Source organism: Aythya marila (genome assembly GCF_965140915.1).
Source record: "Aythya marila genome assembly, contig: HAP1_HAP1_SCAFFOLD_490, whole genome shotgun sequence".
Classification (NCBI taxonomy): domain Eukaryota; kingdom Metazoa; phylum Chordata; class Aves; order Anseriformes; family Anatidae; genus Aythya; species Aythya marila.
Genome location: NW_028136833.1, coordinates 1 through 68,115, shown reverse-complemented (window position 1 = coordinate 68,115; position 68,115 = coordinate 1). Strand labels below are relative to the sequence as shown.

The 68,115-nt window shown below is 63.1% G+C and overlaps 5 protein-coding genes across 8 annotated transcripts; 2 read left to right on the top strand and 3 right to left on the bottom strand.

Moving 5' to 3' along the window:
* Positions 1-3,661: 3,661 nt before the first annotated feature.
* Positions 3,662-5,906, top strand: LOC309891432 (UPF0598 protein C8orf82; the record flags this gene model as incomplete). Its single annotated transcript, XM_082785799.1, has 3 exons — positions 3,662-3,791; positions 4,477-4,525; positions 5,362-5,906. Exons 1-3 carry the CDS (start codon positions 3,687-3,689, stop codon positions 5,904-5,906), a joined length of 699 nt encoding a protein of 232 aa, XP_082641925.1. The 5' UTR covers positions 3,662-3,686.
* Positions 5,907-10,251: 4,345 nt separating this feature from the next.
* On the bottom strand, positions 10,252-15,570 carry LRRC14 (leucine rich repeat containing 14; the record flags this gene model as incomplete). The annotated part of the gene is made up of 3 exons (XM_082785800.1): positions 15,264-15,570; positions 12,397-12,978; positions 10,252-10,789 (listed from the first exon to the last, which is right to left on the bottom strand). Exons 1-3 carry the CDS (start codon positions 15,536-15,538, stop codon positions 10,252-10,254), a joined length of 1,395 nt encoding a protein of 464 aa, XP_082641926.1. The 5' UTR covers positions 15,539-15,570.
* A 3,725-nt stretch (positions 15,571-19,295) lies between these two features.
* RECQL4 (RecQ like helicase 4) lies at positions 19,296-29,212 on the top strand. The gene is made up of 21 exons (XM_082785806.1): positions 19,296-19,417; positions 19,512-19,545; positions 20,751-20,830; positions 21,037-21,174; positions 21,294-21,958; positions 22,443-22,533; positions 22,670-22,862; positions 22,945-23,049; positions 23,156-23,248; positions 23,359-23,498; positions 24,191-24,274; positions 24,354-24,551; positions 26,030-26,263; positions 26,392-26,560; positions 26,801-27,066; positions 27,332-27,469; positions 27,698-27,809; positions 27,896-28,025; positions 28,104-28,496; positions 28,597-28,856; positions 28,954-29,212. Exons 1-21 carry the CDS (start codon positions 19,334-19,336, stop codon positions 29,073-29,075), a joined length of 3,729 nt encoding a protein of 1,242 aa, XP_082641932.1. The 5' UTR covers positions 19,296-19,333; the 3' UTR covers positions 29,076-29,212.
* A 6,191-nt stretch (positions 29,213-35,403) lies between these two features.
* On the bottom strand, positions 35,404-58,615 carry GPT (glutamic--pyruvic transaminase). Of its 4 annotated transcripts, none has more exons than XM_082785803.1 (12): positions 58,548-58,615; positions 54,701-54,887; positions 52,170-52,259; positions 50,105-50,213; positions 49,123-49,253; positions 46,307-46,550; positions 41,882-41,961; positions 41,515-41,651; positions 40,331-40,505; positions 39,236-39,391; positions 39,027-39,139; positions 35,404-35,631 (listed from the first exon to the last, which is right to left on the bottom strand). In XM_082785803.1, exons 2-12 carry the CDS (start codon positions 54,875-54,877, stop codon positions 35,541-35,543), a joined length of 1,503 nt encoding a protein of 500 aa, XP_082641929.1. In that variant the 5' UTR covers positions 54,878-54,887; positions 58,548-58,615; the 3' UTR covers positions 35,404-35,540. The 4 variants fall into 4 exon arrangements, with proteins under 4 accessions (XP_082641929.1, XP_082641928.1, XP_082641930.1 ...); XM_082785802.1 differs by lacking the exon at positions 58,548-58,615 and adding an exon at positions 58,354-58,382; XM_082785804.1 differs by lacking the exon at positions 58,548-58,615 and having other exon boundaries at positions 39,027-39,101; positions 54,701-54,979.
* Positions 58,616-59,016: 401 nt separating this feature from the next.
* On the bottom strand, positions 59,017-66,974 carry PPP1R16A (protein phosphatase 1 regulatory subunit 16A). Its single transcript, XM_082785805.1, has 10 exons — positions 65,516-66,974; positions 64,324-64,394; positions 64,082-64,227; positions 62,360-62,463; positions 62,151-62,275; positions 61,941-62,066; positions 61,789-61,864; positions 59,888-60,017; positions 59,625-59,799; positions 59,017-59,379 (listed from the first exon to the last, which is right to left on the bottom strand). Exons 1-10 carry the CDS (start codon positions 65,898-65,900, stop codon positions 59,152-59,154), a joined length of 1,566 nt encoding a protein of 521 aa, XP_082641931.1. The 5' UTR covers positions 65,901-66,974; the 3' UTR covers positions 59,017-59,151.
* Between the last annotated feature and the right edge of the window lie 1,141 nt (positions 66,975-68,115).

The window sequence follows — 68,115 nt, the reverse complement described above, 5'->3', positions numbered from 1 at the left end:
CAGGCAGCTGCAGATGGTGGTTCAAATGCCATACAAATGAGGCAGGTGGTGCCAGGTGCTTCTGCTGATGCACTTTATATTATCTCAGATACAAGCAAAGGGCAGTGGGACACCAGCCCTTCAAAAAAAAAAGTGGCATTGTCTACTGCATCCAGGACAAGCTATGAATCTCAGGCATGTATCATGACAAAAAAAAATAATCCAATGCAGCTTTCATGGTCACATAAATGGGAACAAGGCCATTGCTGATAAGCCATTTTCTTCTCAAAGAATTCGACTGCCAGAAGTCCTGCTAAAGCCAACTGTAGGCATAGCCACGTGACACATTTAGAAAATCAGGCCATTTACCAGGTAACAGGCAGGCTCCCTGCAGAGACGGGATGGTTCCTTGGAGTATATGCAATAGCACTCTGTCTAGTATGCTTTTTCAAATGGTCTGTGTAACAGAGCCGCCACCAGACCCTTAATATCTATCCCGTAATCAAACAGCTCTCTCTCTTGCTGTTCTGCTAAAGCATTCCCTTCTTAATATATTTATCCTCCCCCTACCTTCTTGTACTCACTTTAAAATCACTCCTTCATGATTCTCTTTGGGACTCCCACTTCCAAATACTTAAAGATTGATACTCCTACATTCATTTAAATCTTAATTGCTTCCCTTTTGTAGTAACCAGAAAGAGAGAGAGCATTGTTCTCTCCGTGTTTTTGCCATCCAGAAGGGATCAGGACTGTGCCATGCTTGGCTAAGGAACAGGCATAAAAGATGGACAAATGGCTTATGCAACATATGTTACTGTGGACATTACAACTGCATCAGAACTGTGCCTACTCCAAGCTTCTTCCAGGTAATGGGTCCTCTTCTCCAATCCCCAAAAACATTAAAGTTTGGACTCTGTCCTATTATATATTTGTAATGGATTTTCCAATGCATCCTAAAGGAAGCACAGACACCTGTAATAAATGCAGCTATTTGTAGCTGAGAAAAGTTTCTGCCTGAACAGAACTCAGTCAGGAAAGACAAAAAACAGTGCGCGTGAGGGTGGATTAAATCTCACTGGAAAAATGTCACTTTTTTCCAAAACCCAAGCAAAGCCTTCAAGATGAAAATCAGATCACAGGATGACATAGTTTCCTCTGACTCTGTCATTATCTCATACTGGAGCAGAAGCCCAAACCTTCTTGTGCGAGCATGCTGAGCCTGAGATCTGCATTGCTCTGTAGGCTGCAGGACATCTAATGGAGACAGGTGGGCTTCCCTTCATCCTAGTCAGGATCCCTGGTAAAGAAGGCACAGGGTACTTTTAAACCAGTTTAATGCAGCCTGGTTTGCCTCCAAAGAATACATGTGGCAAATGTGAAACACATGATGAATGCTACCCTAGTCAGGAGGCAAGTAGTTGAGGAAAAAAAAAAAAAAACAAACAAAAAACGAGAGGAACAAAACCCAAACCACTCCCAGCCCCAAGAGGGGGGGGCTGCGGGCGCGGAGGGGAGTGGTGGGGGACGAGCGGGGGGCCCCCCCCCAGCAGATTTGGGGTGTCCCCCCCCCCCCCCGCGCCGCTCGTTACCCGAGGAACTCTGTAATTACGCCGCATGGACATGTAGAGGCGACTCCATGTTGTGTGAATAAAGCTACGTATGGACACGGCCTCTCCTCTGCCCCGTTCACTCTGGAGCGGATCGACGGCCCCACATGGGAACGGGGCGCCCCGGAGCCTCTGTGGGGCCTCCTGGTGACCCTATAGGGCTGCCGTATAGGGCTGGGTGCCCCTGGGGGTGTGTAGGGCCGCGTACAGCCCTATAGAGGGGGGTGGAAGATGGGCCCGGGCCATATGGTCCCTATAGGGTGTGTACAGGTGTATGCGGTGTCATCCCCTCCGACCCCACGGGATGTATGGGGTGCGTATAGGAGTGTCGGGGGGGACAGGGAGGGTGTGGGTGTATATAGGGGCACGGGGGGGGTATGTGGGGGATTTGGGGGGCTCAGGGTGTGTGCGTGGGTGTCTATAGGAGTCACCGGGGGGGTGTGGGTGAATATAAGGGTCATTTTGGGGGTAGAGGGGGGAGTATGGGTGTCCATAGGGTGCATGGGGGTGTATGGGTGTCTGTAGGGCACATGGGGCTGTGTCAGTGTATATAGGGAGCATAGGGGTGTGTATAGTGTCTATAGGGGTCATGGGGCGTGTGTTTGGGTGGCTGTAGGGGACATAGTGGGGATGTGCACGTACCTATAGTGCCCAGGGGTTGTATGGGCATCTATAGGGGCACATAGAGGAGGTACATGCATATATAGGGCTGCCAATGGGTGTATTGGTGTCTATAGGGGGCATGTAGGGGGTGTGTCTGTGTCTATAGGGGGTCTACGGCTGCCTATAGGGGCATGTAGGGGGTGTGTGGGTACTCATAGGGGTGCCCAGGGACTTCCCAGCTGACTATGGGGCTCCTGGACCCCGCACTGTCCCTATAGGGTCCATATAGGGTCCCTATGGGGTCCCTTTGGGTCCCTACAGGGTCCCTATAGGATCCCTTTGGGTCCCTTTGGCTCCCTATAGTGTCCCTATAGGATCCCTTTGGGTCCCTATAGTGTCCCTATAGGATCCCTTTGGGTCCCTATAGGGTCCTTATGGGGTCCCTATAGGGTCCCTATAGGATTCCTTTGGGTCCCTATGGGCTCCCTATGGGGTCCCTATAGGGTCCTTATGGGGTCCCTATAGGGTCTCTATAGGATCCCTTTGGGATTCCTATAGGGTCTCTATAGGGTCCCTTTGGGTCCCTATAGGATCCCTTTGGGTCCCTTCGGATCCCTATAGGATCCCTTTGGGTCCCTTCGGGTCCCTATGGGGTCCCTTTGGGTCCCTTGGGGTCCCTTTGGGGTCCCTATAGGGTCCCTTTGGGTCCTTTTGGGTCCCTATAGGGTCCTATAGGATCCCTTGGGGTCCCTATAGGATCCCTTTGGTTCCCTACAGGGTCCCTATAGGGTCCCTTTGGGTCCCTTTGGCTCCCTATAGGATCCATTTGGGTCCCTATAGGGTCCCTATAGGGTCCTTTTGGCTCCCTATAGGATCTCTATTGGGTCCCGTTGGGTCCCTTTGAGTCCCTTTGGGTCCCTATAGGGTCCTTATGGGATCCCTACAGGGTCCCTATAGGATCCCTTTAGGTCCCTTTGTGTCCCTTCAGGTCCCCATAGGGTCCCTTTGAGTCCCTTTGGGTCCCTATAGGATCCCTTTGGCTCCCTATAGGGTCCCTTCGGGTCCCTATAGGGTCCTATAGGATCCCTTTGGGTCCCTATGGGCTCCCTTCGGGTCCCTATGGGGTCCCTTTGGATCCCTTTGGGTCACTTTGGATCCCTTTGGGTCCCTATAAGGTCCTTATGGGGTCCCTATAGGGTCTCTATAGGATCCCTTCGGGTCCCTTTGGGTTCCTATAGGATCCCTTTGGGTCCCTATAGGGTCCCTTTGGGTCCCTTTGGCTCCCTATAGGCTCCTTATGGGCTCCCTATGGGCTCCCTACACCCCCCATTCCCCGGCCCCCAACTCCCTGGCCCACAGTTTCCCCCCGGAGCCCCATTTCCGGTGCGCCACCCGGAAGCTGGCGAAGGAAAGGGGCCGGAAGATCAGTAGAGGGGAAGGGGAGGGGAGCACTTCCGCTTCCGGTTGTCCGCCGCCATAACGGGTCCGGGCGGCGCCATGAGGCCGGGGCTGCTGCGGGCCGCGGCCTGCGGGTACCGCCAGGGGCAGAGCCCCGCGCCCGGCACCAGGGAGTATTTCTACTACATCGACCACCGCGGGCAGGTTTGGGGCAAAACCGGGCGATTTTGGGGAGTTTGGGGGGTGGGGGGGCTAGGGGGAGTTGGGGGGGAACGGGGGCAATAGGGGGAGTTGGGGGGGAGGCACCAGGGAGTATTTCTTCTATATCGACCACCAAGGGCAGGTTTGGGGCAAAACAGGGCGATTTTGGGAGTTTGGGGGTTGTGGGGGGGTGGGAGGGAAAAGGGGGGGGTGGGGGGAAAATGGGGGGAGTTGGGGGGGGTGAGGGGAGTTGGGGGGGGGGCACCAGGGAGTATTTCTACTCCATCGACCACCGCGGGCAGGTTTGGGGCAAAACGAGGCGATTTTGGGAGTTTTGGGGGGTGGGGGGGGTTGGGGGGGGAAAGGGGGGAATAGGGGGAGTTGGGGGAAAAGGGGGGAAATGGGGGCGTTGGGGGGAGTGAGGGAAATGGGGGGGGTGGGGAAAATGGGGGGGCTAAGAGGAAATTGGGGAGAAATGGGGGGAAATGGGGGAATTGGGGGGGTCAGGGGGAATTGAAGGGAAAGGGGGGGGCGTTGGGGGAACTGGGGGGAACTGGGGGGAACTGGGGAGAGTTTGGGGGAACTGGGGGGAACCCAAAGGGCCTGGGGGGGGCACTGGGGGACCCGACAGCCCCGGGGGGGGCTGAGCGGGTCCCGGGCACCCATGGGTGCCGTGGCGGTGCCGCAGCTCTTCCTGGACGACGCCAAGGTGAAAAACTTCATCACCTGCTTCAAAGGTGGGCGCGGGGGGCGGGGCCAACGGCTAATTAACGAGCCCTGACGCTAACGGGGTTGGTTGGCTGCTGATTAACAAGCCCTGACACTACTGGCGGTAGTTAATCGCTAATTAACGCACCCTGATGCGAACGCCATTGGTTAATTGCTAATTAATGCACCCCTAATGCTGATACCATTGGTTAATCACTAATTAACTTACCTGGACGCTAACACCATTAGTTAATCGCTAATTAATGCACCCCTGACACTAAAGCCATTGGTTAATCGCTAATTAATGCACCCTGATACTAACACCATTGGTCAATCGTTAATTAACGCACCCCTGATGCTAACGCCATTGGTTAATCACTAATTAATGCACCCTTACACTAACGCCATTGGTAAAACGCTAATTAATGCACCCCTGATGCTAACGCCATTGGTTAATCGCTAATTAATGCACCCCTAATGCTGAAACCATTGGTCAATCTCTAATTAATGCACCCTTACACTAACACCATTGGTTAACTGCTAATTAACGCACCCCTGATGCTAACGCCATTGGTTAATCACTAATTAATGCACCCCTAATCCTGATACCATTGGTTAATCGCTAATTAATGCACCCTGATACTAACACCATTGGTTAATCACTAATTAACGCACCCCTGATGCTAACGCCATTGGTTAATCACTAATTAACGCACCCCTGACGCTAACACCATTGGTTAACCGCTAATTAACACGCCCCGACGCCAACACCGCGGGTTACATCCCTACTAAACACCCCCCCCGACCCTCACCCCGTCGCTTGATTAGCTAATTAACCGCCTCTACCGCTAACGACTGCCCGCAGACGAGCGCTTCCTCACCTTCTTCTTCGAGCGCCTGCGCCCCAACCGCAGCGGGCGCTACGAGGCCGCCTTCCCCTACCTCTCGCCCTGCGGCCGCGAGCGCAACTACGTCCGCTGCGAGGACCGGCCCGTGGTCTTCACCCGCCTGCTGCCCCCCGGCACCACCGGTAGCACCAGTATCACCAGTATCACCAGTAGCGCCACCGGTAGCACCGCCGCGCCCCAAATGCTCTCCTACTGCGGCGGCGGCGAGCGGTTGGCCGTGCCCTTCGAGCCGCCGCGCTTGGCCCTGCGGCCCGAAAACGGGCGGCTCTACCACCCGGCGCCCGCCCGCGCCGGCGGCGTGGGGTTGGTGAGCTCGGCGCTGGCCGACGAGTGGAGCCAGGCCTTCGAGTACGGGGCGGGGGCCGGGCGGCCCCCCACCCATTTCACCTGGCGGGGGGCGCGCTACGAGCTCAGCCACGAGCTGCTGGCGCTGCTGCGGGGTGATACGGGGCCAGCGGGGCGCGGGGACGCCGATGGGGTTGGGGGGGTGGGGAGGGGGTGATGGGGACCCCCCCCCCGTGTCCCCCGTGTCCCCCCCCGGTGTGTGAATAAAGAGTTGAAGCAGCGTGAGGGCTCGGTGTGGTTGTGGCCGCGGCGGCGCCTCCCGTGGGGTCCCCGTGTCCCCGTGGTGGCAAGGAGGGGACCGAGGAGGGGGGAGGGGGGGGAAATGAGGACGTGGGGGGGTTAGGGGAAGGTTTGGGGTGTCCCCCCCCCCGCAGGTTTTGGGGTATGGGCTGCAGGTTTGCGGTTCCCTAAAAAAATTTGGGGTGTTCTCTCACCAGTTTGGGGTGATTTCCCTACATTTTGGGGTGTCCAGACCAAATTTGGGGTGTCCCATCACCGGTTTGGGGTGTTTTCCTTACATTTGGGGTATCCCAAACAAATTTGGGGTGTCCCCTCACTGGTTTGGGGTGTCCCAAACAAATTTGGGGTGTCCCCTCACCGGTTTGGGGTGTTTTCCTTACATTTGGGCTGTCCCTAACAAATTTGGGGTGTCCCCTCACCGGTTTGGGGTGTTTTCCTTACATTTGGGGTGTCCCAACCAAACTTGGGGTGTTCCCTTGCGGGTTTGGGGTGTTTTCCTTACGTTTGGGGTGTCCTGTCCAAATTTGGGGTGTCCCCTCACTGGTTTGGGGTGTTTTCCTTACATTTGGGGTATCCCAAACAAATTTGGGGTGTCCCCTCACTGGTTTGGGGTGTTTTCCTTACGTTTGGGGTGTCCCAAACAAATTTGGGGTGTCTCATCACCAGTTTGGGGTGTTTTCCTTTCATTTGGGGTGTCCTGACCAAATTTGGGGTGTTCCCTTGCGGGTTTGGGGTGTTTTCCTTACGTTTGGGGTGTCCCCTCACTGGTTTGGGGTGTTTTCATTTGGGGTGTCCCGACCAAATTTGGGGTGTCCCCTCACCGCTTTGGGGTGTTTTCCTTTCATTTGGGGTGTCCCAAACAAATTTGGGGTGTCCCCTCACCGTTTTGGGGTGTTTTCCTTATGTTTGGGGTGTCCCGACCAAATTTGGGGTGCCCCCCCCTCCAGGTTTGGGGTGTCTGTAGCAGGTTTGGGGTGTCAGCCCCCAAATTTGGGTTGTCCTCCCCCAAAATTGGGGTGTCCATAGCAGGATTGGGGTGTCCCCCCCCCAAAATTTGGGGTGTCCCCCACATTTGGGGATTCCCCCACCAGATTTGGGGTGCTCCCCCCCAAATTCAGGCCCCCCCCTCCCCCTTTTCCTGGGGTTCCCCCCCCCAATTCCTCCAGCCCCCACCCACCACCAGGGGGCGCTCGCTTCGCCCCCTCCCCCCCCAGCCCCAACTCGTTGCTCTCCCACCTGTGACGTCACGGGTGACGTCACGGGGCGGTGCCGGAAGTGGCGGCGGGGAGGGTGAAAGCCGGTACCGAATGGGGGGAGGGCGGGGGGGGTGAACCGGGAGGGGGGGGAGGGGGAGCCCATTTTGGGGCGGGGGGAGCCCATTTTGGGGAAGGGGAGCCCAATTTCGGGGGTTGGGGGGCGGGGGGGGGTCCCCATAGTTGGGGAGGGTCTCAGGGGGTGGGGGGGGAGGGGTCAGGACCCCCCTGATGGCGCTGCCCCCCCCCAGAGGCCACCATGGCCCGAAGGAGGAAACGGCGGCGGCGCGAGAGCGGGGACGGAGACGGGGACGGCGGTGACAGAGGTGGCAGCAGTGACAGAAGCGACACCAGTGACAGAAGGGACACCAGTGACAGAGGAGGCAGCAGTCACTCCAGTGATAGAGGTGACACCAGTGACAGAAGTGACATCAGTAACGGAGGTAATAGAGGTGGCACTGGTGACAGAAGCGACACCAGTGACAGCAGTAATAGAGGTGGCACCGGTGATAGAAGCGACACCAGTGACAGAAGGGACACCAGTGACAGCAGTAATAGAGGTGGCACCGGTGATAGAAGCGACACCAGTGATAGAAGTGACGCCAGTGACAGAGGTAATAGAGATGGCACCAGTGACAGAGGTGGCACTGGTAACAGAAGCAACACCAGTGACAGAAGTGACACCAGTGACAGAAGGGACACCAGTGACGGAGGTAGTAGAGGTAGCACCAGTGACAGAAGCGACACCAGTGACAGCAGTGACAGAGGTAATAGAGGTGGCACCAGCGACAGAGGTGACAGCAGTGACAGAAGCAACACCAGTGACAGAGGTAGCACCAGTGACCGAGGCCACACCAGCAACAGCGGTAGCATCACCAGCAGCGATCCCAGCACCGACAGAGGTGCCAGCAGTGCCAGCAGTGCCAGCAGTGCCCTCAGCGCCTTCCCCTTCAGCCGCCTGCCGCCCGACTGCCAGCTCCACGTCTTCTCCTTCCTCTCCCCGCAGGAGAAGTGCGGGGCCGCGCTGGTGTGCGGCGCCTGGAGCCGCCTCATGCGCTCGCCTCGCCTCTGGCGCGTGGCCGACTTCACCGGCGCCCCGGCCGAGCACCAGGAGGACGACGACGACGCCGACGACGCCGGCGCCGCCTTCGCGCGCTGGCAGGGCTGGGTGCGCCGCTACGCCTTCCACCTCGCCGCCCGCCGCGCCGCCCCTCGCCTGCTCCGCGCCAGCTTCGACCTGGGCGACCGCCGAGCCGGCTGGGCCGAGTTCCTGCAGGGTTTTTTGGAGAGCGTGCGCTGCGGCGAGCTGCGGGAGCTGGAGCTCGACTGGACCCTCAGCCCCCTTCAACCCCCCGGCCCGCGCCCGCCCGCCGGTGCCAAACTGGAGCAGCTGAGCCGTTTCCAAGCGCTGCTGGAGCTGCTGAGCCTCAAGGCGCCGGGGCTGGCCCGCGCCAAGCTGCCCTTCGACTGGTCGCGGCGCTCGGTGGCCGCCCTCGGCCGCTTCCAGCACCTGCAGACGTTGGAGCTGCGTTACTTCTGGGGCTTCCGCGGCGTGCGCCCCGAGGCGCTGCGCGAGCTGGCGGCCGCCCTACCCCGCCTCAAGACGCTGGTGCTGCACCTCCTGGTGCCGGTGCAGGATTTGGGCACCTCGTACGCCTTGGAGTCGCGCTCCTTGGAGGTGCTGGACGTCTGGCGTTGCCGGGGCTTGGTTTTCGGCCGCCTGGAGCTGCCGGCGCTGCGGGCGCTGCGGGTGAGGAAGAGGACGAGGGGCTTGATCCTGCAGCGGCGCGCCCGCTTGGCGCTGCAGAGCCGCTGGCGCTGCCTCTACGCCCTCCTGCGCGCCGGCGCGCCCGGCCTGCGGCTGCTCAACAACCGCGCGCTGCTGCCGCACTGGCGCGAGCGGCCCTACGACGAGCTGGAGGCCATGCTGCGGCGCGCCTGCTACTGCCCCCGCCACGCCGATACCTGGCTGCTCTAGCGCCGGGTCTTCGTGGCTGGCGTCGCTCCGCGGTGGCCACCGGCAGCTCGAGGTGGCCATCGTCACCCCACGGTGGCCGTCAGCACCCACTGGTGACCACCATGCTCTGACAGTGGGTGCCACACACGTGAGTGTGCCCATGTTGGTGTGACCAAGCCATGGTGGCCGCCACCGTCACACAAAGGTGACTAGGACTACCTAGTGGCCATCATCACTCTGGTGGTGGCCATCACCACGCCATCGTGGCCATCACCCTCCAGTGGTGGCCATCACCCTCCAGTGGTGGCCACCACCTTCCAGTGGTGGCCACCATCCGCCCTTGGAGGTGGCCATCCCCATGCTATCATGGCCATCACCCCCCAGTGGTGGCCACCATCACCCCCCAGTGGTGGCCATCACCCTCCAGTGGTGGCCACCATCACCCCTTGGAGGTGGCCATCACCACGTCATCATGGCCATCACCCCCCAGTGGTGGCCACCATCCGCCCTTGGAGGTGGCCATCCCCATGCCATCATGGCCATCACCCCCCAGTGGTGGCCACCATCACCCCCCAGTGGTGGCCACCATCACCCCCCAGTGGTGGCCATCACCCTCCAGTGGTGGCCATCACCCCATGGTGGTGGCCACCCCCATGCCATCATGGCCATCACCTCCCAGTGGTGGCCATCGTTACTCCATCGTGGCCATCACCCCCCTCCCATGCTGATTGTCACCACCCATGGTGGCCACCACCCCCTGGTGGCCCCACGGTGGCCCTATGCTGCCACCCACCATCCCCGGGGGCATCGCAGTGTTTTGGGGCACCACAGAGCAGCAGGCACTGCCCCCGGCCACGGGTGCAAGCTTGGAGGCAGTAGAAGCGCCGTGACGGCCCACGGGGACACAACCCAAGACCGGTGACACGGTGACAGCGTGGGGACAGCACGGCTGGGGACGGGGAGGCTGCACGAACCCGTCCTCCCCCACCAGACAGACGCCAGCCATTAAACACACCGATTTATACCGCGCCCCCACGCCTCTGCTGCCCGTGCTACAGCGCGAAGTAGTCGAGGGCGCGGTGGCGGCTCAGGCTCGTGGTCCACACGGCCTCGTCCCGCCCGGCGCCGCGCAGCACCCGCTGCAGCTCCTCCTGCAGCGCCTCCGAGCGCTCCTCGTCCTCCGGGAGGTCCTCGTCGCCGCAGAAATCCACGGGCCGCGGGTAGATGACGAGGCGGAGGGCGGCGAGCGGCGCCGTGCCCACCGCCAGCGCCTTCACCCCCCGCGAGGTCAAGGGGTTGCCAAAAAACCCCAGGTAGCCCAGGCGGGCGCAGCGGCGGAGCGCCGGCAGCAGGGCGTCAAGGTGGGCGTCCGCCAGGCGGCACTCCATGGCGTCCAGGTGGTGCAGGGCGCCCGAGGCCGTCTCCAGGAGCTGGAGGAAGGGCTGCAGGAGGTCCTCGGAGAGGTTGTTGCCGCTCACGTCGAGTTTCTTCAGCGCGGGCGCGTGGGGGCTCCGGATGAGGTAGGCGAGGTCCCCCGGGAGGAGGTGGCAGAAGGGCAGCTCCAGGCTCTCCAGCGGGAGCTGTAGGGTGCTGGGGGAGGAAGAAGGGAGGCCGTGAGGGCTCCGGGGGCAGCGAGCGGACTACAGGCTTTTTGGGGTAGACGTGGCCTACAGACGTTTTTGGGGTAGACCTGGCCTACAGACGTTTTTGGGGTAGACATGGCCTACAGGCTTTTCGGGATAGACCCGGCCTACATGCTTTTTGGGGTAGACCTGGCCTTTTGGGTAAACCTGGCCTACAGTTTTTGGGGTCAACCTGGCCTACAGACCTTTTTGGGGTAGACGTGTCCTTTTGGGTAGACTTGTCCTACAGGCTTTTTTGGGGTAGACGCGGCCTACAGGCTTTTTGGGGTTGACCCGGCCTACAGACCTTTTTGGGTAGACCTGGCCTACAGACATTTTTGGGGTAGACCTGACCTACAGACATTTTTGGGGTAGACGTGGCCTACAGGCTTTCTTGGGTAGACCTGGCCTTTTGAGTAGACCTGGCCTACAGGCTTTTTGGGGTTAGACCTGGCCTAGACTTTTTGGTAAACCTGGCCTACAGGCTTTTTGGGGTTAGACATGGCCTAAAAACGTTTTTGGGCAGACCTGGCCTACAGACGTTTTGGGGTAGACCTGACCTGCAACTTTTTGGGTAGGCCTGGCCTACAGACATTTTTTGGGTAGACGTGGCCTACAGGCTTCTTGGGGTAGACCTGGCCTACAGGCTTTTTGGGTAGACCTGGCCTTTTCGGTAGACGTGGCCTACAAACATTTTTTGGGTAGACCCGGCCTACAGACGTTTTTGGGGTAGACGTGGCCTACAGGCTTTTTGGGGTAGACCTGGCCTTTTGGGTAAACCTGGCCTACAGGCTTCTTGGGCTAGACCTGGCCTACAGGCTTTTTGGGTAGACCTGGCCTACGGACGTTTTTGGGGTAGACGTGGCCTTTTGGGTAGACCTGGCCTACAGCGGTTTTTGGGGTAGACCTGGCCTACAGGCTTTTCTGGGGTAGACGCAGCCTACAGATGTTTTGGGGTAGACACGCCCTACAGGCTTTTTGTGGTTGACCCGGCCTACAGGTGTTTTTGGGGTAGACCTGGCCTACAGGCTTTTTTGGGTAGACGTGGCCTACAGGCTTTTTGGGGTAGACGTGGCCTATAGGCTTTTTTGGGGTAGACCTGGCCTTTTGAGTAGACCTGGCCTACAGACTTTTTGGGGTAGACCTGGCCTTTTGGGTAAACCTGGCCTACGGGTTTTTTTGGGGTCGACCTGGCCTACAGACCTTTTTGGGGTAGACGTGGCCTTTTGGGTAGACCTGGCCTACACACGTTTTTAGGGTAGACCTGGCCTACAGGCTTTTTGGGGTAGACCTGGCCTACAACTTTTTGGGGTAGACCTGGCCTGTAGACTTTTTTGGGTAGACTTGGCCTAAAAACGTTTTTGGGTAGATGTGGCCTGCAGACTTTTTTGGGTAGACTTGGCTTAACGTTTTTGGGTAGACGTGGCCTACAAAGTTTTTGGGTAAACCTGTGCACCTTCTAAAATTTTGGGTAGACCCGCGCGGTGCCAGGAGTTGGACTCGACGATCCTCACGGATCCCTTCCACCTCGGGGCTATTCTACCCCTCCGCTCACCCCGCGGGGCGCGCACTCACCCCAGGAGCTGCCGCAGCCGCCCCGAGAGGCGACAGGAGCCCAGGTTCAGCTCCCGCAGCCGCTGCAGGCGGCCGAGCCCCTCGGCCAAGCGCCGCAGCCCGTCCTCCGCCCCCGGCCGCCGCGCGTCCACGTTGCTGTAGGGCAACCTCAAGCTCTCCAACGCGGGGAAGCGCTCAAGGCGCGGCAAAACCTCGACCAAACCCGGCAAGCCCAGGTTGTTGAAGCGCAGGTCGACGCGGCGCAAGCCGGCCGGCTCCAACGCCTCCAGCAAGGCCAACGTGGCGCCCAGGGACAACTCCTCGGCGTGGAAGTCGCGGCAGCGTAGGCGCAGCGCCCCGCCGGCGCGTAGGGCGGCGCGCAGGATGGGGCCCGAGGTGCTGTTGACGAAGAGGTCGACGCGCACCTCCACCGAGGGCGGCGGGGAGCCCCGGTGTCCCCCGGTGTCCTCGCGGCGCTGCGATGACTCCAGGCAGGCCTTGGCCAACAGCACGGTCCCCGACCAGAGGCTGAGGCTGTCGGGGCCCTGCTCAGCACCGTCCTGCAGGGCCGTCACGTCCAGCACCCGGAGGCACGGCCTGGGGCTGTTGGGATGGGGTATGGGGAAGGGTTTGGGGCGGGATCAAGCTGCTCTAGCCCCAAAAAGAGGGAGCACCAAAGGGGTATCACCCGAAAAAGGGGTATCCCCGAAAAAGGGGCAAACCCAAAAAAGGGGGAATCCCCCAAAAAAAGAGGCATCTCCCCCCAAAAAGGGGCAATCCCAAAAAAAGGGGAATCCCCCAAAAAAAAGGGGAAACCCCCCCAAAAAGGGGCATCCCCAAAAAAGGGGCATCTCCCAAAAAATGGGGCAGCCCCCCAAAAAAAGGGGGAAGCCCCCAAAAAAGGGACATCTCCCCAAAACAAGGGGAAGCCACAAAAAAAAGGGGCATCCCCCAAAAAAGGGGGGAATCCCCCCCAAAAAAGGGGAATCCCCCCAAAAAAGGGGAATCCCTCAACAAAGGGGAATCCCCCAAAAAAAGGGGAATCCCTCAACAAAGGGGCATCCCCCCAAAAAAAGGGGCATCCCCCCAAAAAAAGGGGCATCCCCCAAAAAAAAGGCGCAACCCCCAAAAAAAGGGGAATCCCCCAAAAAAGGGGCAGCCCCAAAAAAAGGGGCAGCCCCCAAAGAAAGGGGCAGCCCCCAAAGAAAGGGGCAGCCCCCAACCCCAGAACCCAACAACCGGCCCCAAAACAAGACCCCCGAGCCCCCACTCCACCCCCCACAAAAAAAGACCCCCCAAAAGGGGCACCCCCAAGTCCAGGCACCCCATAACGAAACCCCAGGGACCAAAAATCCCGGTGGTGCCATCGGCCCCCACCAAACACTGGCGGGGGGGCTACCATGCGCATGAACCAATCCCAATCCCAATCCTTATCCCGACCCTAACCCCAATCCTGACACTGATCCCAACCCAAACCCCAATCCCAACCCCAGTCCCAATCCCAATCCTGACCCCAATCCCGAGACCAATCCCAACTCTGATTCCGACCCCAATCCCAACCCCAATTTCAAACCCCAATCCCAACCCCAATCCCATCCTCTCCCAACCCCAACCCCGATCCTGATCCTGACCCCAATCCCAAAACCAATCCCAACTCTGATTCTGACCCCAATCCCAACCCCAACCCCAATCCCAATCCCATCCTCTCCCAACCCCAACCCCAATTACAAACCCCAGTCCCAACCCCAATCCCGACCCCAACCCCAATCCTGACCCCAACCCTGATCCCTTCCCATTCCAACTCCAACCCCAATCCCGATCCTGATCCCGATCCCATCCTCTCCCAACCCCAACCCCAATCCCAACCCCAATTACAAACCCCAATCCCAACCCCATCCTCTCCCAACCCCAACCCCAATATTGATCCTGACCCCAATCCCATTCCCATCCTCTCCCAACCCCAAGCCCAATCCCAACCCCAATCCTGATCCTGACCCCAATCCCATCCTCTCCCAACTCCAACCCCAATCCCAACCCCGATCCAGACCCCGATCCAGACCCCGATCCCAATCCCTATCCAGATCCTGACTCCAATCCCAATCCTGATCCTGATCTCAATTCCATCCTCTCCCAACCCCAATTACAAACCCCAATCCCAACCCCATTCCAACTCCGCCCCCAATCCCGATCCTGACCCCAATCCCAACCCCAATCCTATCCTCTCCCAACCCCAATCCCAACCCCAATCCTGACCCCAATCCTGATCCCAACTCCGATCCCAATCCCAATCCTGATTCTGATCCTGACCCCAATTGCCAGTCCCAACCCCAACTCTGATCCCAACCCCAATCCTATCCTCTCCCAACCCCAATCCCAACCCCAACCCCAATCCTGATCCCAATCCTGATCCCAACCCCGATCTCAATCCCAATCCTGATCCTGACCCCAATCCCGACCCCAATCCCAACCCCAATTACAAACTCCAATCCCAACCCCAATCCTGATCCTGACCCCAATCCCAACCCCAACCCCGATCCTGACCCCAACCCTGATCCCTTCCCATCCCAACTCCGTCCCCAACCCTGATCCTGACCCCAATCGCAACCCCGATCCCAACCCTGATCCAGACCCCAACCCCAATCCCAACCCCAATCCTGATCCTGACCCCAATCCCATCCTCTCCCAACATCAATCCCAACCCCAATCCTGACCCCAACCCCAATCCCATCCTCTACCAACCCCAATCCCAACCCCAATCCCAACCTCTCCCAACCCCAACCCCAATCCCATCCTCTCCCAACCCCAACCCCAACCCCAACCCCAATCCCAATCCCACCCCCTCCCACCCCCAACCCCAATCCCAATCCCACCCCACCCCACACCCTCACCTCTCATCCCTCCTCATCCCGGCGGCGACGGCGAGCAGCAGCGCCTGCAGGCACCCCTTCCCCGGCGTCCTTCGAGCCCGGCGCGGGCGGCGCGGGAGGCGCAGGACCGGGTAGGGCCAGGAACGCACCAAATCCCGCAGCAGCGGCACCCGCGGCTCCGCCAGCGCCGCCTCCAGCAGCGCCGGGTACAGCTCGGCCGGCAGCCGCGGTAACGCGCCGTGGGCACCGGCGAGGCGGCGGGCGCAGAGGTGGACGAGGGAGCACACGGGCGGCATGGTGGTTGTAGGGTCGGGGGTGGGTGGGGGTCCTAAATGGGGTTTGGGAAGTGGGTTGGGTTGGGGGGAGGTAGTGTGAGGGGTGTGGGGTGGGATGCTGGTCCTGATCCCAATTCTCATCCTGATCCCGATCCCGATTCGGAGCCCGATCCCGATCCCAACCCCAATTCCAACCCCTATCCCAATCCTGACCCCAATCCCGATCCCAATCCCAATCTCAATTCCAACCCCGATCCCAATCCTGCCCCAATCCCAATTCCAACCCCAATTCCGACTCCAACCCCGATCCCCAATCCTGACCCTGATCCCTGATTCCAATCCCAACCCCGATCCCAATTCCTACCAAATCCCAATTCCTACTCTGATGCTGACCCCAATCCTGATCCCGATCCCAACCCCAATTCCAACCCCAATCCCAATCCTGACCCCAATCCCGATCCCAATCCCAACCCCAATCCCAATCCTGACCCCAATCCCAACCCCGACCCCAATCTCGACCCCAACCCAAACCCCAATCCCAATCCTGACCCCAATCCCAATCCCAACCCCGATCCTGATCCCAATCCCAATTCCGATCCCAACACCCTATCTCAATCCCATTTGTGATCCTAATCCCAATTCCAACCCCAATCCCAGACCCAACCCCAATTCTGACCCCGATCCCAATCCTGACCCCGATCCCAATCCGCCGGCGAGGCGGCGGGCGCAGAGGTGGACGAGGGAGGAGACGGGCGGCATGGTGGTTGTAGGGTCGGGGGTGGGTGGGGGTCCTAAATGGGGTTTTGGGAAGTGAGGGGGTGGGGGGGGTAGTGTGAGGGGTGTGGGGTGGGATGCTGGTCCTGATCCCAATTCTGATCCCGATCCCGATTCAGAGCCCGATCCCGATCCCAACCCCAATTCCAACCCCTATCCCAATCCTGACCCCAATCCCAATCCCAATCTCAATTCCAACCCCGATCCCAATCCTGCCCCAATCCCGATTCCAACCCCAATTCCGACTCCAACCCCGATCCCCAATCCTGACCCTGATCCCTGATCCCCATCCCGACCCCGATCCCAATTCCTACCCAATCCCAATTCCTACTCTGATGCTGACCCCAATCCTGATCCCAATCCCAACCCCAATTCCAACCCCAATCCCAATTCTGACCCCAATCCCGATCCCAATCCCAACCCCAATCCCAACCCCAATCCCAATTCCAACCCTGATCCCAATCCCAACCCCGACACCAATCTCGACCCCGACCCAAACCCCAATCCCAATCCCGACCCCAATCCCAATCCCAACCCCGATCCTGATCCCAATCCCAATCCCAACACTCTATCCCAATCCCATTTGTGATCCTAATCCCAATTCCAACCCCAATCCCAGTCCCAACCCCAATTCTGACCCCGATCCCAATCCTGACCCCGATCCCAATCCGCCGGCGAGGCGGCGGGTGCAGAGGTGGACGAGGGAGGAGACGGGCGGCATGGTGGTTGTAGGGTCGGGGGTGGGTGGGGGTCCTAAATGGGGTTTGGGAAGTGGAGGGGGTGGGGGGAGGTAGTGTGAGGGGTGTGGGGTGGGATGCTGGTCCTGATCCCAATTCTGATCCCGATCCCGATTCGGAGCCCGATCCCGATCCCAACCCCAATTCCAACCCCTATCCCAATCCTGACCCCAATCCCGATCCCAATCCCAATCTCAATTCCAACCCCGATCCCAATCCTGCCCCAATCCCGATTCCAACCCCAATTCCGACTCCAACCCCGATCCCCAATCCTGACCATGATCCCTGATTCCAATCCCAACCCCGATCCCAATTCCTACCAAATCCCAATTCCTACTCTGATGCTGACCCCAATCCCGATCCCGATCCCAACCCCAATTCCAACCCCAATCCCAATCCTGACCCCAATCCCGATCCCAATCCCAACCCCAATCCCAATTCCAACCCTGATCCCAATCCCAACCCCAACCCCAATCTCGACCCCGACCCAAACCCCAATCCCAATCCCGACCCCAATCCCAATTCCAACCCCGATCCTGATCCCAATCCCAATTCCGATCCCAACACCCTATCTCAATCCCATTTGTGATCCTAATCCCAATTCCAACCCCAATCCCAGACCCAACCCCAATTCTGACCCCGATCCCAATCCTGACCCCGATCCCAATCTGCCGGCGAGGCGGCGGGCGCAGAGGTGGACGAGGGAGCACACGGGCGGCATGGTGGTTGTAGGGTCGGGGGTCGGTGGGGGTCCTAAATGGGTTTGGGGAAGTGGGTTGGGTTGGGGGGAGGTAGTGTGAGGGGTGTGGGGTGGGATGCTGGTCCTGATCCCAATTCTCATCCTGATCCCGATCCCGATTCTGAGCCCGATCCCGATCCCAACCCCAATTCCAATCCCAATCCCAATCCTGACCCCGATCCCAATCCCAATCTCAATTCCAACCCCGATCCCAATCCTGCCCCAATCCCGATTCCAACCCCAATTCCGACTCCAATCCCAATCCCCAATCCTGACCCTGATCCTTGATCCCAATCCCGACCCCAATCCCAATTCCTACCCAATCCCAATTCCCGCTCTGATGCTGACCCCAATCCCGATCCCAATCCCAACCCCAATCCCGACCCCAATCACAACCTCAACCCCTATCCCAATTCCAACCTCAATCCCAACCCCAATCCCGATCCCAATTCCAACCTCAATCCCAATCCTGACCCCAATTCCAACCCCAATCCCAACTTCAATCCCAATTCCGACCTTGATCCCAATCCCAACCCCAATCCCAATCCTGAACCCAATCCCAATCCCAATCCTGACCCCGATCCCCAATCCCAATCACGACCCCAATCCCGACTCTGATCCCGACCCCGATCTCAATCCCAATCCCTGCCCCACGGCGGGACCCCCAAAATGGGCACCCGGAGGTGGGACCCCAAATCTGCCCCCCCCCACCCCAAAGGCAGCCCCCCTCACACAGACCCCATAACAAAGTGACCCCCCAGTGGAACCCCCAACCTCTGGCACCCTGAACCCCCCCAAAAGTCACCCCATGGCCCCCCCAACCCAGAAACCCCCCCCAAAAAATCCCCCCAAAAAACCCAGACCCCAAAAACTGGCCCCATAACGAGCCCCCACCCCAAAAAAGACCCCCCAAAAGGGGCACCCCCGAACCCGGGCACCCCATAACGAAACCCCAGCCCCCAACCCCCCCCCCAAAAAAAAAGAGGCGCCCCCAAACCCTAAAACCCCCCCAAAGTCCTAAAATCCCCCCCAAAATCCTAAGACCCCCCCCCAGCGCCCCCCTCCCCCCGCGCCCTCCTCACCCGCCTCTGCCCCGGCCCCCGCCGCGCTTCCGCGTGTGCGCGCTGCGGCCCCGCCCCTCCCCTCCGAGAACCAATCAGCAACAAGTGAAGTGACAGGATCACGCCCCATTGCTCCGAGAGACAAAGTCTATTGGCTAAGCAGTCTGTCAATCATCTTCCCAACGTTGCTATTGGCTGAGAGCAGCGGAGGAGCGTCAGGCGGCCCCGACAGGGAGGCGGGGCCGCGCCTCGTTGCTAGGAGAAACCGCGGCGGCGCCGCCTCCTATTGGCTGGCGCCGCTGCCCGTCACCCTTTCCGGCGCTGCTATTGGACGAGAGCGGCGGGAGCGGGAAGCTCGAGCTGGGCGGGAAGCGCTGAGGGGACGGGGCCGGTCCTGAGGGCCCGGGACCCCCAAAAAGGGCTCGGGACCCCCAAAAAGGACCCAAAACCCCCCAAAAGGACCCAAAACCCCCCAAAAAGGGCTCGGGACCCCCCCGACCCCCTCATGGAGCGGCTGCAGGCGGTGAAGGCGCTGCTGAAGCGCTGGGAGGCGGCGTTCGCGCAGCAGCAGGGCCGCAAGCCCGGCACGGTGCGGCCTAAAGGGGGGGGGAGGCCTCGTTAAGGGGGTCCCCAGCCCCCAAATTGCTGGGTTTTAGCCCCAAAAATTGACGTTTCGCCCGTAGGGAGACGTGGAGGGGGCGCCGGAGGACGTGAGGCGTGAGTAGGGGGGTTAATTAGGGGGTGTTAATTGGGGGTGGGGGGATGGGTGAGGGGGTTTGGGGGGGTTGAGGGGGGACTGGGGGGGGTTGGGGGAAAATTGGGTGGGATTTGGGGGAATTGGGGGGTTTGGGGGGGGACTGAGGGCAATTGGGGGGGGTTAGGGGGAAAATTGGGTGGGATTTGGGGGAATTGGGGGGTCTGGGGGGGTATGGGGGGTTGAGGGTATGGGGGGGGGTTGGGGAGAGGGTTTGGAGGGGAATTGGGGGGATTTCAGGGGGAATTGGGGGAACTAGGGGGGGTCTGGGGTGAAATGGGGGGCGTTTGGGAGGGGTTGGGGGAAAATTGGGGGGTCTGGGGGGGATTGGGGGAAATTGGGGGGTTTGGGGAGTGTTTTTGGGGGAAATTGGGAATTTGAGAGGGGTTTGGGGGGGAATTGGGGGGTTTTTGCGGGAATTGGGGGGACTTCAGAGGGAACTGGGGGGGTCTGGGGGTGAAATGGGGGGCATTTGGGGGAAATTGGGGGAGTCTGGGGGAAATTGGGGAGGTCTGGGGGGGATTTGGGGAAATTCGGGGGGGATTGGGGGGCATTTGGGGGGAAATTGGGAATTCGAGGGGGGTTTGGGGGGGAAATTGGGGGGATTTCAGAAGGAACTTGGGGAATTGGGGGTGGTGGGAGGGGAATTGGGGGGGCCTGGGGGAAATTGGGGAGAATTGGGGGGTTTGGGGGACGTTTTAGGGGGAAATTGGGAATTTGAGGGGGTTTGGGGGGGAAATTGGGGGGTTTGGGGGGGAAATTTGGGAGGGTTGGGAGGAATTGGGGGTGTTTGGGGGGGAATTGGGGTGGATTTTGGGGGAAATCAGGAGGAATTGGGGGGAGTTGGGGGGAAACTGGGAATTCGAGAGGGGTTTGGGGGGGAAATTTGGGGCTTTGGAGGGGGAATTGGGGGGTTTAGGGGGAAAATTGCGGGGGCGGGGGGGAACTGGGGGGGGTTGGGGTGAGTTGGGTGGGGTTTGAGGGGAATTGGGGGGAATTTTGAGGGAAATTGGGGGGATTTGGTGGGAATTGGAGGGATTTTGGAGGGAAAACAGGGGAAATCAGGGGGATTTGGGGGAAATCAGGGGGATTTGGGGGGAATTGGGGGGGTTTTGGGGGGAATTAGGGGGGTTTAGGGCCTGCGGGGTGCCTCACCCCACTTTTTTAGGGCTGTACCGGGAGTACCGGGCGCTGAAGCACCGCGGGGAGCGATCGGAGCTGCCTGAGGGCAGCCCGGCCATGGAGCAGGTACGGGGCCGGGTTTTATCCCCCCGGGGGTCCCAAAACCATCCCTTATTAGGGTCTGAGCCCCCCTACCCCAACCAGCCCCCTCCCACGACCCCAAACGCCGCCCCCAACCCCTCCTCCCACCCCCTTCCCGGGACAGTGACGCCGCCAACGCCTTTTTTTCTGCCAAAAACCCACTTTTGGGGTTTTTTTTTCTCCTCCTGCAGGACTCGGGCTCTTGGGGCGCGCACCTCAACCGCCGGCCCACGGCCCCAAAACCTGGCGCCCCCCCCCAACCCCCGCCAACATCTTCGGCGCAGCATTTTGGGAACAAGCTCAAAGCCAACCTGGGCGCCGCCATCGAGGTCAGGAGGGGTTTAAAACCCCTCGAATGGGGTTTTTAAACCCCTCAAGTAGGGTTTTTAAGCCCTAAAACGCCCCCAAGCCCTAAAAATGACCCCAAATCCTTCGGGGTTTCCCCCAGGAGAGGCCGCCGGTGCCCAGGAGGACGCTGACCCCACAGCCCACCCCCGTCCCACATCGGGATCCTCGTCCCACGACCCCACGGGGTGACGAGGACGGCGGCGACCCCCCCGAGCTCTTCCTCCCCCCCTCCCTGACCCCACTCATCCTCGCCGGGGGGCCGAAACCTGACCCCAAAGGGGAAAAATCCCGGCGGCTGCGGCAAACGGTGGCCAGGAGGCTGAGCAGCCTCGACGCCGCCTGGCTGCAGCGCTGCCAGGGCGAGCCCGACCCCAAAAAACCCCCCCGGGGGGGTGGCGAGCTTGGGGGCGTTGGGTTTAATGGGGTGGGGGGGGAAAACGTCGCCCCTATAAGGCTCTGCGCCCCGCAGCGGGGGGCTGAGGGGTCTGAAGGAGCTCGGGGGGAGCTGGTGGAGAATGAGGGGGGTGAAAAGGGGGTTGGGGGCAACGGTGACCCCGCAGAGGGGTTTTGGGGGGGCGACGGTGGCCCCAAAAAGCACCCCGGGGGCGCAAATAGGGTCGGAAGGAAAAGGGGCCGCGGGGACAGCGGGGTGGGAGGCGGCGAGGAGCCGGCGAGGAAAAAAAAAGCCGAAAATCTCCTGGGAGAGGTGGAGGAAGAGGAGGAGGAGAAGAAGCCGAGGCCCCCCCGCAGAGCTGCTGCCGCCAGGTAGGGTCCCTCGGGGGTTTTTTTGGGGTTTTTTTGGGGGTTTTTTGGTTTTTTCTTGTTTTTTGGGGGTTTTTTTGGTTATTTTTGGGGTGATTCGCCCTGATTTGGCGTGCCCGGAACCCAGACAGTGTCACCTCGCGCCCGAGCACGTGGGGAGAAGGAGTCGAGAGATTTTCCTGCCCTTTTTTAGGTCGTTTTTTAAGTTTTCTTACGGAAAATTCGCTTTTTCTGCATTTTTTTCCTCATTTATGGGGCGAGGGGCTTATGGGGTCGCCCCCCCGCGCCCCTTAAAACCCACAGGGGCTTGTGGGGTCGCCCATAAAACCCACAGCGCGGCCCCGGGGGCAGCCCGCAAGAGGAGGACCCGTTTTATACGGCACCAAAATCCTTTTAACCCTTTTTCCCTGAATTCTACCCCATTTTTGGGGGGCCGTATTCACGGGGTCGTGCTTATAGGGCCGCGTTTTTCTCCCCCCCACCACAGACCCCCCCCGGGGAACTTCGTGCGCCTCAACCTCCGCACCCGCTCCCACGTGCGGGGCTGGGCTCTGCGGGGGAGACACCTCCGCCGCCAGGTAAAAAAAAAAAAAAAACGACACAAAAACGGGTCAAAAAACCGCAAAATCGGCGCCCGAAAACGCAAAAACGGGTCAAAAACCCGCCGGATCGGTGCCCGAAAACCCTTTTTCCTTATTATTTTTTACTTCGCAGGCGTGGAAGGAGAAATGGCAGAAGAAGGCGGCGTGGTTCGGTGGCGGTGGGGCCGCCTCGCCCCCCCCGTCGCCAAAAACCACCGAAATGCCCCAAAAAGAGGAGGAGGAGGAGGAGGAGGGGGATGAAGATCCCTTACCCACCCTGGCCGAGGTCGCCCTCAGGACCAACAGCGTCTGCCCGGAGCTGTGGGGTGAGGCCTCGTGGGGGGGGCTCCGCGTGCCCTAAATACCATTTTTGGGGTTCATTGACCCTTTTTGATTAATTCCCAGCAGAATTTGGTCACCCGGGGGGGGTCCCGGCCCCCCCGGAGGCGCCCCCCGAGCCCCCCGCCCCCGTGGAGCCCCTCTACACCCTGGGGCCGGGCGGGAAGCTGCGAGGTGAGCCCGTTCCCCGACCCCATTACTCACTTAAACCCCTTTACCTTCCCGGGGGGGGGGCGCAAACCCCTTTTTGGGCTTTTTTCACCCAAATTTCCCCCCCCAGAGACCCCCCCGGAGGTGCTGGAGGCTCTCCAGGAGCTGGGCTTCGCCTCCTTCCGCCCCGGCCAGGAGCGAGCCGTCATGAGGATCCTCTCCGGTACCCCTCCCTCTCCCCCTAAAAACACCCCCAAACCCCTTTTTTTTTAAATTTTTTTATCATTTTTATTATTTTTATGTTTTTTTTAATATTTTTGGCCCCCCCCCGAGGTCTTTCCACCCTGCTGGTGCTCCCCACGGGGCTGGGCAAGTCGCTGTGCTACCAGCTCCCCGCTTACCTCTGCCGCCGCCGCCGCTCGCCCTGCGTCACCCTGGTGGTCTCGCCCCTCGTCGCCCTGATGGACGACCAGGTAACAGCCCCCCGAGGGTGACAACAGCCCCCCGAGGGTGACAACAGCCCCCCGAGGGTGACAACGACCCCGTGAGGGTTAAAACGACCCCCTGAAGGGTGACAACGACCCCCTGAAGGGTGACAACGACCCCGTGAGGGTGACAACGACCCCGTGAGGGTGACAACAACCCCCCGTGAGGGTGACAACGACCCCCTGAAGGGTGACAACGACCCCCTGAGGGTGACAACGACCCCCTGAGGGTGACAACGACCCCCTGAGGGTGACAACAGCCCCCTGAGGGTGACAACGACCCCGTGAGGGTGACAACGACCCCCCGTGAGGGTGACAACGACCCCGTGAGGGTGACAACGACCCCCCGTGAGGGTGACAACGACCCCGTGAGGGTGACAACGACCCCGTGAGGGTGACAACGACCCCGTGAGGGTGACAACAACCCCGTGAGGGTTAAAACGACCCCGTGAGGGTGACAACAACCCCCATGAGGGTGACAACGACCCCCTGAAGGGTGACAACGACCCCGTGAGGGTGACAACGACCCCCTGAGGGTGACAACAACCCCCCCTGAGGGTGACAACGACCCCCGTGAGGGTGACAACGACCCCGTGAGGGTGACAACGACCCCCTGAGGGTGACAACAACCCCCTGAGGGTGACAACGACCCCCTGAGGGTGACAACAACAACCCCATAGGTCTCGGGGTTGCCCCGGGGGCTGCGGGCGGCCCGCGTCCACTCCAACATGAGCAGGGCGCAGCGGGAGGCGGCGATGGAGCAGGTAGGGGACGTTTTTGGGGACCCGGGGGGGCCACAAACTTTAGGATCAAGCCCCCCCACGCCCCCTTGTCCCCCCCCAGGTGAAGCGGGGCGAGGTGCACGTGCTGCTGCTGTCCCCCGAAGCCCTGGTGGGGGGCTGGGGGGGCTCCCGGGCGGGGTCCTGCTGCCTGCCCCCCGCCGCCCAGCTGCCCCCCGTGGCCTTCGCCTGCATCGACGAGGCGCACTGCGTGTCCCAGTGGGCCCACAACTTCCGGCCCAGCTACCTGCGGCTCTGCAAGGTGCGTGTTTGGGGGGGGGGGAGCCTCTTCTTCCTCGCCTCCTCATCCTCCTCTTCCTCCTCTTCCTCTCCTCCTCACCTCCTCCTCTTCCTCATCTTCCTGCTCTTCTTCACGTCCTCCTCACCCCCTTGTCTTTCTCCTCTCCCTCTCCTCTTCCTCCTTACATCTTCCTCACGCCCTCCTCTTCCTCTCTTCCTCACGTCTTCCTCTCCTCCTCTCATCCTCACCCCCTCCTCCTCTTCCTCCTCTTCCTCTCCTCCTCTCCTCATCCTCATCCCCTCCTCACACCCTCCTCTTCCTCTCTTCCTCTCCCTCTCACGTCCTCTTCTTCCTCATGTCTTCCTCTCTTCCTCTCCTCTTCCTCACACCCTCCTTCTTCCTCTCCTCTTCCTCTCTTCCTCACACCCTCCTCTTCCTCTCTTACTCTCCCCCTCCTCCTCACGCCCTCCTCTTCCTCTCCTCTTCCTGCTCTTCCTCACGTCCTCCTATTCCTCTCCGCCTCACGTCCTCCTCACCCCCTCGTCTTCCTCTCCTCTTCTTTCTCTTCCTCCTCACATCTTCCTCACGCCCTCCTCTTCCTCCCCTCCTCACGTCCTCCTCACATCCCCCTCCTCCTCCTCTCCCCCTCACCCCCTCCTCTTCCTCCCCTCCTCACCCCCTCCTCACATCCTCCCCTTCCTCCTCATCTTCCTGCTCTTCCTCACGTCCTCCTCTTCCTCTCCACCTCACGCCCTTCTCACCCCCTTGTCTTCCTCTCCTCCTCTTCCTTTCTTCCTCTCCTCCTGTTCCTCTTCCTCCTCACATCCTCCTCACACCCTCCTCTTCCTCCTCACACCCTCCTCTTCCTCCTCACGCCCTCCTCTTCCTCTCTTCCTCTCCCCCTCATGTCCTCTTCTTCCTCCTGTCTTCCTCTCTTCCTCTCCTCTTCCTCACGTCCTCCTCTTCCTCTCCGCCTCACGTCCTCCTCACCCCCTCATCTTCCTCTCCTCCTCTCCTCCTCTTCCTCCTCACGCCTTCCTCTTCCTCCTCACATCTTCCTCACGTCCTCTTCTTCTTCCCCTCCTCTTCCTCTTCCTCCTCACATCTTCCTCACGCCCTCCTCTTCCTCTCCTCTTCCTCTCTTCCTCATGTCCTTGTCTTCCTGCTCTTCCTCACGTCCTCCTCTTCCTCCTCACATCTTCCTCACATCCTTCTCTTCCTCACGTCTTCCTCATGTCCTCCTCTTCCTCCCCTCCTCTTCCTCTCCCCCTCTCTTCCTCTTCCTCCTCATGCCCTCCTCATCTTCCTCTCCCTCTCCTCCTCACCTCCTCCTCTTCCTCTCTTCCTCACGTCTTCCTCGTGCCCTCCTCTTCCTCTCTTCCTCTCCCTCTCCTCCTCACCTCCTCTTCTTCTCTTCCTCACCTCTTCCTCACCTCTCCCTCTGCTCCTCACCCCCTCCTCTTCCTCTCTTCCTCCCCTCCTCTTCCTCCCCCCCCCAGGTGCTCCGCGACCGCCTGGGCGTGCGCTGCTTCCTGGGGCTGACCGCCACCGCCACCCCCGCCACGGCCCGCGACGTGGCCGCGCACCTCGGCGTCCCCCAGGCCGAGGAAGAGGAGGGCGAGGAGGAAGAAGAGGAGGAAGAGGAGAAGGAGGAGGAAGGCCCCACAGGGCGCTGCTCCGCCCTACCCCCAAACCTCCACCTCTCCGTCTCCATGGACCGCGACCGCGACCGGGTAGGGGCGAGGAGGAGGCGGGCGACCCCCGACGGGGGGGCACAGAAGCCCCCCCCTCACCCTGGGGACCCCCTCCTCATCCTCGGGACCCCCTCCTCACCCTCGGGACCCCCCGTTCTTGCCCTCAGGCCCTCGTCTCCCTGCTGCGGGGGGAGCGTTTCGGCCGCCTCGCCTCCGTCATCGTCTACTGCACGCGGCGCGAGGAGACGGCGCGCCTGGCCGCGCTCCTCCGCACCTCCCTGCGAGGCACCGAGCCCCCCGAGCCCCCCAGCGACACGGGGACGAACCAAAAACGAGGTAGGGAAGCAAACCCAACCCCCCCCGAGCCCCCCGAGACCCCCAACGACACGGGGAGGAACCAAAACCGAGGTTGGGAAGCAAACGCGACCCCCTCGAGGCCCTTTGAACGCCTCGACGCCCCCAAATCCTTCCGGATTTTTATCTTCTACCCCTTAAACTCTTAATTATGAAGTAGAAAAGTGAGAATTGAAGCTGATTAGGGTGTGAAATTGATAAATTAATTGGTTTTTTTGGTAGGGAAGGGCACGCCGACGTGGGTGGCGGACGCTTACCACGCGGGGCTGAGCGCCGCCGAGCGCCGGCGGGTGCAGCGGGGTTTTATGGCCGGCCGGCTGCGGGTGGTGGTGGCCACGGTGGCTTTCGGCATGGGGCTGGACAAGGCGGACGTGCGGGGCGTGGTGCACTACAACGTGCCCCAAAACTTCGAGAGTTACGTGCAGGAGGTGGGGAGAGCCGGGCGGGACGGGAAACCGGCTCACTGCCACCTCTTCCTGCACCCCGAGGTGAGATCCTAAAACAAACAAAAAAAAAAAACACAAAAAACAACGAAAAAAAAAGCTCGAGGTCTCGCCCCAAAAGTTTAGGGGCGTTTCGAAGAGCCTCGAGGATTTTTGGGGTGGGCCCTCACTCAGCCCTAAACCACCCGGGGAGCCCTAAAAGGAGAGAAAGGGACCCAGGAGGGGGGCAGCCAAGCCCTGGTGTCCCCCGCGGGTGCTTCCTATGGGGTCACGGCGCCATCCCCTTTCCCCCTATTATTTTTTTTTATAGGGTGAGGACCTCCACGAGCTTCGGCGGCACATCTATGGGGCCACAGTCGATTTCCTCGCCATCAAGAAGTTGCTGCTGAAAGTTTTCTCCCCCTGCAAGTGCCGGGAGCTCCACCAAAAACGCCGGGAGCTCAGCGGGGTGAGGAAAAAGGGGTCAAAAGCGGGGGCTCCCCGCTGTGCTTTTTTGGGGTCGCCGCACCCCAAAATATTCCCCTCGGGGCGGGGAGCGGCCGGGATTTGAGCCCCAAACGCCGGGGTTTGAGCCCGAACGCCTCGAAGGAGCCGGGAGGGGACCGGGCAGGGCTGTGGGGCCGCCCCAAAAGGGGGTGGGGGCGGGATGGGACCGGTCCCCGCGCCCACCCCACAGGACGCCGAGGTCGAGGACGCCACCGCGGCGCAACCCCAACGCGTGTGCCACATGCACGAGCGCGCCCTGCCCGTCCGGCCGACGGTGGAGGAGCTGGATCTGCGCGAGGAAGGTGAGCGGGGCCGCGCCCGGTGCCACGGTGACCCCAAAAAAAACCCAAAAAACCCCACACAAGCGTCCCCCCTCCGCCCCACGCAGGCATCGAGACGCTGCTGTGCTACCTGGAGCTGCACCCGCGGCGCTGGCTGGAGCTCCTGCCCCCCACCTACTCCTCCTGCCGCCTGCGGTGCTACAGCGGGCCCCGGCAGCTCCGGGCGGTGGCGCGGAGGTCAGAGCGGGCCGGGAGGGGGGCAAAACATCCCCTTTTAGTCCCGTTTTTTAACTTTTGCCTCTTTTCGCCCCTCAGCTGCCCGCCCGTCGCCGTCTTCCTGGCCCGCGAGCGCCTGGCGGGGCGGCCGCACGCCGGCGCCGCTTCCCTGGAGCTGGACGTGGTGGAGCTGAGCGACTCCATGGGTTGGGAGGTGCCCCTGGTGAAACGAGCCCTCCGCCGGCTCCAGTGGGACCCCCTCCTGCGCCCGGGGGGCGCGGGGAACCCAAGGGGGGCGCCCCAAAACCCGCCCTCGGCCGCGGGGAGCGGCGTGGTGGTGGAATTCGCCGAGCTCGCCTTCCACCTCCGCGCCTACGGCGACCTCTCGGAGGAGGAGCTGGATTCCCTCTGCGAGTTCCTGCACCGGAGGGTGGTGGCACGGGAAAAAGCGGCGCTGGGCCAGCTGCGCGCCTGCTTCAGGGCCTTCAAGAGGTGGGGAGAGGGGGTGGAGCCCCCCAAAACGCCCCCAAATTCGTGGTTTGGGTCCGTTCTGGTGTCGTAGTGGGGGCTGACGGGGTTTTTGGGGTCGCAGCGTGGCCTTCCCGAGCTGCGAGCCGCACCCCGAGCGCCTGGAGGAGGAGGAGAGGAGCTCGCGCCTCAGGGCTCTGCTCCAGGACTACTTCCAGAAGGATCCGCCGGCCCCGCAGGACTGCGAGGATGAGGAGGATGAGGAGGAGGAGGAAAATGAGGAAGATGAGGCCCAGGTGCGCGCTGACGTCCGCCGCTTCCTCGCCATCCGCCAGGACGAGAAGTTCTCGGGCAGAGCCGTCGCCAGAATCTTCCACGGCATCGGTGAGCGGCCGCGGGGCCTCGCGCCCACCTCCGGGGTTCCCCGTTTGGGGTTTTTTTTGGGGTGAAACGGGCTGATTTTGGGGGTTCCGCCCCGCAGACAGCCCCTGCTACCCGGCCCAGGTCTACGGGCGCGACCGCCGCTTCTGGAGGAGGCACCTGCGCTTCGACTTCTACCGCCTCGTGCGCCTGGCCACCCAGGAGATCCTGGCGCTGCGCTGAGACCCCAAAAACGACCCCAAGGAACCTTTGGGACACGGGGGAGGCGCTGGGAAGCCCCCCAGGGGGGCGTGGGACCCTCGTTTGGCCCCGTTCCCCCGCGTTTAAGCGGTTCCAACCTCCCCTGGGGGCGTGGAGCGGGCCCGCTGCCGGATTCTCTCTTGGAATTAATAAATCGAGAAGTTTTTTAAAAATAAATCGAGAAGTTTTTTAAAAATAAATCGAGAAATTTTTTAAAAATAAATTGAAGTTTTTAAAAAATTTCTCGATTTATTTTTAAAAATAAATCGAGGAGTTTTTAAAAATAAATCGAGATATTTTTAAAAATGAATCCTCTCCCGTGGCTCCCGGTGTTCCTCCCCGTCCCGCCGCGCGCACCGCAATTACCGCGCCCGCCTCTGATCGCGCGCCGTGCAGCCGCCGCGGGGCCGCGCCGCCCCAGCGGCCGCGGGGCGCCCTGCCCCTGTTCCCGTTCCTCTCCTCCCCGCCAGCAAAAACCCTCTTAATTTTTTTGGCAAAAACCCTTTTAAAAGGTGATTTGTGCCCCGGGCGCCACGCGGCAGCGTGCGCAGTCCTCCTGGGACTATAGGCACTGCTCCCCGTCGGCGCTCCGGACTATAAGCACTGCTCTCGCTCTCCCTCCTGCACCTCTCGAGGTAAGCCAAGCACCCGTGGGACAAACTCGACGCCACGTGGACCCCAAATGGGGTCACCGGGGCCTGATGGCACCCCGCCCCGACCCCAAACCCGTTCCTATCCCCTAACCCCAGCGCCCCCGCGCCATGGCCCTACCCCGTGCCCTGCTCCTGCCGCTGCTCCTCGGCGAGGTCCTGGCGCAGGACGCGGCCCCGCAGAGCTGCCACCCGCTGCCGGACGGTGAGCACCGCCCCATGGGGACCCCAAAATGATGAATCCCTTTTTAGGGTGACGGCCGAGACCCCGTTTTTTTCCCCCCTCCCGCAGCCCCCAACGCGGCGCTGGGCCGCCCGGCCTCCCAGTCCTCCCTCTACCCCAACCGCAGCATCGCCGCCAACGCGGTGGACGGCAACCGGGACGGCGACTGGCGCCACGGCTCCTGCGCCCGCACCCTGCTTGAACCCGAGCCCTGGTGGGCCGTGGATTTGGGCGGGCGGCGCGCGGTGGCGGCGGTGCTGGTGCAGAACCGCCACGACTGCTGCTGGCAGCGCCTGCGGGGCGCCCAGGTCCACGTGGGCGACGCGCCGGCCAAGCGCGGCCGCGACAACCCCATGTGAGTCGGGTTGGGTGACGCCACGCGGGGTCACTCAGCCCCCCCACGACCCCGCTAATCGCCCCCTCTCGATTTTTTGGGGTTTTTTGGCACAGCTGCGGGGTCATCGCCGACGCCGGGCCTGGCTCGCTCAGCACCGTGTGCTGCCGGGGGCTGCGGGGCCGCTACGTCTCCGTCCTCATCCCCGGGCGCGAGGACGCGCTGGTGCTGTGCGAGGTGGAGGTGCTGCTGCAGGGCTGCGCCCCGCTGCCCGGAGGTGAGGAAACCACCCCAAAAATACCCCGTAGAGCCCCCCGCACCCACGCCCAACCTCGTGCCCACCCTCCCCGCGGTCGTTCCAGCCCCCAACGTGGCGCGGGGCCGCGCGGCGGCGCAGTCGTCCACGCTCAACGCCCTCAGCCTGGCCGCCAACGCCGTGGACGGGAGCCGGGACGGGGAGTGGGAGCGCGGCTCCTGCGCCCACACCGAGAAGGAGCTGGAGCCCTGGTGGAGCGTGGATTTGGGCCGGCGCCGCGCCGTCCTCGCCGTCACCCTCACCAACCGGCGCGACTGCTGCTGGGACAGCCTGGTGGGCGCCCAGGTCCACGTCGGCGACTCGCCGGCCGACCACGGCAGGAACAACCCCATGTGAGTGGGGTCTCCACCGGGGCGTGGGGTCTCCACCGGGGTGGGATCTCCACCGGGGTGTCCCCCCCTAACCCCGCGGCCCCTCGGTAACCTCCCGCTCCTCTCCGGCAGCTGCGGGGCCGTCCTGGACACCGGGCCCGGCACCGCCAGCACCATCTGCTGCAACGGGCTGCCGGGCCGCTACGTCTCCGTCGTCATCCCCGGCCGCGTCGACTTCCTCGTGCTCTGCGAGGTGGAGGTGACGGCGCAGAGCTGCCACCCCCCGCCCGGCGGTAAGAGATGGGGGGGGGGGGCCACCCCAAAGTGCCACCGCGGCGCCACCGCGGCGCCACAACCGCGTTTCGGTGCTGGCAAACACGGGGGAGGAAGGTGGGGACAGCAGGGTGGGGGACGGGGACGTTTACACGCAGGGTGAGGGCACGGCGTGGGCGCAGCGAGCCCGGAGCTGGCGTCACCACCCGCCCCGTGGCGTCCCCCAGCCCAAAATTTGGCGCTGTGGCGCCCGGCGACGCAGTCCTCCACGGCCAGGCCGGCCGGCAGCGCCATCAACGCCGTGGACGGGAACCGGGCCGGCCGCTGGCGCCACGGCTCCTGCACCCAAACCAAGAGGGAGCGGGAGCCGTGGTGGACGGTGGACCTGGGCCAGAGCCGCGCCGTGGCGGCCGTGGTGGTGAGGAACCGCCTGGACTGCTGCTGGCACCGCCTCAAGGGCGCCCACGTCCACGTCGGCGACTCCCTCGCCGGCCACGGCACCAACAACCCGGTGTGAGTGCCGCCGCGCCCGCGCCACCGCCGCTGCGCCCTCGACACCCTCACCGCCCTCACCGCCTCTTCCCCCGTCTCGTCCCGCAGCTGCGGCGCCATCACCGACACCGGCCCCGGCTCCACCAGCACCGTGTGCTGCCGCGGGCTGCCGGGCCGCTACGTCACCATCGCCGTGCCCCGGCGCCACGAGCAGCTGAGCCTGTGCGAGGTGGAGGTGGTGGAGCAGGGCTGCACCGTGACGCCCGGCGGTGAGTCACCCGACCCCGGTGGGGTCCCCAAAACCTTCCTCCGTCCCCCCCCCCGTGGCGCGGTGACGGGGGTGTCACCGCCTCGTCTTGCACCCGCAGCCCCCAACGCGGCGCTGGGCCGCCCGGCCGCCCAGTCCTCGGTGCTGGACGCCGCCAGCGGTGCCGCCAACGCGGTGGACGGCAACCGGGACGCCGACTGGGAGCGCGGCTCCTGCGCCCACACCCAGGAGGAGCCCGAGCCCTGGTGGCGGCTGGATTTGGGCGAGCGCCGCGCCGTCGAGGCCGTGCTGGTGCAGAACCGCCGCGACTGCTGCTGGCAGCACCTCAAGGGCGCCCAGGTCCACGTGGGCGACTCGCCGCTGGACGGCGGCCGGCGCAACGCGGTGTGAGCGCCCCGTACCCTTCCCCAAACCCCTCCCCGGTTTGTTGTAGGCACCGCGGCTCACCCTATTGTCCCCCAACCGTGGCACAGCTGCGGGGTCATCACCGACGCCGGGCCCGGCTCGCTCAGCACCGTGTGCTGCCGGGGGCTGCGGGGCCGCTACGTCTCCGTCCTCATCCCCGGGCGCGAGGACGCGCTGGTGCTGTGCGAGGTGGAGGTGCTGCTGCAGGGCTGCGCCCCGCTGCCCGGAGGTGAGGAAACCACCCCAAAAATACCCCGTAGAGCCCCCCCGCACCCACGCCCAACCTCGTGGCCACCCTCACGGCCGTCTTCCAGCCCCCAACCTGGCGCGGGAGCAGTGGGCCACGCAATCGTCCACCTCCGGCGGCGCCGGGGCGGCCGCCAAGGCGGTGGACGGCAACCGGGACGCCGACGGGCGCCGCGGCTCCTGCAGCCACACCCGGCGCCAACGCCAGCCCTGGTGGGCCGTGGATTTGGGCGGGCGGCACGCGGTGGCGGCGGTGCTGGTGCAGAACCGCCGCGACTGCTGCTGGCAGCGCCTGCGGGGCGCCCAGGTCCACGTGGGCGACGCGCCGGCCGAGCGCGGCCGCGACAACGCCGTGTGAGTCGGGTTGGGTGACGCCACCGGGGGGGGTCACTCAGCCCCCCGCCGACCCCGCTAATCGCCCCCTCTCGTTTTTTTGGGGTTTTTTGGCACAGCTGCGGGGTCATCGCCGACGCCGGGCCCGGCTCGCTCAGCACCGTGTGCTGCCGGGGGCTGCGGGGCCGCTACGTCTCCGTCCTCATCCCCGGGCGCGAGGACGCGCTGGTGCTGTGCGAGGTCGAGGTCTACGGCACCTTCCTGGAGCCCTAAAGCCGCACCCCGGGGTGGGGACGAGGTGACAAGGTGCTGTCCCCCCCTCCCCCGGCCACCCTTGGGTGTCCCCGCGCTGTCCCCGACCCTTCCGTGGGCACCCAAGGGTCCTCGTCCTGCAGCGGGGTGGCCAGGCCCTATAGCGTGTCCCATAGGCACCCTATGGGGTCTCGGCTGCTCTCGGGGTGTGGGGGGGAGCGGTGGGTGGCACCCATGGGTGTCCTCGCCCAGCGGGGTGCTGGGAAGAGCAATAAAGGGCTGAGAGTGAGTGCGGAACCCTAAAGTGCATTGGGGAGGGGATGGGATTGGGATTGGGGTGGGAATGGGGATGGGATGGGATTAGGGATATGGGATGGGGATGGGATTAGGGATATGGGGTGGGGTGGGGATGGGATTAGGGATATGGGATGGGATGGGATTAGGGATATGGGGTGGGGTGGGGATGGGATTAGGGATATGGGATGGGATGGGATTAGAGATATGGGGTGGGGATGGGATTAGGGATATGGGATGGGGATTGGGATGGGAATGGGATTGGGGATAGGATGGGATGGGGATGGGATTAGGGATGGGGATATGGGATGGGATTAGGGATGCGATTAGGGATATAGAATGGGGATGGGATGGGATTAGGGATATGGGATGGGGATGGGATTAGGGATATGGGATGGGATGGAATGGGATTAGGGATATGGGATGGGGATGGGGATCACAGAAGGGCTCGCCCTGGAAGGGCCCTTTTAGGATCGCCTAACCCCACCCCCCACCATAGGCAGGGTTCCCACCCCCCAGTTTGGGTTGGCCTGGAGACGGGGTGGGCGCGTGGCGGGTAATGGGGCGGGTAATGGGGCGGGTAATGGGGTGGGTAACAGGGAGGTAATGGGGCAAGTAATAGGGTAACTAATGGGGCGGGTGATGAATAACTAACAGAGCGAGCAATAGGGTGGGGAACGGGGCAGGTAATGGGGCAGGTAAGAGGAGTATTAACGGGATGGGTAATTTGGGTGTTAATAGGGCAGGTAATGGGGCAGGTAATGGGGCAGTTAATAGGGACGTCAGTGGGGCAGGTAATGGTGCCAATGAGGTGCCACCCATGTCACCCCGTGGTGCTCGGGGACCTGCCCTATAAATGCCATCCCCCTGCTGTGGGGTGGGGATGTGGGGTGGCCCTGGCCACCGTGGGGACACCACGAGGACGTGGGATGCCACGGGGACATGGAGCCCCATGGGGACGTGGGGCATAATGGGGTGGGGGACATAACGGGGACGTGGGATGCGATGGGACTTGGGGCACCGTATGGATATGGGGCACCCCATAGACAAGGGACACAATGGGGACAATGGAACACCACAAGGATATGGGGCACCCCATGGGGATGTGGACACCATGGGGACATGGGGCACCCCATGGATGAGGACACTATGGGGACGTGGACACTGTAGGGACATGGGATACCCTACGGGGACATGGGACACCATGTGGATATGGGGCACCCCATAGAAAAGGGACACAATGGGGACATGGGGCACCCCATGAGGATGTGGGACACCATGGGGACATGGGGCACCGTATGGATATGGGGCGCCCCATAGAAAAGGGACACAACAGGGATGATGGAACACCACGAGGACATGGGGCGCCCCATAGACAAGGGACATAACGGGGACATGGGGCATCATGGGGACATGGGGCACCATATGGATATGGGGTGCCCCATAGAAAAGGGACACCATGGGGACAATGGGACACCATGAGGACATGGGGCACCCCATGAGGATGTGGGACACCGTGGGGACATGGGGCACCGTATGGATATGGGGCGCCCCATAGAAAAGGGACACCATGGGGACAATGGGACACCATGGGGACATGGGGCACCCCATAGAAAAGGGACACCATGGGGACAATGGGACCCCATGGGGACATGGGGCACCCCATGGGGCACCCCATAGACGTGAACCCCATGGGGACATGGGGCACCGTATGGATATGGGGCGCCCCATAGCCAAGGAACACAACGGGAACGGTGGAACACCACGGGGACACGGGGCACCCCATGGACACGGGACCCCATAGACACCCCGTGGACACCCCATAGGCACCCCATGGACCTGGGACCCCCCCCACCCGCCAGGAGGGGCCACCCATGGGTGCCCCCCACGCCCGCGGACGCGCCGGCTGCCGCTGATGCTTTATTAGGGGATATCCAACACCCGCCCCCCGACCCCCCTAAACCGAGCCCGGGAGCGCCCGCGCAGGGCCCCGCAGGGGGTTGGACGGGATTATTTTTTTTGGGATTAGGGGGGATTTGGGGGGGGCTCGTTAGGAGAATTCCTTAACGAACTTGGTGTAGAAGGCGCTGAGCTTCTGCAGCAGGACCTGCAGCTTGTCGGCGGGGGGCAGGATGGTCATCCTGGGGGGGGGGGACACACAATGGGATTAGGGACCCCCCCACGGTGTGCCCCCCGCCCTATTAGGAGGATTCCCGTAGTCCCCAGGTGGTTTGGGGGATTTTTTTTTTAACGGGGGGGCTCCGGAAACGTTGTGGGATCGTGGGGGGGTGGGGGTGGGGTCCTGGGGAGGGTGGGGGGTCCTGGAGGGGGGGGATGGACCTAATCCCATCCCTAATCCCATCCCAATCCCATCCCCAATTCCCATCCCATCCCATCCCATCCCTGGCCCCATTCACAGCCCTAATCCCATCCCCACACACCCATGACCCCATTCCATACCAGCCCAATCCCGGTCCACATCCCATCCCCAATCCCACCCCTAATCCCATCCCATCCCCAATTCCCATCCCAATCCCATCCCATCCCATCCCCGGCCCCATTCATGTCCCTAACCCCATCCCCACCCCTGACCCCGTTCCAAATCACCCCAGTCCCCATCCCATCCCATCCCCATCCCATCCCCAATCCCACCCCTAATCCTATCCTATCCCCATCCCATCCCCAATCCCACCCCTAATCCCATCTCATCCCATCCCATTGTGCCCATCCCCATCCCATTCCAATCCCAATCCCCAATTCCCATCCCTAATCCCATCCCATACCCAATTCCCATCCCCATCCCATCCCACCCCATCCCTATCCCCATCCCTAATCCCATCCCATCCCATTGTGCCCATCCCCATCCCATTCCAATCCCAATCCCCAATCCCATCCCTAATCCCATCCCCATCCCAATCCCATCCCTAATCCCATCCCCATCCCATTCCCATCCCATCCCCGCCCCCATCCATGTCCCTAACCCCATCCCCACCCCTGACCCCATTCCAAACCACCCCAATCCCAATTCCCATCCCTAATCCCATCCCCATCCCTAATCCCATCCCATATCCCCATCCCATCCCATCCCTGGCCCCATTCACAGCCCTAACCCCATCCCCACACACCCATGACCCCATACCATACCAGCCCAATCCTGGTCCCCATCCCATCCCCAATCCCACCCCTAATCCTATCCCAATCCCATCCCCATCCCCATCCCCGGCCCCATTCATGTCCCTAACCCCATCCCCACCCCTGACCCCATTCCAAATCACCCCAGTCCCCATCCCAATCCCATCCCATCCCTAATCCCATCCCATCTCCATCCCTAATCCCATCCCATCCCATTGTGCCCATCCCCATCCCATTCCAATCCCAATCCCCATCCCATCCCCACCCCATCCCTATCCCCATCCCTAATCCCATCCCATCCCAATGTGCCCATCCCCAATCCCACCCCTAATCCCACCCCTAATCCCATCCCAACCAAACCCCGCCCCCATTCACATCCCTAACCCCATCCCCACCCCACACCCCATTCCAAACCACCCCAATCCCCATCCCCATCCCATCCCTAATCCCATCCCACCCCCATCCCATCCCATCCCCATTCCATCCCTATCCCCATCCCTAATCCCATCCCATCCCACTGTGCCCATCCCATCCCAATCCCCATCCCATCCCCAATCCCACCCCTAATCCCATCCCATCCCCATTCCATCCCTATCCCCATCCCGAATCCCATCCCCATCCCATCCCAATCCCCAATCCCACCCCTAACCCCACCCCATCCCATTATACCCATCCCCAATCCCACCCCTAATCCCACCCCTAATCCCATCCCAACCCATCCCTGCCCCCATTCACGTCCCTAACCCCATCCCCACCCCACACCCCATTCCAAACCACCCCAATCCCCATCCCCACCCCTAACCCCACCCCATCCCATTATACCCATCCCCAACCCCACCCCTAATCCCACCCCTAATCCCATCCCAATCCTCATCCCTAATCCCATCCCATTGTGCCCATCCCCACCCCTAATCCCATCCCAATCCCACCCCTAACCCCACCCCATCCCATTATACCCACCCCTAATCCCACCCCTAATCCCATCCCAATCCCCATCCCCACCCCTAATCCCACCCCATCCCAATGTGGCCATCCTCATTCCATCCCCATCCCCACCCCTAACCCCACCCCATCCCATTGTACCCATCCCCAACCCCACCCCTAATCCCATCCCATCCCCATCCCTAATCCCATCCCATTCCATTATACCCATCCCCAACCCCACCCCTAATCCCACCCCTAATCCCATCCCATTGTGCCCATCCCCACCCCTAATCCCATCCCAATCCCCAATCCCACCCCTAACCCCACCCCATCCCATTATACCCACCCCTAATCCCACCCCTAATCCCACCCCTAATCCCATCCCAATCCCCATCCCCACCCCTAATCCCACCCCATCCCATTGTACCCATCCCCAATCCCACCCCTAATAATCCCAATCCCATCCCAATCCCACCCCATCCCAATGTGGCCATCCTCATTCCATCCCCATCCCCGCCCCTAACCCCACCCCATCCCATTATACCCACCCCCAACCCCACCCCTAATCCCACCCCTAATCCCATCCCAATCCCCATCCCTAATCCCATCCCATTGTGCCCATCCCCACCCCTAATCCCATCCCAATCCCCATCCCCACGCCTAACCCCACCCCATCCCATTGTACCCATCCCCAACCCCACCCCTAATCCCATCCCTAATCCCATCCCATCCCATTGTGCCCATCCCCATCCCATCCCCAATCCCACCCCTAATCCCATCCCAATCCCCATCCCCACCCCTAACCCCACCCCATCCCATTATACCCACCCCTAATCCCAATCATCCCCAACCCCACCCCTAATCCCTCCCCTAATCCCACCCCTAATCCCAATCCCACCCCTAATCCCACCCCATCCCAATGTGGCCATCCTCATTCCATCCCCATCCCCACCCCTAACCCTACCCCATCCCATTATACCCACACCTAATCCCACCCCTAATCCCACCCCTAATCCCAATCCCACCCCTAATCCCACCCCATCCCAATGTGGCCATCCTCATTCCATCCCCATCCCCACCCCTAACCCTACCCCATCCCATTATACCCACCCCTAATCCCACCCCTAATCCCACCCTAATCCCCATCCCCACCCCTAATCCCACCCCATCCCAATGTGGCCATCCTCATTCCATCCCCATCCCCACCCCTAACCCCACCCCATCCCATTATACCCACCCCTAATCCCACCCCCAACCCCACCCCTAATCCCACCCCTAATCCCAATCCCATCCCCAGCCCCATTCATGTCCCTAACTCCATCCCCACCCCTGACCCCATTCCAAACCACCCCAATCCCCATCCCAATCCTATCCCATCCCTAATCCCATCCCATCTCCATCCCTTATCCCATCCCAATCCCCATCCCCACCCCTAATCCCACCCCTAATCCCACCCCTAATCCCAATCCCACCCCCTTACCTGAAGTGGAAGGTGCCCTCCTTCTGCCCGAACCCGGAGCCGGGCACCACGCAGATCCCGGTCTCCTCCAGCAGCCTCATGCAGAAGAACATATCGGGGGCCTGACCCTGCGCCTAGGGGGGGACCGACCCCGACCTCTTGGGTCACCCCGACCTTTGGGTGACCCCACGCACCTTAGGGTGACCCCTAGGCCCCAAGGGGGGGGTTACCTGGGCCGCTTGTAGGGCGCGGGGCGGCAGCTCGATGCGGGGGAAGGCGTACATGGCGCCCTGCACCGGGTTGCAGCGGATGCCGGGCGTGCGGTTGAAAATCTCCTGGGTCAGCTTCGCCTTCTGGGCCAGCGCGCTCAGCACGGCCCGCTTCTCCTGGGGGGGGGGGAATATGGGGAAGAATGGGGGAAATGGGGGAAATGGGGGCGTGGCAGGGTTGAGCTCGCACTATGTGTCCCTATATCTCACCCTATGTAATCGATCCCTGCCCCGTGTGCTCCGTTCCCATCTCACGTGCTCCGTTCCCATCCCATCTCCCCATCCCATCCCCATCCCATATCCCCATCCCATTCCCATTCCCCATCCCATTCCCCATCCCATCCTATCCCAATCCCAATCCCCATCCCATCCCAATCCCATTCCCAATCCAGATCCCAATCCCAATCCCATCCCATATCCCCATCCCATTCCCCATCCCATCCTATCCCAATCCCCATCCCATCTCATTCCCAATCCAGATCCCAATCCCAATCCCATCCCATATCCCCATTCCCAATCCCAATCCACACCCCGTCCCCATCCCATCCCCATCACAATCCCACCCCCATCCCATATCCCCATCCCCAGTCCCCATCCCATCCCCAATCCCGTCCCAATCCAATCCCAATCCCATCCCTTCCCAATCCCATTCCCAATCCCATCCCCATCCTGTCCCATTCCCATCCTATCCCATCCCAATCCCAATCCCATCCTCATCCCAATTCCATCCCATCCCTATTCCAACCCATCCCCATCCCATTCCATCCCCATCCCAATCCCAATCCAAATCCAAATCCCATCCCCAATCCCATCCCAATCCCAATCAAAATCCCATCCCCATCCCAATCTCAATCCCAATCCCATTCCCAATCCTATCCTAATCCCAATCCAAATCAAAATCCCATCCCCAATCCCAATCCCCATCCCATCCGATCCCATCCCACCCCAATCCCATCCCTTCCCCATCCCAATCCAAATCAAAATCCCATCCCAATCCCAATCCCATCCCCATCCCATCCCCACCCAATCCCAATCCCCATCCCATCCCGCACCCACCGCCATGAATCCCTCGTAGGAGGGCTCCCCGGGCTGGGGGGGGTTGACGACGGCGTCCAGTATGATCTGCCCGGCCACGGGGGGGCAGAGCCGCACCGACACCAGTTTGGCCAGTTGCTGCTGCACCTCGGGGTCCATGTTCACCACCTCCACGTACCCGCCCCGGAACCCGCACCTGCACCGTAGGACCCATAGGGCCGCCGTGACCCTATATCCCACCCCATGGACCACCGCATCCCCACCCCACCCCATAGTACCCATAGGGCCACAACATCCCTATTCCCACCCCATGGACCACTGCGTCCCCATCCCCACCCCATAGAACCCATAGGGCCACCACATCCCCATTCCCACCCCATAGCACCCATAGGGCCGCCCTGTCCCTATATCCCACCCCATGGACCACCGCATCCCCACCCCGACCCTTAGGGACCACGGGGCCAGCACATTCCCATCGCCACCCCATAGGATCCATGGGGCCACGGTGTCCCTATTCCCACCCTGTGATCCAACACATCCCAATCCCCACCCCATAGGATCCATAGGGCCACGGTGTCCCTATTCTCACCCCATGATCCAGAACATCCCCACCCCACTCCATAGGGTCCATGGGGCCACCACATCTTCATCCCCACCCCATAGTCTCCATAGGGTCACAGTGTCCCTATTCCCACCCCATGGTCCTCCACATCCCCACCCAACCCCATAGCACCCATAGGGCCACCACATCCCCATCCCCACCCCACAGCACCCATAGGGCCGTGGTGTCCCTATTCCTACCCCATGACCCAGAACATCCCTACCCCACCCCATAGCACCCATGGGGCCACCACATCCCCACCCCACAGCACCCATAGGGCCACAACGTCCCTATTCCCACCCCATGCTCCACCACATCCCCACCCCACAGCACCCATGGGGCCGTGGTGTCCCTATTCCCACCCCATGGACCACCACATCCCCTCCCAACCCCATAGCACCCATGGGTCCACCACCTCCCCACCCAACCCCACATCACCCACGGGCCCACCCCCTCCCCACCCCACCCCACCCCACAACCCCCACAGAACCACAACATCCCCATCCCCACCCCATACTCCCCCACCTCACCCCCGTAGACTCCCCGGCGCCCCCTAAACCCCAGCACCCATGGGTGCCCCCCACCCGGTCCCGGCGCCACGCACTCGCCGGCGAAGCCCTTGGAGATGGAGTGGAAGGAGGCGAGCTCCACGGTGTCGGCGTAGGGCGGCCCCAATTGGGCCAAAACCTTCTTGAAGGAGTGGAAGGCCGCGCCCTCGGCGTAGACGTTGTCTTGGTAGACCTGAGGTGCGAGCGGCGCGTCGACGCGGGTTTTGGGTTTTTTTTGGGTTTTTTGGGGTTTTTTGGGTTTTTTTGTTTTTTTTTTTTTTGTTTTTTGGGGGTTTTTTTGTTTTTTTGGGGTTTTTTTGGGTTTTTTTGGGTTTTTTTTGGTTTTTTGTTTTTTTTTGGGGGGTTTTGGGGTTTTGGGGTCGGGGGACACGCGGTTATAGGGTCGGGGTCGCCGTCACTCACCTCGTCGGCCAAAAGGAAGAGGCGCTCCTCGTAGGCGAATTTGATGACGGCCTCGATGTCCTCGCGGCTCTGCACCTGCCCTAAGGGGGGCGCGGGGTGGGGGGTGGGCGCCGGTGAGGTGGGGGGTACTGGGACTGGTAGGGTGCTGGGGGGACTGGTGCTAGAAGGGCACTGGGGTCCCAGTAAGGCATTTGGGTCTCAGGACCAGTAGGGCACTGGGGTGCCCGGTGCTGGTAGGGTGTTGGGAAGCCCAGTCCCAGTAGGGCACTGGGGGCCCAGTCCCAGTAGGGTGTTGGGGTCCCAGTAAGGCATTTGGGTCCCATTACCAGTAGGGCACTGGGGGCCCAGTCCCAGTAGGGTGTTGAGGAGCCCAGTCCCAGTAGGATATTGGAGTCCCAGGACCAGTAGGGCACTGGGGGCCGGGTGTTGGGGTCCCAGTAAGGCATTTGGGTCCCAGGACCAGTAGGGTACTGGAGGCCCAGTCCCAGTAGGGTGTTGGGGAGCCCAGTACTGGTAGGGTGTTGGGGTCCCATTACCAGTAGGGTATTGGGGTCCCCATCCCAACAGAGTATTGGGGTCCCAGCCCTCGTACCGATAGGGCAGGGCAGTCCCAGCCCCAGTAGGGTATTGGGGGCCCAGCCCCGGTACCAGAAGGACACTGGGGCTCCCAGTTCAGCCCCAGGCTCCCAGTATGACCCCAGGTCTCCCAGTATGACCCCAGGACACCCAGTATGACCCTGGTACCCCCACCCCACACAGTGCCCACGGTGTCCATGGTGCCCATGGCGTCACCATACTGGTAGGGTTGCTCCCAGTCCAACCCCGGTACCCCCAGTATGACCCCAGTGCCCCCAGTATGACCCCAGCACTCCCAATCTGACCCCAGTGCCCCCAGTACAACCCCAGGACCCCCACTACCACCCCAGTAACCCCACCCCACGCAGTGCCCGCAGTGCCCACGGTAGAGCCATACCAGTAGGGTTGCTCCCAGTATGACTCCAGTGCCCCCACTATGACCCCAGGTCTCCCAGTATGACCCCAGGTCTCCCAATATGACCTCAGGGCCCCCAGTACTACCCCAGTACCCCCACCCCACGCAGTGCCCATGGCAGCGCCATACCGGTGGGGTTGCTCCCAGTCCAACCCCAGTGCCCCCAGTCCAACCCTATTGTCCCCAGTATGACCCCAGTCCAATCCCAGCACTCCCAATCTGACCCCAGGTCTTCCAATCCAACCCCAGGACCCCCAGTCTGACCCCAGGACCCCCAGTCCAACCCCAGAACCCCCAGTCCCACCCCGCCACCCCCACCCCACCCAGTACCCTTGGCGGTGGCAGTGGCACCGTACCGGTGGGGTTGCCCCCAGTCCAACCCCAATGCCCTCAGTATGACCCCAGTGTCCCCAGTATGATCCCAGTGCCCCCAGTCCAATCCCAGCACTCCCAATCTGACCCCAGGACCCCCAGTATGACCCCAGGACCCCCAATACCACCCCAGTAGCCCCACCCCACGCAGTGCCCACAGTGCCCACGGTAGCGCCATACTGGTAGGGTTGCTCCCAGTCCAACTCCATTGTCCCCAGTATGACCCCAGTGCCCCCAGTCCAATCCCAGTGCCCCCAATATGACTCCAGTGCCCCCAGTACAACCCCAGAACCCCCAGTCCCACCCCGCCACCCTCCACCCCACCCAGTACCCTTGGCGGTGGCAGTGGCACTGTACCGGTGGGATTGCTCCCAGTCCAACCCAGTGCCCCCAGTATGACCCCAGGTCTCCCACTATGACCCCAGGACCCCCAGTACAATCCCAGCTCTCCCAATATGACCTCAGGGCCCCCAGTACCAACCCAGTACCCCCACCCCACACAGTACCCTTGTCGGTGCCGCCGTACCGGTGGGGTTACTCCCAGTATGACCCCGGTGCCCCCAATATGACCCCAGGTCTCCCAATCTGACCCCAGGACCCCCAGTCCAACCCCAGAACCCCCAGTCCCACCCCACTACCCCCACCCCACCCAGTACCCTTGTCGGCGGCGGTGGCACCGTACCGGTGGGGTTGCTCCCAGTCCAACCCCAATGCCCCCAGTATGACCCCAGTGCCCCCAGTCCAATCCCAGTGCCCCCAATATGACTCCAGTGCCCCCAGTATGACTCCAGGCCTCCCAGTATGACCCAAGGTCTCCCAGTATGACCCTGGTACCCCCACCCCACGCAGTGCCCATGGTGCCCATGGCGGCGCCATACCGGTAGGGTTCCTCCCAGTCCAACCCCAATGCCCTCAATATGACCCCAGTGCCCCCACTATGACCCCAGTGCCCCCAGTATGACCCCAGCACTCCCAATCCAACCCCAGGTCTCCCAATCTGACCCCAGAACCCCCAGTATGACCCCACCACCCCCCACCCCACCCAGTACCCTTGGCGGTGGCAGTGGCACCGTACCGGTGGGGTTGCCCCCAGTCCAACCCCAATGCCCTCAGTATGACCCCAGTGTCCCCAGTATGATCCCAGTGCCCCCAGTCCAATCCCAGCACTCCCAATCTGACCCCAGGACCCCCAGTATGACCCCAGGACCCCCAATACCACCCCAGTACCCCCACCCCACACAGTGCCCGCAGTGCCCATGGCGGCGCCGTACCGGTAGGGTTGCTCCCAGTCCAACCCCATTGTCCCCAGTCCAACCCTATTGTCCCCAGTATGACCCCAGTCCAATCCCAGCACTCCCAATCTGACCCCAGGTCTCCCAATCCAACCCCAGGACCCCCAATCTGACCCCAGGACCCCCAGTCCAACCCCAGAACCCCCAGTCCCACCCCGCCACCCCCACCCCACCCAGTACCCTTGGCGGTGGCAGTGGCACCGTACCGGTGGGGTTGCCCCCAGTCCAACCCCAATGCCCTCAGTATGACCCCTGTGTCCCCAGTATGACCCCAGCACTCCCAATCCAACCCCAGGTCTCCCAGTCTGACCCCAGAACCCCCAGAATGACCCCACCACCCTCCACCCCACCCAGTACCCTTGTCGGCGGCGATGCCGCCGTACCAGTGGGGTTGCTCCCAGTCCAACCCCAGTGCTCCCAGTATGACCCTAGGACCCCCAGTATGACCCCAGCACTCCCAATCTGACCCCAGGTCTCCCAATATGACCTCAGGGCCCCAAGTACGACCCCAATACCCCCACCCCACGCAGTGCCCACAGTACCCATGGCTGCGCCATACCGGTGGGGTTGCTCCCAGTCCAACCCCATTGTCCCCAGTCCAACCCTGTTGTCCCCAGTATGACCCCAGTGCCCCCAGTATGACCCCAGGTCTCCCACTATGACCCCAGGACCCCCAGTACAACCCCAGGACCCCCAATCTGACCCCAGAACCCCCACTACCACCCCCGTACCCCCACCCCACGCAGTACCCATGGCGGCACCATACTGGTAGGGTTGCTCCCAGTCCAACCCCAGTGCCCCCACTATGACCCCAGGCCTCCCAGTATGACCCAAGGTCTCCCAGTACGACCCCAGCTCTCCCAATATGACCTCAGGGCCCCCAGTACCAACCCAGTACCCCCACCCCATGCAGTACCCATGGCGGCACCATACCAGTAGGGTTGCTCCCAGTATGACCCCGGTGCCCCCAGTATGACCCCAGGCCTCCCAGTACCAACCCCAGTACCCCCACTATGACCCCAGTGTCCCCAGTATGACCCCAGCACTCCCAACCTGACCCCAGGACCCCCACTATGACCCCAGAACCCCCAGTATGACCCCACCACCCCCCACCCCACCCAGTACCCTTGTCGGCGGCAATGCCGCCGTACCAGTGGGGTTGCTCCCAGTCCAACCCAGTGCCCCCAGTATGACCCCAGTGCCCCTGGTATGACCCCAGCACTCCCAATCTGACCCCAGGTCTCCCAATATGACCTCAGGGCCCGCAGTACAACCCCAGTACCCCCACCCCACGCAGTACCCATGGCGGCACCATACCAGTAGGGTTGCTCCCAGTCCAACCCCATTGTCCCCAGTCCAACCCTATTGTCCCCAGTATGACCCCAGCACTTCCAATCTGACCCCAAGGCTCCCAGTATGACCCCAGCACTCCCAATCCAACCCCAGGTCTCCCAATCTGACCCCAGGACCCCTACTATGACCCCACCACCCTCCACCCCACCCAGTACCCTTGTCGGCGGCGGTGCTGCCGTACCAGTGGGGTTGCTCCCAGTCCAACCCCATTGTCCCCAGTATGACCCCAGTGTCCCCAGTATGACCCCAGCACTCCCAATCCAACCCCAGGTCTCCCAATATGACCTCAGGACCCCCAGTATGACCCCAGGACCCCCAGTCCAACCCCAGTACCCCCAGTATGACCCCAGGTCTCCCAATCTAACCCCATTACCCCCAGTATGACCCCACCCAGTCCCCTTAGCGGTGCCGCCGTACCGGTGGGGTTTCCGGGGTTGATGACGCAGAGGGCTCGGGGTTGGCAGCGCCGCCTCCCTTCTCCCAGCACCCGGCGCAGTTCGGCGACGTCCAGGGCCCAGGCGCGCTCCTCGGCCAGCAGGTAGCCCAGCTGCACCGCGCCCAGCTCCGCCAGCGCCGCCGAGTACAGCGGGTACTGCGGCACCGGCACCAGCACCCCGCAGCGCCCCGAGCCCTCGCCGCACACCAGGAGCTTCAGGATGCTCTGGGGGGGGGGGTAAAGGGGTGTATGGGGTGTGTGGGGGGTGTGGGGTGGGGATATGGGGGTATGGGGGTATGGGGTTGGGGTATGGGGATATGGGGTTGGGATATGGGGATATGGGGGTATGGGGATATGGGGGTATGGGGATATGGGGTTGGGATATGGGGTTGGGGGTATGGGGATATGGGGATATGGGGATATGGGGGTATGGGGGTATGGGGTTGGGATATGGGGGTATGGGGGTATGGGGTTGGGATATGGGGATATGGGGTTGGGATATGGGGATATGGGGTTGGGATATGGGGATATGGGGTTGGGATATGGGGTTATGGGGATATGGGGTTGGGGATATGGGGTTGGGATATGGGGTTGGGGGTATGGGGATATGGGGATATGGGGATATGGGGGTATGGGGGTATGGGGTTGGGATATGGGGGTATGGGGGTATGGGGTTGGGATATGGGGATATGGGGTTGGGATATGGGGATATGGGGTTGGGATATGGGGATATGGGGTTGGGATATGGGGATATGGGGGTATGGGGTTGGGATATGGGGATATGGGGTTGGGATATGGGGATATGGGGGTATGGGGTTGGGATATGGGGATATGGGGGTATGGGGATATGGGGTTGGGATATGGGGATATGGGGGTATGGGGATATGGGGTTGGGATATGGGGTTATGGGGGTATGGGGTTGGGATATGGGGTTATGGGGGTATGGGGTTGGGGATATGGGGTTGGGGTATGGGGATATGGGGGTATGGGGTTGGGATATGGGGATATGGGGTTGGGGAGATGTGGGGTTGGGGTGACATGGGGACATAGTGATATGGGACAGAGTGATACGGGGATATGGGGACATGGGGACATGGGGACATGGGGATATGGGGAGAGGGTGGCATGGGGATATGGGGTTGGGGTGATATGGGGACATGGGGATATGGGGTTGGGGTGATGTAGGGTTGGGGTGGGATGGGGACATGGGGACATGGGGACATGGGGACATGGGGATATGGGGGTATGGGGATGGGGATATGGGGTTATGGGGGTATGGGGATATGGGGATATGGGGTTGGGGTGATATGGGGACATGGTGATATGGGACAGGGGGATATGGGGATATGGGGATGGGGTGATGTAGGGTTGGGGTGGCACAGGGAGGGGATGGCATGGGGACATGGGGTCATGGGGACATGGGGATATGGGGTTGGGGTGGCACGGCAATGGGGTGGCACAGGGATGGGGTGATGTTGGGTTGGGGTGGGATGGGGAGGGGGTGGCATGGGGACAGGGTGATATGGGGACATGGGGACATGGGGAGGGGGTGACATGGGGAGGGGGACAGAAAGGGGACAGGGACAGTGAGGGGACAGCAAGGGGACGGGGACAGGAAGGGGATGGGGGTGACAAGGGGACGGGGACAGCGTGGGGACGGGGACATTATGGGGCCAGGGACGTTGTGGGGACAAGGACATTGAGAGGACATTATGGGGACATTTAGGGGACTTTATGGGGTCACTTAGGGGACTTTATGGGGACATTTAGGGGACATTATGGGGACATTTTGGGGACAATATGGGGACATTTAGGGGACTTTATGGGGTCATTTAGGGAACTTTATGGGGTCATTTAGGGGCCTTTATGGGGACATTTAGGGGACTTTATGGGGACATTTAGGGGACATTATGGGGACATTTTGGGGACATTATGGGGACATTTTGGGGCCTTTATGGGGTCATTTAGGGGACTTTATGGGGACATTACGGTGACAGCGTGGGAACAAGGACATTTGTAGGGCCGGGACGCCGCGGGGACACCGTGTCCGTGCCAGCGGGCGCCATGGGGACACCGGAGCCAAGTGTGTGTCCCCCCCCCCCTCCCCCCTAAATGTCCCCTCCCCTATAGGGGACGGTGCCAGGGGTGGCACAAAGGGACCTTTGTGGCCGTGCCACCGCCGGGCGTGGGAACGGGGACGGGGACACGGGGATGGGACAGGGACACCGGGACGGGGTTGGGGACACCGGGATGGGGTTGGGGACACTGGGACTGGGATGGGGACACCAGGATGGGGTTGGGGACACTGGGACTGGGACACCGGGACTGGGATGGGGACACTGGGACTGGAATGGGGACACTGGAATTGGGATGGGGACACTGGGATGGGGCTGGGGACACCGGGACTGGGTTGGGGACACTGGGACTGAGTTGGGGACACTGGGGCTGGGATGGGGACACTGGGGCTGGGATGGGGACACTGGGATGGGGACACCGGGATGGGGTTGGGGACACCGGGATGGGGACACTGGGACGGGGTTGGGGACACTGGAACTGGGATGGGGACACCGGGACTGCGTTGGGGACACCGGGACTGGGACACCGGGACTGGGTTGGGGACACTGGGATGGGATGGGGACACTGGGATGGGGACACTGGGATGGGGACACCGGGACTGGGCTGGGGACATCGGGATGGGGACACCGGGATGGGGTTGGAGACACCGGGACTGGGTTGGGGACACCGGGATGGGGACATGGGGACATGGGGACACGGGGACAGGGGTTCGGGTCCCCACCACGATGGCGTCGCTGGCGCCGGTGGCCAGGAAGATGTTTTGGGGACAGGCGGGGACCCCGTCGCGGCGCTCCAGGAACTGCGCCACGTCCTGCCGGATGGCCTCGATGCCCGGGCTGGCGCTGTAGGCACCTGGGGGGGGACCCCAATGTCCCCAAATTGTCCCCAAATTGTCCCCGAGGTGTCCCCAAGGTCCCCACTGTCCCCATCTTACCCATTGTCCCCATTGTCCCCCCCGTCCCCATTGTCACCACCGTCCCCATTGCCCCCATCATCCCCCATCATCCCCATGGTTCCCCCTGTCCCCATTGTCCCCAAATCCCACTGTCCCTGCTGTCCCCATCTTACCCATTGTCCCCATGGTCCCCATTGTCCCTATGGTCCCCATTGCCCCCACCACCCCCATTGTCCCCATTGTCCCCAAATCCCCATATCCCCACTGTCCCCATTGTTCCCAATGTCCCCATCATCCCCATGGTCCCCATTATCCCCATTGTCCCCCCAACCCCATTGTCCCCATGGTCCCCATTGTCCCCAAATCCCCCTGTCCCCACTGTCCCCATTATCCCCATTGCCCCCACCACCCCCATTGACCCCATTGTCCCCCCCGTTGACCCCATTGTCCCCATTGACCCCATCATCCCCATTGACCCCATTGACCCCATTGACCCCATTGACCCCATTGACCCCATTGTCCCCACTGTCCCCATTGTCCCCATTGCCCCCACCACCCCCATTGTCCCCATTGCCCCCATTGCCCCCACTGTCCCCATTATCCCCATTATTCCCATTGACCCCATCATCCCCATTGTCCCCATTGTCCCCATTGACCCCATTGCCCCCACTGTCCCCATTGACCCCATTATCCCCATTATCCCCATTGACCCCATCATCCCCATTGACCCCATTATCCCCATTGACCCCATTGACCCCATTGACCCCATAGCCCCCCCTGTCCCCGATGTCCCCTTGCTGTCCCCCACCGGCGCTGTGCCCGCCGCACGCTGCCAGCAGTCTCCGTGCCCTGGCCTTGGCGTCCTCGGGGAAGGCGGCCTCCTGCAGCAGCTCCGGGAACACGCACAGCGCCGCCACCTGGGGAACTGGGCGTACTGGGGGCACTGGGGGATACTGGGAGACACTGGGGGGACTGGGAGACACTGCTGGGGGCACTGGGGGCACTACTGGGGGGACTGGGGGGCACTGGGGGCACTGGGGGGCACTACTGGGGGCACTGGGGGGACTGGGGGGCACTGGGAGACACTACTGGGGGTACTGGGGGCACTACTGGGGGCACTGGGGGGCACTGGGGGGCACTGGGAGACACTACTGGGGGCACTGGGGGCACTACTGGGGGGACTGGGGGCACTGGGAGACACTACTGGGGGTACTAGGGGCACTGGGGGGACTGGGGGACGCTACTGGGAGACACTGGGAGACATTACTGGGCGTACTGGGGGCACTGGGGGCACTACTGGGGGCACTGGGAGACACTGCTGGGGGTACTGGGGGGCACTGGGGGTACTGGGGGATGCTGGGGGCACTGGGGGCACTACTGGGGGCACTGGGGGACACTACTGGGGGTACTGGGGGGCACTGGGGGGTACTGGGGGGCACTGGGGGGTACTGGGAGACACTGGGGGATACTGGGGGACACTACTGGGAGACACTGGGGGGACTGGGGGCACTACTGGGGGGACTGGGAGACACTACTGGGAGACACTGGGAGACACGGGATACTGGGGACACTGGGAGACACTACTGGGGGCACTGGGGGGCACTGGGGGGTACTGGGGGCACTGGGAGACACTACTGGGAGACACTGGGAGACACGGGATACTGGGGACACTGGGGATACTGGGCATACTGGGGGAACTGGGGGGACTACTGGGGGGTACTGGGGGGACTGGGGGATGCTGGGAGACACTGCTGGGAGACACTGGGGGTACTGGGGGCACTGGGGGACACTACTGGGAGACACTGGGCGTACTGGGGGATACTGGGGGGACTGGGGGGACTGGGGGCACTGGGGGACACTACTGGGAGACACTGGGGGACACTACTGGGGGTACTGGGGGGCACTACTGGGGGCACTGGGAGACACTGGGAGACACTGCTGGGAGATACTGGGGTATGCTGGGGGATACCGGGGGATACTGGGAGACACTACTGGGAGACACTGGGGGAACTGGGGGATACTGGGGGTACTGGGGGATACTGGGGGGCACTACTGGGAGACACTGGGGGATGCTGGGAGATACTGGGAGACACCACTGGGAGACACCAGGGACACTGGGGGTACTGGGAGACACTACTGGGAGACACTGGGGGTACTGGGAGATACTGGGGGATACTGGGAGACACTACTGGGAGACACTGGGGGCACTGGGGATACTGGGAGACACTACTGGGAGACACTGGGGGCACTGGAGGGACTGGGGGAACTGGGGGCACTGGGGGAACTGGGAAACACTGGGAGACACTACTGGGAGACACTGGGGGTACTGGGGGCACGGGGGGTACTGGGGGATACTGGGAGAAACTACTGGGAGACACTGGGGTACTGGGGGATACTGGGAGACACTGGGGGATGCTGGGAGATACTGGGGGATATTGGGGAGCACTACTGGGAGACACTGGGGGCACTGGGGGCACTGGGAGATACTGGGAGACGCTGGGGGATGCTGGGAGACACTGGGAATACTGGGGATGCTGGGAGATGCTGGGGGACACTGGGGGATGCTGGGGATACTGGGAGACACTGGGAGAGGCTGGGGGACACTACTGGGAGACACTGGGGGTACTGGGGGATACTGGGGGATACTAGGGACACTGGGGGATGCTAGGGGATACTGGGGATACTGGGGATACTGGGAGACACGGGGAGACACTGGGGGATGCTGGGGGATGCTGGTGGGCACTGGGAGATGCTGAGGGATACTGGGGATACTGGGGGATACTGGGGGTACTGGGGGACACTGGGGGATACTGGGGGATACTGGGGACACTGGGGGATACTGGGGGACACTGGGGGATACTGGGGCCCCGTACCTGGCGCAGGAAGGTGATTGGTTTCTGCCCCATGGCGTGGGCGTCGCCGATGTTGGCCTTGATCACCTCCGTGAAGGGTTTGGGGACACCCTGCGGGGTCAGGGGTCACGGGGGCAGGGGTCAGGGGGTCATGGGGTCAAGGGTCATGGGGTTAAGGGGTTAAGGGGTCAGGGGTGGGGGTACAGGGGGTGGGAGGGCATGGGGTGAGGGGTATGGGGGTGTTATGGGGACGTTATGGGGATACTGGGAGAACTGGGAGAACTGGGGATATGGGGACATTATGGGGACATTATGGGGATACTAGGATAACTGGGATAACTGGGGATATGGGGACATTATGGGGACATTATGGGGACAGGGGGATACTGGGATATTGGGGATATGGGGACATTATGGGATTATGGGGACATTATGGGGTTATGGGGACATGGGGATACTGGGATAACTGGGGACGTGGGGACATTATGGGGACATTATGGGGATATGGGGATACTGGGATAACTGGGGACATAGGGATATGGGGACAGGGGGATATGGGGACATTATGGGGACATTATGGGGATACTGGGATAACTGGGATAACTGGGGACATTATGGGGATATGGGGTATGGGGACATTATGGGAACATTATGGGGATACTGGGATAACTGGGGTCATGGGGACATTATGGGGACATTATAGGGATATGGGGATACTGGGATAACTGGGGACATGGGGACATTGGGACATGGGGACATGGGGACGTTATGGGGACATTATGGGGACAATATGGGGATATGGGGATACTGGGGATACTGGGATAACTGGGAACAGGTGGATATGGGGACATTATGGGGACATTGTGGGGACGTTAAGGGGATATGGGGATACTGGGATAACTGGGATAACTGGGATAACTGGGGACAGGTGGATATGGGGACATTACGGGGACATTATGGGGACATGGGGACACGGGGACAGGGTGACACGGGCATACTGGGGTACCCGGTGACACCGGGCTAACTGGGGCCACCGGGGCCAGGCGGTAACGGGGTCACCGGGGCCGTCCCCACCCCCACCCCCCCCCCGGGTTTGGACTTTGGCCCCGGGCGGACTCTGCCCACGGGGGGGGAGGGGACACGGGGGGGACACGGGGGGGACACGGGGGGGGTCCCGGGGACACGGGGGGGGTAAAGGACACGGGGACCCCCCCCGGGATGTGACAGGAGGGGACAAAAGGGGACAATTATGGGGTTGGGGGGGGCACTGGGAGGCACTGGGAGGTACTGGGAGGCACTGGGAGGTACTGGGAGGTACTGGGAGGTACTGGGAGGTACTGGGAAAGTGCCCAGCTGGGGACATGGGGGGGGTGGGGGGGTGACAAGGGACAGGGGGGGATATGGGGGAGGGGGGGGGGTCCTAAATCTGTGGGTTTGGGGGGGGGAAATTGGGGGGGGGGGGGGGTTGGGGGGTCCCAGGTTTGGGGGTTTGGGGTCAGTGGGGGGGGGGGTGCCAGGGTTTGGGGGGGGTCTTGGGGTTTATGGGGGGGGTCCCCAGTTTGGGGGACCCCATAAATATGGGGGGGGGGTTGGGTGGAACAGGTCCCGGCCATTGGGGGGGCGCTGGGGGTCTTTTGGGGTCTATAGGATGGGCTGGAGACCCCAAACTGGGGGTCCCAATGGTTATAGGGTCCCCGGTGCTGGGGGTCCCAGTTTGGGGAGGGGGTCCCAGATTTGAGGAAGGGGCGTCCCCAAGATTTCAGGGTTTGGGTTTTAGGGTCGGGGGGTCTATGGGGTCCTGGGCATGGGCTGGAGACCCCAAATTGGTTATAGGGTCCCCGGTGCCGGGGGTCCCGGATTTGGAGAGGGGGTCCCGGATTTGGGGAGGGGGGTCCCGGATTTGAGGAGGGGGCGTCCCCAAGATTTCAGGGTTTGGGTTTTGGGGTCGGGGGTCCTGGGCATGGGCTGGAGACCCCAAACTGGGAGTCCCAATGGCTATAGGGTCCCTGGTGCTGGGGGTCCCGGTTTGGGGAGGGGGTCCCAGATTTGAGGAAGGGGCGTCCCCAAGGTTTCAGGGTTTGGGTTTTAGGGTTGGGGGGTCTTTGGGGTCCTGGACATGGGCTGGAGACCCTAAATTGGTTATAGGGTCCCCGGTGCTGGGGGTCCCAGTTTGGGGAGGGGGTCCCGGATTTGGGGTAGGGGGCGTCCCCAAGGTTTCAGGGTTTGGGTTTTGGGGTCGGGGGTCCTGGGCATGGGCTGGAGACCCCAAACTGGGAGTCCCCATGTCTGTAGGGTCCCCGGTGCTGGGGGTCCCGGTTTGGGGAGGGGGTCCCAGATTTGAGGAAGGGGCATCCCCAAGGTTTTGGGGTTTGGGTCTTGGGGGTCTGGGGGTCTATGGGGTCCTGAGCATGGGCTGGAGACCCCAAATTGGTTATAGGGTCCCCGGTGCCAGGGGTCCCGGTTTGGGGAGGGGGTCCCGGATTTGGGGAGGGGGCGTCCCCAAGGTTTCGGGGTTGGGGTTTTAGGGTCGGGGGTGTGGGGTTATCCCATACCTGGCGCAGCTCCTGCTCCAGCTGTAGGGCGCGGGTGACAATGGGGCCGCGCACGGCGTACTCCACGCGCCGCACGGCCGGGTTCATGGTGGCACCGCTCAGCACCGGGGGCCGGGGACCCCCCGACCCCAAGACCCCCGACCCCGACCCCAAAGACGTCGCCGCCGCCGCCGCCATGGCCGGGAGCCTGTGGGGTCGCCGAGCTCTCAGGGCCCGCATTTGGGGCCGGGGATATGGGGTTGGGAAGTTGGCACCAGGACAGGAGGGCGAAGGCGGCACCGCCCCGGGGGCAGAGACGGGGCCACGGGGCGGGACGGGGGGTGTGGGGTGGGTGGGGGGGGGGTGTGGGGCACGGGGGGTGGGTATGGGGTGCGGGGTGTCGGGGGGTATGGGGTGAGGGGTATGGGGTGGGATATGGGGCGTGGGGTGTGGGTATGGGGTGTGGGGTATGGGGCATGGGGTGGGGGTGTGGGGTGGGATATGGGGCATGGGACGTGGGTATGGGGTATGGGGCATGGGGTAAGGGGTATGGGTTGGGAATAGGGCATGGGGTGTGGGTATGGGGTATGGGGTAAGGGGTATAAGAAGGTGGTGGGGCACAGGGTGTGGGGTGGGGGTGTGGGGCACAGGGTGTGGGTATGGGGTATGGGGTGTTGGGGGGCATGGGGTAAGGGGTATGGGTTGGGATATGGGGCACGGGACGTGGGGCAAGGGGCATGGGGTGTCGGGTATGGGATATGGGGCACAGGAGGTGGGTACGGGGTATGGGGCAAGGGGCATGGGGCACGGGACGGGGGGCATGGGGTAAGGGGCACAGGGCACGAGGTGGGTGTGGGGCAGGGGACGTGGGTACAGGGCATGGGGCAAGGGGCATGGGGCACGGGACGGCAGTGGGGCACGGGGCGGGGGATGTGGGGCACAGGATATAGGGCACGGGGTGCGGGATATGGGGCACGGGGCACAAGATAGGATACGGGACACGGGGTGTGGGGCGCAAGGTGTGGGGCACAGGGACGTGGGGCGTGGGGCTCAGGGTGTGGGGCGCGAGGTGTGGGGCACGGGGCTATGGGGCTGTGGGGCTGTGGGGCTGTGGGGACGGAGGCAGGCAGGGACCCAAGGTTATGGGGACGTGGGCACGGGGCCACCGGGACGCGGGGACGGGGCCAGGAGCCGCCGGTGGCACCCGGCACCGCCAGGACCCACGGCACAGCCGGGGGGGGGGGGGGGGGGGCAGGGGGGAGATGTGGGGCAGGCCCCATAGCAGGCCCCACAGCTCCCCATAGCGCTGCCCCACTGCTGCGCCCCCCAACCCGTTGCCCCCACGTCCCCCTGTACCCCCTCCTGCCCCATAGATCCCAGCTGCCCCATAGCCACCCCCACTGCCCCACAGCCCCCCGCCCCATAGATCCCCCTCCCAGCCACTCTGCCCCATAGCTCTCCTGCCCCATAGCCCCCCCTCCTGCCCCATAGCCTCCCAGTTGCCCCATAGCCCCAATTGCCCTATACCACCCGCCCTACAGCCACCCTGCCCCATAGCTCTCCTGCCCCATAGCGCCCCCCACCGCCCCATAGCCACCTGCCCCATAGCCCCCCCAACTGCCCCATAGCCCTCCCAATTGCCCCACACCCCCCCGCCCCATAGTCCCCCCAACTGCCCCATAGAGCCTCTGCCCCATAGCCCCCTGCCCCATAGCTCTCCTGCCCCATAGCCCCCCCTAATTGCCCCATACTCCCCCTATTTGCCCCCCACCCCCCCAATTGCCCCATAGCCCCCCCAAACTGCCCCACACCCCCCCAACTGCCCCATAGCCCCCTGCCCCATAGCTCTCCTGCCCCACATCCCCCCCTAATTGCCCCATACCCCCCTAATTGCCCCCCACCCCCCCCAACTGCCCCCCACACCCCCCCAACTGCCCCACACCCCCGCCCCATACCCCCCCCAACTGCCCCATAGCCCCCTGCCCCACAGCCCCCCTGCCCCATATCCCCCCCCAATTGCCCCACACCCCCCCTATTTGCCCCCCACCCCCCCCAACTGCCCCCCGCACCCCCCCAATTGCCCCCCCCCGACTGACCCGCGCTGCTTCATGGCCCCTCTGCCCCACAGCGCCCCCTGCTGCCCCAAACGGCCACCGGCCTTAGCCCCGCCCCAACGCGCCCCCGCAGCCAATCAGCGCCAGGCCCCTTTATCCTTGGCCCCGCCCCCCCGCCGCCCATTGGCTGCAGCCGCGTCCCCCAGAGGGGTAGGGCTGGCCCCCCCCTCCCCCCTCCGTGGGGCGCCCCCTAACTGCCAGTGGGGGGGGGTGGGGGGTGCCCCATAGCGCCCCATAGCCCCCCATAGAGCCCCACAGTGCCCCACAGTGTGCCCCATAGCGCCTGTGCTGTGCCCCATAGTGCCCCATAGCGCCCCATAGCGCCCCATAGTGCCCCATAGCACCTATATTGTGCCCCATAGCGCCCCATAGCACTCCACAGTGTGCCCCATAGCGTCCCATATTGTGCCCCGTAGCGCCCAGTGTGCCCCATAGCACCCCATAGTGCCCCATAGCGCCCCATAGTGCCCGTTGTGTGCCCCATAGCGTCTGTGCTGTGCCTCATAGTGCCCATATTGTGCCCCAGTGCCCCATAGTGTGCCCCATAGCACCCATATTGTGCCCCATAGTGCCCCATATTGTGCCCCACAGCACCCACAGTGTGCCCCATAGTGCCCCATAGCACCCATATTGTGCCCCATAGCGCCCCATAGTGCCCATATTGTGCCCCACAGTGCCCTAGTGTGCCCCATAGCACCCACTGTGTGCCCCATAGTGCCCCTTCTGTGCCCCATAGTGCCCATATTGTGCCCCATAGCGTCTATATTGTGCCCCACAGCGCCCATATTGTGCTCCATAGCAGCCTGCTGTGCTGCCCCATAGCGCCCCATAGCGCCCAGTGTGCCCCTTAGTGGCCCATAGTGGCCATATTGTGCCCCATAGCGCCCATATTGTGCCCCATAGTGCCCGTAGTGTGCCCCATAGCGCCTGTGCTGTTCACCATAGTGCCCCATAGTGTGCCCCATAGTGGCTATTGTGTGCCCCATAGCGCCCATATTGTGCCCCATAGTGCCCGTGCTGTGCCCCATAGCGCCCAGTGTGCCCCATAGCGCCTAGATTGTGCCCCATACTGCCCATCATGTGCCCCATAGCGCCCATATCCTGCCCCATAGCGCCCATTGTGTGCCCCACAGCAGCCCACCGTGCCGTGCCCCATAGCGACCCACTGCTGTGCCCTATAGCACCTGCACTGCATCCCACAGTGACCCACCGCCCTGCCCCATAGCGAGGCGTGCTGTGCCCCATAGGAACCCCCATGCTGTGCCCCATAGCACCCCCGCTTTGCCCCATAGCCTCACACCCAGTCCCCAAATCAACCCACCCGCCCCACAGCCCCCACTGCGCCGTGCCCCATAGCTCCCCCCCCCGCTTGCTGTGCCCCATAGCCGCCCCACAACCCCCTCCCCAAACGTTCCCAGTCCCCAAACCACGGGTGCCCACACCCAACCCTCGCGTGTGGGGCACCCCATAACCGCCCCCCCCCTTCCCTATGGGGCGCCCCACACCACCCCACACCCCCTCCCTCCCGGCCAGCCGTGGGTCCCAGCCCCACATACTCACTCCTGGGCTCCCATGGGTCCCAGCCCCACGTGCTCCCCCGGGGAGGGGGGGGGGGGGGGCCCCCTGGGTGTGGGCCCCTTATCAGCCCCACACGCTATGGGGCGGCGCTGCCTATGGGGCCGCCCCACATCTCCCTGCCCCCCACCCACCCACCCACCCCTGGGTCCTTTTCCCTTGCACCCGGCCGGGCTCACCCCACGTCCACGCGCTGTGGGGCAGCCGTGGGGCAGCCGTGGGGCAGGGAGGCGGCCGCCTTGTCCCCGTGGCCGTCGCCGCCACCCTGACCTTTGCGGGGCCCTAAATATAACCCGGCAGCTGCCGGGGGGCCGCGACCCCCACCCGCTGTGGGGCAGGGACACTTGTGGGGTGCCAGGACCCCATAGCAGGGGGGGCAACCCCGCTGCGTGTCCCCCCCTACAGACACTTATGGGGCAGCGCCGCCCCACAGGGCTGCCCCACAAGTAGGGGGCTGGGTGGGCGGGGAGGGGGGGGGGTCACCGCGCTCCCAGCCCCATAGCGCGCCCCATAGCGGGTGCTATGGGGCGGAGGGAGGTGGGGGGGGGGGGGGGGTTCCTTGCTATTTTTACAGCGCCTCGGAGGTGACATTGGGGCCCCCGGGGCGTTGCCAACACCGACGTGACAGCGTGGGGTTTGTTTTTTGGTGCAAAAAAGCTTTAATTCGGGTCGTGGAAAAACTGAACGGGACGGGGGGCACCCGACGGGGCGTCCCCGCGCCGTGGGGTGCCCCCAAAAGCGGGGTTTTTTGCCCCAAAAGTGTGTCCCCCCCCCTCTCCGGGCTCACATCACCTTGCAGCAGCGCTGCTTGGGGGCCGGGGGCTCCTCGGGGGGGGCGGTGAGGCGGAGCAATGGGGGGGGGTCGGCACTTATGGGGCAGCCGTGGGGCGGAGGTGTGGGGCGCTGCTGCTGCTGCTGCTGCTGCTGCTTGGTGGCCGCTCGCTGCCGCTTCAGCTCCGCCAAGGTTTGCGCCGGGAGCGGGTCCGGAGGCGCCGGCGCCGGGGGGGGGGCCTGGAAAGGTGACGTTGGGGACACCCCCAAAAGCTTGGGGACATCGGGGACAACCCCAGGGTGGTCCTAAAGGGAGCGGTGACCCCCCCCGGGACACCCCAGGGCACCCCAGGGCGCCCCAGGGTGCCCCACACCAGCGCCAAGGCGCTGCGCCCCCGTTGGGACCTCTCCAAGACGCCCAAGGGCTCGGTGCCACCGCTCGGTGCCACCGCCGCCACCAATTGTCCCCAAGGCCACCGGCTCACCTGGGGGCAGCGCCGTGCTTCGTCCTCGCCCTCCTCCTCCTCCTCTTTCTCCTCTTCCTCCTCCTCCTCTTCCTCCTGGCCTCGCTGTCCCCGCTGCCACACCAGAGCCTCGCGCGCCCGCGCCCGCCGGTACCGCTGGCTGCGCTCCGTCACGCTGGCGCGCCGCGCCGCCTTGCTGGGGACAAAAACGGGGACACGGGGTCACCGAGGAGAGGGACACAACCCCAAAACCTTGAGAACTGACCCCAAAAACCGCCTCTCACCCGCGGCTGCCGGCGCTGGAGGTGCGGCGCTGGAGGGAGGAGCGGTGGCGGCGCTGGGAGCGCAGGACGGCCTCGCGCTGCTGCTTCAGCTCCAGCAGCTTGGCGCGCACCTCGGCGTCCCCGCAGACGTCTGGGGACACCGAGGGGACAGCCCCGAGGGGACAACCCCCCCGGGGACGCCACGGGGACGTCGGGAGGGGTCCCGAGGTCCCCAGGGGTGTGGTGGGTACGGTGGGCCCCGTGGTTGGGTTGGACCTTGGGTTGCGGAGGGTTTGTGGGGTTGGTGGCCACCCCATGGGGTTGGTGGCCACCCTATGGGGTTGGTCACCCTATGGGATTGGTGGCCACCCTATGGGGTTGGTCACCCTATGGGATTGGTGGCCACCCTATGGGGTTGGTCACCCTATGGGTTTGGTGGCCACCCTATGGGCTTGGTGGTCACCCCCATGGTCTTCATGGCCACCCCAAGGTCTTGGTGGCCACCCCATGGGTTTGGTGGCCACCCCAGGGGTTTGGTGGTCACCCCAAGGTCTTGGTGGCCACCCTATGGGGTTGGTGGTCACCCTATGGGGTTGGTGGTCACCCTATGGGGTTGGTGGCCACCCTATGGGGTTGGTGGCCACCCTATGGGGTTGGTGGTCACCCTATGGGATTAGTGGTCACCCCATGGGTTTGGTGGTCCCTTCCCATGGGTTTGGTGGCCACCCTATGGATTTGGTGGTCACCCCATGGGATTGGTGGTCACCCCAAGGTCTTGGTGGTCACCCTATGGGATTGGTGGCCACCCCATGGGCCCCACAGTCCCTACAGACCCCAAGCTCCTTGTGGTCTCCTCCATGGTCCCCCCCCCCCCATGGTCCCCTTGGTCTCCGTAGACCCCATAGACCCTATAAACCCCATGGGCCCCATTGTCCCCACAGACCCCCAAGGTCCCCACAGACCCCATGGTCCCTATGAACCCCATGGTCCTCATTGTCCCCACAGACCCCCAAAGTCCCCAAAGACCCCATGGTTCCCACAGACCCTCACGGTCCTCATTGTACCCACAGACCCCATGGACCCCATAGTCCCCATAGACCCCATGGACCCAATGACCCCTCATTGTCCCCATAGACTCCCACGGTCCTTATGGTCCCCATAGACCCCATGATCCCTATGACCCCCATGGTCCTCATTGTCCCCATAGACCCCATGGTCCCCATAGACCCCAAAGGTCCTCATTGTCCCCAAAGTCCTCAATGTCCCCAAAGTCCTCAATGTCCCCATAGACCCCCAGGGTCCCCATAGACCCCACGGACCCAATGATCCCCATAGTCCTCATTGTCCCCATAGATCCCATGGTCCCCACAGACCCCATTGACCCCCATGGTCCTCATTGTCCCCAAGGTCCTCATTGTCCCCATAGACCCCATGGACCCCATGGTCCCCATAGACCCCCAAGGACCCAAAGACCCCATTGACCCAATGACCCCTCATTGTCCCCATAGACTCCCACGGTCCTTATGGTCCCCATAGACCCCATGACCCCTATGACCCCCATGGTCCTCATTGTCCCCATTGACCCCATGGTCCCCATAGACCCCAAAGGTCCTCATTGTTCCCATAGACCCCATGGACCCCAAAGACCCTCATGGTCCTCATTGTCCCCATTGACCCCATGGTCCCAATAGACCCCACAGTCCCCATGGTCCCCATAGACCCCAAAGGTCCTCATTGTCCCCACAGACCCCCAGGGTCCCCATAGACCCCACGGACCCAATGACCCCCACGGTCCTCATTGTCCCGATAGACCCCATGGACCCCATAATCCCAATAGACCCCGTGGTCCTCATTGTCCCCACAGACCCCAAAGCCCCCACAGACCCCAAAGCCCCCACAGACCCCACAGACCCCACACTCACCCAGCGGCGTCTCGTCCATCGCCGACTTCCCCCCGAGGTCGGCGCCGTGCGCCACCAGCAGCTCCACCAGTGGGATCTGCGCGGCACCACCGTCACCACCGCCGCCCCCGACCCCGAACCCGACCCCAAAGTGTCCCCAGAGTGTCCCCAACCTGTCCCCAGCAGGCGGCGGCGTGCAGGGGCTGCCACCCGTCCTCGTCCCGCGCGCTGGTGCTGGCCTCGTGCCGCAGCAGCAGCTCGGCCGCCTCCAGGTACCCGTTGGCCGCCGCGATGTGAAGCTGCCACGGGAGGGACAAATTTAGAGGGTGGAGGGGTTCGGGGGACCCCCGGCGTGTCCCTAAATCTGTCCCTTGTCCCCTTACCAGGGTGGCACCGCGCGGTCCCGGCGCGTCCAGGTCGGCGCTGGCCGCCAGCAGCGCGCGCACCTCGTCCAGCAGCGCCCGCTCCGGGGCGCCCCGCGCCTCCTCGATGCGCTCCTGGGTGATGCCTTTGGGGACAGAGGGACGCGTGGCACGGGGACAGACGGACAAGGGGACAACGGGGACGCAGGGGACGAAGGGACGGAGCTCACCCTGCTCGGCCATGGCCGTCTCCAGGCAGTCCAGCGTGGCCTCGTCCTCGCACAGGTCGTAGGGCATGTCGCCGTCGGATGTCACCGCCAGGAGGTTGGCGCCGCTGGGGGGGACAGGGGGACAGGGGGGACGGGGGGAGTGAGGTGGGGGGACAGCACGGGGATGTGGGGACACCACAAGGACACCACAAGGTTGTGGGGGACACCACAAGGATGTGGGGGGCACCACGGGGATGTGGGGGGCATGGGGACACCCCGAGGATGCAGGGGACATCATAAGGACGTGGGAAAGTGGGGACACCACGAGGACGTGGGGACACCACGAGGACATGGGGACACCACGAGGACACCACAAGGACGTGGGGGACACAGGCACATGGGGTCTTGGGAATGTGGGATGTGGGGACATGGGGACACCACAAGGATGTGAGATATGGGGACGTGGGGACTCGGAGAGATGCCACAAGGCCACGGGGCCATGAGACACGGGGACACGAGGACACGGGGACGTGTGACATAGGGACACGGGGACATGAGGACACGAGGATGTGGGACATGGGGACACGAGGACACAGGGGTGTGAGATGTGGGGACGTGGGGACACGGAGAGATGCCACAAGGCCACGGGGCCATGAGACACGGGGACGCGGCGAAGCAAGACACGAGGACACGGGGCCACGAGGACGTGTGACATAGGGACACGGGGACATGAGGACATGAGGATGTGGGACATGGGGACATGGGGACATGGAGACGTGGAGGGATGTTGGATATGGGGACATGGGGACACAGGGATGTGAGATATGGGGACGTGGAGAGATGCCACAAGGCCATGGGGACACAAGGACATAAGGACATGAGGATGTGGGACATGGGGACACGAGGACACAAGGGTGTGAGATATGGGGACGTGGGGACACGGAGAGATGCCACAAGGCCACGGGGCCACGAGACACGGGGACATGGGGACACAAGGACGTGTGACATGGGGCCACGGGGGCCACAGGGGACACTGGGACACGGGACCACGAGGACGTGTGACACGGGGACATGGGGACACAAGGATATGAGATATGGGGACGTGGGGACACGGAGAGATGCCACAAGGCCACGGGGCCACGAGACACGGGGATGCGGCAACGTGAGACATGGGGACACGGGGCCATGGGGACACGGGGACACCACAAGGATGTGAGATATGGGGACATGGGGACACGGAGAGATGCCACAAAGCCACGGGGACACAAGGACACCAGGACACTAGGACACAAGGACATGGGGACACGGGGACACGGGGCCACGAGGACGCGTGACACGGGGTCACGGGGGCCACAGGGGCCACGTGTGACACAGGGGACACGGGGCCACGAGGACATGTGACACGGGGACATGGGGACACAAGGATATGAGATGTGGGGACGTGGGGACACGGAGAGATGCCACAAAGCCACGGGGCCACGAGACACGGGGACACGAGGACACAAGGACATGGGGACACGGGGACACAGGGCCACGAGGACGTGTGACACGGGGACATGGGGACACAAGGATATGAGATATGGGGACGTGGGGACACGGAGAGATGCCACAAGGCCACGGGGCCACGAGACACGGGGACGCGGCGATGCGAGACACAAGGCCACGGGGACATGGGGCCACGAGGACGTGTGACACGGGGCCACGGGGGCCACAGGGGCCACGTGTGACACGGGGGCCACTCACCGTGCCACCAGCAGCTCCACCAGGTGGCGGTGGCCGCAGGTGGCGGCGGCGTGCAGCGGGGTCCAGAGCTCGGCGTCGCGGGCGTTGACGCCGGCGCCGGCCTCCAGCAGCAGCGTCACCACGTCCCCGAGGTCATCGATGCAGCACTGGGGGGGGACACGAGGGGTGTCACCGGGACTGGGACCAGTACCGGGAGCGGTACTGGGACCAGTAAGGGCACTGGGACCAGTTGTAGGGCCGACCTGGTGCAGGGCGGTGAGGCCGTCCTCGTTGCACAGGTCGGGGCTGGCGCCGGCGCTCAGGAGCTGTCGCACTGCGGGGGGGGGGGACACAAAATTTTGGGGGTCACCTCCCCCCCCCCGGGGTCGTGGGGTCACCCCCCAGGGTCACGGGGTCACCCTCGGGGTCGTGGGGTCACCCTCGGGGTCACGGGGTCACCGCCTGGGGATGTCCCCGAGCCGCGTGGGGACATGGGGAGGTCGTGGTGACACCGGGGGGGTCACGGTGACACGGAGAGGTCATGGTGACACTAAGGGGGTCGTGGTGACATGAAGGGGGTCGTGGTGACACTGGGGGGGTTCTGGTGACATTGGGGGGGTCGTGGTGACACTGGAGGGGTGGCGGTGACACCAGTGGGGTCATGGTGACACTGGGGGGTCGTGGTGACACCGGGGGGGTCGTGGTGACAACAGAGGGTCATGGTGACACCGTGGGGAGGTCGTGGTGACACTGGGGGGGTTCTGGTGACACTGGGGGTCTGGTAGTGACACTGGGGGGTCGTGGTGACACCGGGGGGGTGGCAGTGACGCTGGGGGGTCATGGTGACACCACAGGGTAGTGATGACACTGGGGAGGTGGTGGTGACACGGGGAGGTCATGGTGACACCAGACGGGTTCTGGTGACACCGGGGGGGGTGGCAGTGACACCAGGGGGGTCATGGTGACACCAGGGGGTTGTTGTGACACTGGGGGGGGGTCATGGTGACACTAAGATGGTCACGGTGACACCAGGGGGGGGGCAGTGACAACAGGGGGTCATGGTGACACTGGGGGGGTCATGGTGACACCAGGGGGGTGGCAGTGACAGTGAGGGGGTCACAGTGACACTGGGGAGGGTCATGGTGACACGGGGGTGGCGGTGACAGTGAGGAGGTCATGGTGACACGAGGGGGGTTCTGGTGACATGGGGAGGTCATGGTGACACCAGAGGGGTCACAGTGACACTGGGGGGGGTTCTGGTGACACCAGGGGAGTTCTGGTGACGCTGGGGGATGGCAGTGACACCGAGGGTCGTGGTGACACCATGGGGTTGTGGTGACACTGGGGGGTCGTGGTGACATTGGGGGGGTCCTGGTGACCCCGGGGGGGTGACAATGACCCCGGGGGGGTGACAGTGACCCCGGGGGGGTGACAGTGACCCCGCGTGCCGCCCACCTTCCTCCAGGTCGCTCCGCGCCGCCGCCTCCAGCAGCCGGACGCTGGCCGGGAACCTCACGTGCTTCTCCGTGCCGGCGTCCCCGCTCTTCCTCCTCCTCCTCCTCCTCTTCCTCGCCCCGCTGTCACCGCTGTCACCGCTGTCACCGCCTCGTCCCCGCGCCTCCTTCTCCAGCCGCGCCCAGGCCTTGAGCTGCTGCGCCCGGCGCCGCTGGGCGTGCTTCAGCCGCTCGGCTGCGCTCATCCGGCTCACCGCCGGCATCTCCGCCAGCAGCTCGGCGTGCTCGGCCATACTGGGAGCACTGGGAGCACTGGTGGGGAGGGTGCTGAGGGTGCTGAGGGTGCTGGGAGGCTCGGGGTTCAGCCGCGGTGCCCCCGGGGGCATGCCGGTGCCGGGGGGTCACCGCCGTGCGCCCGGCATCGCCCGGTGGCCTTCGTCCTCTTCGTCCTCCTCTTCCTCTTCTTCCTCCTCCTCCTCCTCCTCCTCCTCCTCGTGGTCTTCCTCGTCCTCCTCTTCCTCCTCCGGGGTCCCGGTGCTGAGGCCGAAGGCGTGGAGGCCGCGGTGAGGCCGCGGTGCCGCTCCCCGCCGGACCTTGCTTCGGGCACGCCCGCGGCACAACCTGCCCTTCCTCCTCCTCCTCCTCCTCCTCCTCCTCCTCCTCCTCCTCCTCCTCTTTCTCTTTCTCTTTCCCTTCCTCTACCGCGGAGGTCGCCCGAAGCGGCCCCAAATTTGCCTTTTTTGCACCCGAAGCTGGGTACCTGGCTCGCACCGACAGCGGGACATGGGGACGTGGGGACGGGGTCCCCGAGGCCACCACGGGGGGAGGCCGGTCGAGGCGGTTACCTGCCGGCCTCGTTATGCTCCGGCCTCATTACCCACCGGCCTCATTACCTGCTGGCCTCATTACCTGCCGGCCTCGTTACCCCCCAGCCTCGTTACCCCCGGGCTTCGTTAGCTCCTGGCCTCTACCTTCCGGCCTCTCCACTTTCTGGCCTCGTTACCGGCCTCGTTATGCTCTGGCCTCGTTACCTGCCGGCCTCATTACCCACCGGCCTCCTCCTTCCCCACCAGCCTCGTTACCCACTGGCCTCGTTACTTCCTGGCCTCTACCTGCCGGCCTCGTTACCCCCCAGCCTCGTTACCTGCCGGCCTCGTTAGCTCCTGGCCTCTACCTTCCGGCCTCTCTACCTGCCTGACTCATTACCCCCCAGCCTCGTTACCTGCCCACCTCATTACCTGCCGGCCTCCTTATGCTCCGGCCTCGTTACCTGCCGGCCTCGTTACCCCCCAGCCTCGTTACCCACCGGCTTCGTTACCTCCTGGCCTCTACCTGCCGGCCTCATTATGCTTGGACCTCGTTACCCACCGGCCTCATTACCCCCCGGCCTCGTTACCCCCCAGCCTCGTTATGCTCCGGCCTCTCTCCTTGCCTGACTCATTACTTACCAACCTCGTTACCCCCCGGCCTCGTTACTTCCTGGCCTCTACCTTCCGGCCTCGTTACCTGCCGGCCTAATTAACCCCCCAGCCTCATTACCGGCCTCATTACCCCCCAGCCTCGTTACCCCTGGCCCTCGTTACCCCCCGGCCTCTACCTTCCAGCCTCGTTACTTGCCCCCCTCGTTACCTGCCCCCCTAATTACCCCCCCAGCCTCCCTACCCCCCAGCCTCGTTAGCCCCCGGCCTCATTACCCCCCAGCCTAATTACCCCCCAGCCTCCTTCCCCACCGGCCTCGTTACCCCCCACCCTAATTAACCCCCCCCCTAATTACCCCCCGCCCTAATTACCCCCCGGCCTCGTTACCCCCCAGCCTCCTTCCCCCCCGGCCTCCTTCCCCCCCAGCCTCATTAATTAACCCCCGCCCTCATTAACCCCCAGCCTCATTAGGCTCCGGCCTCCCCTCCCCCACCCCCACCCCCATGGCCCCGCCCCCTCCCGGTGGCCCCGCCCCCTCCGGTACCGCCGCCGCCGCCGCCGCTCCCCCCCCCGCCGCTTCCGGGGGGCGGGGCCTCCGTTGCCATGGCGACCGCCCCACACTTCCGGTCTGGAGGGGAGGGCGGGGCTTTGTGGGCGGCGCCATCTTGGGTGTGGCGCGCGGGGGCGCCGCCCCCAAGATGGCGCCTGGGGGGCGGGGCTTAGAGGGGGCGTGGTGAACGACGGGGGGCGGCGCGCTGATTGGGCGGGGCGCCGAGGGGGCGGGGCGTGGAGGGGGCGTGGCCTGCAAGGGGTCACCCGCGGTCGTTGTCCCCAGCTCACCCCGGGGGGGGGCGCCCTAAGGGGGGGGGAGGGGGCGGGGGGGGGCCCCGGGCCCATTTTGGGGGGCTCAAAGCCCCGGGGGGGGCCCCAAAGAGGGGGGGGGACCCCCAAGACCCCCCCAGGCCCCCCCAAATTTTTGGGGTCGCGGAGGGGGGGGGGCACGGGGGGGTCAAGGGGGGGTCAAAGGGGGGCACGGGGGGGTCGGGGGGGGGTTGGGAGACCCCTGGGACCCCCCCCCCAAATTGGGACCCCCCCGGGGGCACCGGTTGGGACCCCCACGTGACCCCTGGGGGCCCCCCCCAAATAAATGGGACCCCCAGACCCCCCCCATGGGACCCCGAC

Excerpts from the sequence above, each read along its gene's own strand:
- RECQL4 (XM_082785806.1), top strand. The coding sequence starts at position 19,334 with ATGGAGCGGCTGCAGGCGGTGAAGGCGCTGCTGAAGCGCTGGGAGGCG. Across the intron at positions 19,546-20,750 it reads GGCGCCGGAGGACGTGAGGC|GGCTGTACCGGGAGTACCGG; the intron begins GTGAGTAGGGGG and ends CCACTTTTTTAG. Across the intron at positions 26,264-26,391 it reads TGGACCGCGACCGCGACCGG|GCCCTCGTCTCCCTGCTGCG; the intron begins GTAGGGGCGAGG and ends TCTTGCCCTCAG.
- GPT (XM_082785801.1), bottom strand. The coding sequence starts at position 54,919 with ATGCGGGCCCTGAGAGCTCGGCGACCCCACAGGCTCCCGGCCATGGCG. Across the intron at positions 52,260-54,700 it reads TGGAGCAGGAGCTGCGCCAG|GGTGTCCCCAAACCCTTCAC; the intron begins GTATGGGATAAC and ends CTGACCCCGCAG. Across the intron at positions 35,632-39,026 it reads GAGGGCACCTTCCACTTCAG|GATGACCATCCTGCCCCCCG; the intron begins GTAAGGGGGTGG and ends CCCCCCCCCCAG.
- PPP1R16A (XM_082785805.1), bottom strand. The coding sequence starts at position 65,900 with ATGCCCCCGGGGGCACCGCGGCTGAACCCCGAGCCTCCCAGCACCCTC. Across the intron at positions 64,228-64,323 it reads GCCTCACCGCCCTGCACCAG|TGCTGCATCGATGACCTCGG; the intron begins GTCGGCCCTACA and ends GTCCCCCCCCAG. Across the intron at positions 62,276-62,359 it reads GACGGCCATGGCCGAGCAGG|GCATCACCCAGGAGCGCATC; the intron begins GTGAGCTCCGTC and ends CTGTCCCCAAAG.